Source organism: Lolium rigidum, chromosome 7 (genome assembly GCF_022539505.1).
Source record: "Lolium rigidum isolate FL_2022 chromosome 7, APGP_CSIRO_Lrig_0.1, whole genome shotgun sequence".
Taxonomy (NCBI): Eukaryota; Viridiplantae; Streptophyta; class Magnoliopsida; order Poales; family Poaceae; genus Lolium; species Lolium rigidum.
In genome coordinates, this window is record NC_061514.1 from 1,988,252 (window position 1) to 2,041,270 (window position 53,019).

Here is a 53,019-nt window from a genome sequence, read left to right on the forward strand (position 1 = left end):
CGAGCTGTTCCGAAGCCGATAGATAAGGCGTTCTTAGGCGATTCTTGCTGGATTGTGTATTGTAACATCCCATCTCGCACTGTCGAGGGTGACTTGCGGCTCGTTCATCTTCCTCACGGCGTAGATTCCTTCGCCTCTTCCGTTGATCATCTCTGCTACCGAAGAGACTTCCGCTTTCGCCGTTGTTTGTGTGTGAACCTACTGAACCTGTAAGTGGACCAATGGTTTCCGGAGCCGAAGTCCTTAGGCTTGACGCGTTTGAACTGGGAAGTCGGAGAAATCCTTTGGAGTCGATAATGAAGTGAACTCCTCCGAAGTTCGTATCCATATCGTCGCGTAATTCTGAAGAGATCGGATGCGAGGCCTAAACATACGGTGTGTATTCGAAGGAACCACTGCGGACCGAGTTTCTTGGACCTGAAGGTGTTGGTGAAGTCAACACAAACACTGCCGACGTGACCTGAGCTGCCGATGACGTGCCTTGTACCGACAGGTTTTCCACAGACGGCGCCAATTGTAGAGGGTACTCCTCGGCAATGCCCACCTTGAGGGGCTTAGGGTTGATGGAATCCTGCAGGCTAACACGAGACATCGGATACCAAACAAACGGGGAGAGAGATTTACCCAGGTTCGGAGCCCTCGATGAGGTAAAACCCTTACTTCATGCTTGTATGATCTTGATTTTTGAGAATATCGGGTTACAATGGGGTAGCCGAAGGCTTCGACTAAGAACTCGACGAGAAGCTGGATTTGTTTATGACCTAACTCTCGACTTGCGGTGGTTATGGCTAGATTGATTGTGTGTCCCTCGGCAGCCCCTCTCCTGACCCTTATATTAGGAGCCAAGTTTCGAGAGGTCTGTCTAGGTACGACTATATTACAAAGAGTGCTATATCTAAACTTTCCTTGTTTCTTCGGCTTGTTGCCTTGTCCTTCAAGAATCCTCCATGGGAACCGACATAGTGGCCCACCTTGGTCGGTGGATGATCATATATGGAGTCAAATTGACATGTGATTTTTGGAGCATCATTTTTTCATCAGGGGGAACATCATGGACCCTGGAAGGACACCTGGAGAGGCCCGAGGGCCAAACGAGACCAGGTGGCGCGACCCAAAAGTTTGGCCGCGCCACCCACCTCCGATTATCTATCGATTGCCCGTTGCCCTGATTCTTTTGCGAATAGACACATTTTGCCCTAAAAAACACTATATATATGGCTCCGAAGAACTCTCGAGAGGAGAGCGCAGTAGAAAGACAGAAACACCAAAACAGAGGCTATTGCAGAGAAGTTTGGAGGGGGAAACTCCACCGAGATCACAACGGGAGGGATCTCCACCTTCTCCAACGTCTTCATCATCATCACCATGACCAAGAAGGAGTAGTACACATCTGGACTACGAGTTTGTGGAAGTAGCTTGATCTATTTCTCTTACATTCTTCATAGTACTTACTGCCATATGAGCTGACTATCATGGTTATGGTCATATTTGTAATACCTATGTGGTGGATCCTTATTCTATGATATTGTTTTATGAGGTTTGATCTTATTATATGGTGAGATGTATTGATAGATGCATATTATGTACCCATTCTTAAGTATTTTTTCCGATCAAAATTGTATGCAAGAGCATGTGTGGGGTGATGTGTGTGTTAGATGGAGTAGCATGGTTTTAGTGATTGGACAGTGACAATATGTTCAAGAGCTATTATGGTTTTTACCTTTTTTTTGCTACCTCACTAGGGATAAAGTGAATGCATGTGCTATGTTCATCATGTGACAGTAATGATGATCTTATTCAAGGTAGCATATTTGATATTCAAACATCATGTCAAAGTACTTATTGCTATGCTTTATTAATTCTTAATACAAGAGGGATGGAATTTCTTTCTTGTGGAGTATAAGAGAGGTGTGTTGCATCATCTCTATGTTAGGACGTGATGCCTATATTAATTCTGATCTCACATATAATATTATTTGTACTGACATATATCATTGATTTATTGATTTTTGTCCACCACAACTTTAAGAGAGAATAATCAAGTGAACCCACGAAACCCTGGTCCACATTTTATCATTAGAAACACCTTTATATTGCACTTACCTTGTTTTCTATTTGCTGCACTGTTTTAATCCAAAAATACAAAAATATTTACTTTTCTTATCTGCATCCAAAGCACCAAAAACAATCAACCTCTTTACAATTTTTAATTATTTATTTTATCTAGTCTAGTTTACTACTTGTGTTATTAATTTACTAACGTGAAACCTTGTGCTTGAAAACCACACGGTGGAGATGGGGACATGAGGCATTTACTTTACTTGCAGGATTGTTTGAAGAAGATGATACTCTTCCATCAAGTTCCCCGAGATTTCGATATAAACCCTAGAGTCACCCTTGTGGGGGAAGATACTCCCTTGATACAACACTCTACACTTGGAGTTCCAGCGTATCAAGATCTTTTGGGCATTGCTTTTAGCTATCATCAAGAGTATTTTCTGGTGCTGTTGCCGGGGAACTAAGAAGAGTCACACCACAGAGATTGCTAACTCCCACAACAACAAAGTATTTTCTGGCGCCGTGTCTCACCAAAGCTTGGGGTGGTCACATGAATAATTGGTTTATGAGTAAACTTCGAGAAATGGAAGCTCACCACTTCCTCCCGAGACTTAAGAGATATAGGTTTCATCCTACAATCAATATTAGCTCCTGCAGTATTTAAGAAAATTCTTCCAAAATAATCGGACAATGAGAATCGATTGGCATATCAATGACAACAAAATCAATGGGATAAGTGTAAGGTCCTATTGTAATAGGTACATTTTTTATTACTCCCATATGAACCCTAGGAGTCTTATCAGCTAGCATTGTTTTCATATCAGTGTTCTCTAATTGTGAATGTTCAAGTTCATCTTGGATACCAAAATAAAATATATAGGGAAAAACATTAATAGTTGTTCCAACATCATAGAGTCCATAGTAAGAGGATCCACCAAAATTTCAAGGTAAAACAGGTTTGCCCACACCTTTTGCTTTAACTATACCTTCTATGAATTGTGAGGCTTCAGAATCGAGTTGAACTACGTTGCAGTGTGCATACATGGCTAAAATACTTTCCTTAGTTACCTCACTTTCTTCATGTGCAACTTCATAAGTAGATCCATCATTACTAAACTTTATCTCTGGTGCTCTTACCTCTTTTACCTCTTGTTCTTTTTGTTCTGCAAGGAGTTGAGCTCCAAATGCCTTGCCGTTGTCATTGGGAAAGGAGCGGCTCATTGTAAGGCATCCTTTCAATGGGTACCACTTTGGGCACCTCATCTTCAACTTGTGTTGCTTCAGTGATTTGAGGTGGCGAAGTGTAGTGAAGCCATGCTTTCTTGGGTGCTTCAATGAATTCTGTAAAAGTTTGAAGCACATCTAATACCATAAAATCATCAAGATTGAGCTCATTAATTAGTTGTTTCTTTTAGTTACTCAGTGCTTTTATAAGAATTTAAACAATCATATTCAATTTATTTTCTCCCTCACTCCCAAGATCAAAGCCCCATGATACTCTATTTCTATGAACTTTGTCTAGGCGTACCTAAGCTTCCTGGGGTGAGTTCCATAAAAGATCCACCGGATAACAAGTATAATTCCCTTTTATTATCTTGTTCAAGTCCCCCATAAAAGACATGTAAAACATACCAAGGTGGTAAATCATGATGGGGACATTTCTGAACTGTACCTTTAAACCGAGGTAGGCTGTCATTAAGCTTTCTCCACGACGATTCTTGAAATTTGTTATAAATCTTATTGCTTCATCGGACTTAACTTTGGGATAGAACTGAAATATAAATTCCTTTAGAAGATTCTCCCAAGTATCAATCTTTTTTGCGGGGCAAGTTCTATACCAAGATAATGCTGTGTTGGTCAGAGATTGACTAAACAATTTAAGTTTTAATTCATCATCAGTGTAGTTTCTCAATTTAATTGTCCAACACAGCTCAGTAAAAGAATGTAAATGACTATAAGGATCCTCATCGGGATCATCTCCTGCAAAACTGTCCTCTTTCATAATAGCAATAAAGCGTGGATGAATAGCATACTCCACATCGCTCCCATTTTGGAATTCTTAAACTAACCCTCGGTTGAATCTCCCAAGGTATTCAGCTGCATCAAGCTTATTCATAAGCCCGAGACAAGCCATTGTATTACATGAAACTATTAAACAACTTTAGTAAAATCAATAATAGATAAGCAACTAAGAACAAAGACCAAAAGCGTTGAGCTCCCTAGCAACGACACCAAAAAATAGCTTGATAACTGCAAGAACATAGATCAATTGTAGCTAGTTTCGAAATAAGAATATCGAGCCACGAGGTTAGGGTCTTAATGCCCCTTGTTACTTTCTACTAAAGATTACCTATAAATTGTTTTCTAATCTCAAAATGTTTAACGGGGGGTGTTATAAATGGTTGAATATAAAGTAAATAAAGCAGTAAAATCGTTATCGGAAATGTGTTGAAACTTAATAAGATAAAGTGTTCTCGGGGATTATTAGATCCATCTCTAGCATTAGGATTAATGTTAATCAAGATAAAGTATGCTTTTAATCATATTGTGTGTGGGAGAGCTCCGTAATAAGATGCGCCCAGAAAGCCATCATTCATCGCATCTCTAAATAACCACTGCAGCTAGTCTTCTGCAAGCCACATATTGACTATTGCTATTAAGGGTTTTACCCCGTGGTAATCGATATAATCTTAGTGAATCCCTCTTATCTTCATTATTCACGTGTCTAAGTGCCGATATGGTAATATCACTTCTCGCCGTTAAATTTACCACACTTCAAAGGGTAGTTCCCTCTCGAGACCATAAGGCAAATATTACATGGTGCACAACACATAATATCAAGAGAGAGAACTAACACACATTAATATTTAAAACCATAGATCATCTTAGATTCATCTCATATTCATGCTGGGGTTTCTCCATCTCCCCAAGAACTAATAGGACTACTCACACATGGAAGCAATCAAGAACATCATCATAATCTTATGGAGGGGATTAAAGGAATGGAACGAATTCGAATACAAATTCACAATAGCAATAAGGATTACAACTATGGTTGGAGGATGATTATGGTGATGGTGCAGCGGTTGATGATGATGAAGGGGATGATGAATTTTCGTCTGAGGATCCATGGAGCAGCCCGGATGTTGTCTTCTCCAAAGTTCCTTCTTGAGGACTAATCTAGGGCGGTGTTTCTCTGTTTTGCGGAGCTATGTGCGTCTGATCTCTGATCCGTCTGCGGGAGGTGAAAGTATTTAACGAGGCGGTACGGTATGGGTGGGCATTGCCCATACCGATGCCCGTTAAAGTTACTGGAAGTTTTCCTCGCATTGTCTTTTCGCCCATGTGCACAATTAAGTGCTAAAATGATTTCTATGACGTCAAAATCCCATAAAATGACAGTTTTCATTGATATTTCATCATTGACTTATTTTTTCGAGATCCTATGTAGACAAGCATAAAAGCACGCGGTAGCACGGTGAAATACAAAAATCCTATTACTACTCAATGATATCTTGATAAAATAATGATGTAAAAACATGCTAAAAATGCACTCATCAAAGGACGAACAAAGAACATACACGAAAAAAAACATGAAGCCTCCACACAACACCTACATCTTATTAATGGGTGAAGATCATATCAACAAGGCTTTATGCCCGGAAAATAACGAACTCCCTCTATTAGCTAGAGGACCCAGGAACATATCGCTAACCCCGAGACACCCACTAGGAGAAATGAGAGCGCTCATCCGATTTACCAGACTCTTAGCGAGCATCCCATGTATACGCTACTAATATCATCACTGCCATCAAACCGCTAAGTAATATTCATGCGCACGCCTCAACACGTTCCTCCATCAAGACTCCATGGAGCAACGCAACCAAGACCCACCAATGTTGACGCGGTAAGAACCATGCCGCTCCATCTCAGAGCCCCTCCATCCAGCACCTGGTTCAAAAACGATATCCTAGGGGGAGAATAACGCCGTGGGTTGCCATCGTCCAATCTGAGAGACCCAAATCATATCTGGGTTTCCCCTTGAGCTGCTAAGGTAATGAGACGAAGGCTACAACAATGATGCCTTCAACAAGGTAGCGATGAGCCGGCTAGATCACCACCAATCGAGGTCGGTGTGCCAGCATCATTAGAGATGCTACGCCATGATGCATGACCATGTCGTGGCTGTGGCCATGGCCATGGTGCCAGACAACATTCGCAGCAAGGACGACCCCCACCCCCCTTTAGTATTATGTACATAGTTCCATCAAATATTAATAGTCTTATGAAATATCTTTGCCAAGTTATTTGCTAATTTCACATACACTACAAACACACAACCAAGTTTTGTAGATTTTTAAAGATACTACCATAACATTATATATATACAAACACGTTATACGAATTCAAGGACATATGTTAATTCGTAAAATAATGAGAAAATTATGGCTTGTGGATTTATGGCAATATATATAATTCAAAAGATATTTTCTTGAACACTCTCAAACTAAATAATACAAAAGTTGCAACAAAAAGGAATTACTTTAGTGCTATAATTTTTTTAATGATAAATACAATAATTGTACTAAAAATTTCACTTAATATAAATGTTAGAATCATATAAAAATAACTAGTTTTCTAGATAGTACATCAAAGAATACATATGAATAACAACATCATACACTTAATGACAAGCCAAGTTATGACAAAATAAAAAAAGTTCAATATTAATATATAGGTATTTTTACTTTCTGGAGTTGAATTAGTCGGTGAGAACCCGATGTACGCAGAGAATCCAAACTCATTCTAGTGATAAACAAACTACTAGTCTTCTCCACTATGCAGTGAGTTGGTTTTTTTAAATATCAATGAATTAATGCTAAGTTTATGTGCAAAATATTTTCAACATATTAAAATGATAGATTGTATGAATTTGAGAAAATAACTAGATATTTTAGATGGGACCAAAAAATCATATATCATTTGGAGTTCTTTCAAAGTACATAAGATGTGTGTATGTAACTAGTGTTTCAACGAATCGGCCGAAACTTAATACAAGCAATCTGTTAGTTGTGCATGAGTTTGATTATGGTGGGACTTAGTATCTAGAAAAAAGTACTTTATTGAGAAAGGTACATATTTGTGTGAGTATTTACTATTTATTGGATACATCGGATTTTGTGATTTGTTGATGCAGAAACAATGGCTTTAGACTAGCCGATTTTTTTTTTTTGCGAAACACAGTACAATCAAAGACGCTCATACATACGCGCACACACTCACCCCTATGAACGCACACACGCACACCTTACCCCTATGAGCACCTACAAGAGACTGCGTTGAAGACTGATCCGGCGGGTCTTGAGATTGACGAAGTCACCACAGGCGCCTCGCTGTCGACGGGAACGTCGCCTCCCACTGAAGAATATTCCGCCTTTATGAGACACAAAAGTGTCAAATCTGGGATTTAAACTCTGGTGGGCTGGGGGTGCCACTGCCCTCCTAACCATCCAACCACAGGTTGGTTCTCTTAGAGCATCTCCAGCCGCGTCCCCCAAACCGTCCCCCAAAGAGATTTGGGGCGCGCCGGACAGAAAATGCGTTCCAGCCGCGTCCCCCAAAGCCCTTTTTTATCCGGCGCGGCCCGATACGGTGTCCGGCGCCCCGAGCCCTTCCCCGTCCCACAGGGGACGCACCGGGGACGCCGGACACAACGAAAAGCGAGGCGGGGAGTGGCGGGACCGACCCGTCAGCGGCGCAGGAAGGCTAAAACCCGTCGCCTACCTTTGGTCAAGCGACGTTAATGGTGTCCCTGTTTTCCCAGGCGACGCAGGGACGCGTCTCGTCGTGCATGGCCGCGTGGCCGTCCGCGCCGGAGTTATTGTGTGCAACCACCCGCTGCCGCCGCTGTTTTAATAAGACGCCCTGCAATCCTCGCCGCTCATAATCCTTCTCGTCGCCGCCGCCTCCCCCCTCCCAGATCTTCTCCTCGCCGCTCAAAAAATGTCGAGCTCGTCCTCCCGCAAGATCGCCGCGGCGAACGGCTTCGGCCGCGGCAGCCTCACCGTGGCGGAGGCGTGGGCGCTGTACAACGCCCGCTATCCAGTCCCGCCGGACATGCGGCTGCCAAGCAGCGGCGGCTGGAAGATGGCCGTGAACGGCATTGGCGTTCCGCCGCCGCCGAAGCCGCACGCGGAGCAATGGTGGGACGCCGTCAAGGCCCGTCGGGCTCAACTCACCGCCCAGGAGCGGTTGGATCCGACGTGGGCGGTCGACAACAACGACGCCTGGTGGACGACGTACTTCAAGGCGAAGTACGACATCGAGATGCACACCACCGACAACCTCGTCGGCGGCCCCAATAGCTGGAACAAGGACGGCCGCGCCCTGTTCTGGGGCGTTCCGGGGCGCACCCTCGACGACGTCATCCGCGGCATCCGCAACGGCGCTCCAAGGCTGGAGATGCCGTCGTCGCCGCCGCCGTCTCCTCAATGGCAGCCGAGGAGGACGACGTACTCGTCCTCCTCGCACTCTTCTTCCTCGGGACCGGCGCGATCGACGCCGTCCTCGTCTTACCGGTCGGCGTCGTATACCGTTCCCAAACGGGAGGTGAAGGAGGAGCCGGCGACGCCCGTCAACACGAGGCGTGGCGGCAGCGGCAGCCGGCGGCAGCAAGGGAGGCGCGGCGGCGCCCTCCTCATCCCGAGCCGGAGGTGAAGGAGGAGCCGGAGGAAGCGTCGCGGCGGCGCTGGCGGCGGAGTACGAGCGGCGCAGCGGCTCATCGCTAGCGGCGACGACCCCGAGGACTGCCCGGGGCTGCGGGAGGCGTTCTTGGCGTCCATGAACGACAAGGACGCTCGGAGGGGCGACCTGGACGCGGCGATCGCCATGTCCATCCGCGACTCCGGCAAGCCGCTGGTGGACCTCACCGACGGCGGCGAGGCAGGACCAAGCGGCTTGGTGAAGGACGAGCCCATCGACGAGCGCGTCAAGCAGGAGGTCGTCACCGACGACATGTACAACTTCGAGCAGTACTACGACGCCTGCGGCCGCCGCAAGTGGTTCTAGATTAGGTTTAGTTTAAAGTTAGTCAAATTTCGTTCGAATCTATGTAAGTTTGGACGAATCTAATCGAATCTAGTTAAGTTTAAAATTTGCGAAATTTTGTTTGGGAAATTTTGTTTGGGGGACGCGACTGGGGAGCGACGTCCCCCAAACGCGGCACGAACGAAACACGTCCCCCAAACGCTCAATCCGGCGCGGTTTGGGGGACGGTTTGGGGGACGCGGCTGGAGATGCTCTTAGACTAGCCGATAGGACGCTGCATTTATAATTTTTAGTGTGAGTGTGTGATGCGTGTAAGGAGCGCACGTCCATATATATGGAGTTATTTACAGCCAAAGGTACCAAAACGATGCAGAAAATGTTGACATACTTCCAAGGAAATCGCGCAGGGTACTCGGCGCATCACACGTATGGGCGGCATGGGAAAACCGGTGGTGGGGCTCGTTCCGTTGGAGCGGGACCCGCGCCGGCCATCTCTCTCTTTCATCCCCTCGTCTGATCCTACTCTCGCGCCTCATCCGACAGCGCTGATCCGATCGCGGTGAGCCCCCACCGCCCCTCTCCTGTCCGCCACGGCCGCATTCCTCCTCCTCTGCCTCTTCTTCCCCCTGCCCCTGTCTATCCATTCTCCCTCCGATTCTGGGGATTTTATTCAATTGGTCCGGCCTGGTTCGTCCGAGAAATATCCGAATGAGGAGAAGGCTCGAGATCAAGGAAGGTTGGTTTCTCCTATCTTGGTTTTCTTCTCTCGTAATTCATTCAGATGGCATGCATGTTCGATCATTCAATCCAAGTCTTCTCTAAGAAAAATCATATCTATAATTCTACATAGATTTCCTTTTCCTGGTTTAGTGTTGGTTGGTTCTCGTATGTGTGCATGTGCGGTTCATCTCTTGAATTCAACATGGCAGATGAAATCAATCACCGGCTTACTTTTCGTATTGGGTTTCATAATGCTACTTCCTCACAAGTTCTAAACACGGCGAGGTTAGGATCAAAAAACAATGGAATTGCTGATCGACCCTTGGATTAGCCTCTCTTGTGGCCGGATGCACCATTTGGAGTTTTGAATAATTTCTTCTTCTAACTGCATGTTCCGAGGGGCGAAAAACATGATTGTTAATTTCAGCAGTATACATTGAATGATAAAATATGATGTACACGATTGAAAGTGGGATATTATAGAAACACATAAAGCTTCATCATATATCAGCGCAATCCTCTTGTTTACTTGTCCCCAAAGGATAGCCGGTAATTCCCTTCTAGGATACCAAACTCCATTAGCAAAATAAAAAAAATCCTAAAATCCAACAAAAGTTTAATAGAAAAACAAAATGTTGTAGAAACAATATAAAATAAAAAACAATTTTTTCAACTAACAACTAACACCACAATTAGTCATGCAATTTTTGTGGTTCTCCTTTTTTCCATTAAGCTGCAGCCAAATAAATACATTGTTAAGAAATGAAACTTACTTTTGAAGTTTTAATTTTAAGATGCAACGCAGGAAAAAACCAAGATATAATAAATAAGAAATACAATATGAACCTGGAATACGCAAGTGGAACCATATAAAAGATGAAACCCACTACTTTTTAGTATCAATCATTAGACATAACTCTCAGGCTTAGGTTTTTGGCTCAGAAAATTAAAATATTTAAACTGAGTCATGAATTTGCTCCATTATAAGAAGTGTCAACATGAACCTATCTATAATTCCATATAGATTTCCTTTTCCCGGTTTAGTGTTGGTTCTCCTATGTGTGCATGTGCGGTTCGTCTCTTGAATTGAAGATGGCAGATGAAATCAATCACCGGCTTATTTTTCGTATTGGGCTTCATAATGCTACTTCCTCACAAATTCTGAAAACGGCGAGGTTAGGATAAAAAAAACAAATGGAATTTCTGATCGACCCTTGGATTAGCCTCTCTTGTGGCCGGAGGGACCATTTGGAGTTTTGAATAAGTTCTTCTTCTCCCTGCATGTTCCCAGGGGTGAAGAACATGATTGTTAATTGCAGCAGTATATACTGAATGATAAAATATGATGCACACGATTGAAAGTGGGATATCATAGAAACACATAAAGCTTCATCATATATCAGCGCATTGCTCTTGTTTACTTGTCCCCAAAGGATAGCCAGTAAATCCCTTCAAGGAAACCAAACCCCACTCGCAAAATAAAAAAAATCCTAAAAACCAACAAAATGAAAAATAGAAAAATAAAATGCTGTAGAAAAAATGAAATAAATTCTTTCTTTTTTTCAACTAACAACTAACACCACAATTATTCATGCAATTTTTGTGCTTCTCCTTTTTCCATTAAGCTGCAGACTAATAAAATATTGTTAAGAAAGGAAACTTTTGCTCCCTCCGTTCCAAAAAAAGCTTCTCAACTTTTCCGAGATACGGATGTACTTATAGCTAAAACATGTCTATATACTTTCGTATCTAGACACTTGAGAAGGTTTTTTAGGAACAGATGGAGTATGTTTTTATTTTAAGATGCAACTCAAGAAAAATCAAGATACAATACATAAGAAATGCAATATGAACCTGGAATAAACAAGTGGAACCATATAGAAGATGAACCCCACTACTTTTTAGTATCATTGGAGCTAACTCTCAAGCTTAGGTTTTTGGCTCAGAAAATTAAAACGTTTAAACTGAGTCATGAATTTGTTCGATTATGAGAAGTGTCAACATCAGGTTTGTTTCTTCCACAGATGCGTGTTGAATTTATATAGTACAAAATTATGAACCTAATGTTGACAAAACTTTAATTTGTGTAACATTCAATTTTTTACCACAATTGAATTGAGGTTTCAGTACAAAGAACGCCACTGGGTAAGTTTTCTTAGATTTTTCGATTGTAGCGCATAAAACCTTGTGCATTGTAAAACCCCCCGCCCTATCCAGTAGATTAAGCCACAATAAATCGCTCGAGAAAAATAAAGACCATAAAAAATAAAATAAAACAGAAGCCATACTAGAGATGAGATGACCGCGAGTAAAAGTTATTCTGCTTTGGCTCAAGAAAACGAAACCACACTACTGGGGAAAAGGCGTCACATTTTCTCATCTTGGATCTATTTTTTCTTATGGACATTTATTCTGCCCCCTTCTCTCCACATGTTATTCTCTCCCTCCGTAATATTTCCCCAAAACGATCGAAAAGGTCAAACACCGTACTCATGCATGTGAGAGAGTTTGAGTCGGTACTAGTTTTCATATCCAAATGTTAGTTATATATAATCCTTGCGAGTTTCTGAATCGAAATGCAGAAGACCTATTTAGTCATAAGTTTGGTCACCTCTTATTCAGGGGTGCTATAATATGGGGAATTGCTTAATTGGGTAATTCTTGTAATATCGTGGATCTTGGACTAATAGTAAGATGGTTTGTGTGCTAATACGAGTGATCTTATTTTTATTTCTTGCTTGCAGCATAATACCAACACCCATTTGAGGCGAAATCATTCAAGGGTTCTTCAGCAACATCCAACATGTCAGTTTCTATGAAGGATTTGGATCCAGCTTTCCGTGGAGCTGGACAAAAGGAGTATCCTTTTGATTGCTTCAATCAATACTATTTCTATTTTTTTCATGTCTTAAATATTTGAAAATGACAGAACAAAATTATTCTCACAGGCCGAAATAAAAAAAATGTGGTAGATTTATGATCCATGGATAGAATGTCACCAATTCTTTGTGACATCAAACTTATTGAGCACTAAGAAGCTTATATTGTGCTTGCATGTTCGTCTATGAAATAAAGAGGACTTCCTCAAATAATTTGTCAGATAAAGCTAGTGTAGAATACTGCTAGTTTTATTTCATTGAACTACAGTGATTGCTGACTACTATTTCTGATAACCCTTAGAGAACTTGCTTTAAGTGCACGGTTTACATTTTAGTGGGTCAATTTTTAGGCATTTGTATTTTGAATATTAAGGATGTAAACAACAACTAATTCTTATTTAAATGTCTGCAATACTTTCCGTAAGTCGTAGTATCTTTTATGATTAAAATGCTACGACGTGCTAACACACTATTCAGTTATTACCAACATGAAGTGAACACCTATCACATTGCGAAGGCAAGAGAGACTTCTGTATACATGCCCCTCGTGGAATTTTCCATAGGATAATAGTGCACAACCTTTTAAGTATTATTATAGAAATAAGTAGAAGAAGGATACATACAATACTTTTTTTTGCGCGGGAACACTATATTGAAGATCGACTGAAAACTAGAAACAATGAAAACCCCCATGAATATTTAAGCAGATGATAGTAAATGCTGATAAGAAATGTATATTTTCCTTTTGAAGTCCCTCTCCATCATTGATTCTCATTAGGGTTCATGGGAGTTTCATATACATGCATAGTACTCCTTAATTACAATGCAGTGGTTTGGAAATATGGCGTATTGAAAATTTCAAGCCCGTTTCTATGCCGACGTCTTCATATGGAAAGTTCTACATGGGAGATTCATATATCATCTTGAAGGTGTGGATGTATTTATGCCTTGTTATTCATGAATTTTTAATTCTGTTGGAACATGGTTGGTGCATATAATTGAAGTACAAGATTTTTTTCACTTTAAGATAGAGCATTCTCTTTGTTGTTACTATATCATACAATGAAATCCTTAATAAGTTAGGTACATCACATGCTTGACTATCTTGATTCTCAGTTTGTACATGCCTCAAACTCAACGATGTCATTATGCTTATTTCACCAAGAGATTCCTCTGCTGATGTTCTTTTATCTCTCGACAGACAACAGCCTTGAAAAACGGTTCCTTTCGCCATGACCTCCATTATTGGCTTGGTAAAGATACTAGTCAGGTACATTCTTAAATCATTTCGCAATGCATTACTTGATTTAGCAATTTCGAACTGCTACTCAGGTTTTGTGTGAACTAATAATTCTCTAATATGCTCAATATTTGCCATGGAAGGATGAAGCTGGAACTGCTGCAATTTTAACTGTGGAGCTTGATGCTTCCCTTGGAGGGCGTGCTGTCCAGTACCGGGAAGTACAAGGCAATGAAACTGAAAAATTACTCACATATTTTAGACCATGCATCATGCCACAGCCAGGAGGGGTAGCTTCTGGGTTCAATCATGTAGAAGTTAACGAGCAGGAGCATGTTACCCGGTTATATGTGTGTAGAGGAAGCTATGTTGTTCATGTTAAGGAGGTAAGCTATCTAAATCAGTGTCTCTCTGTGTTTAATGTTTGTTCACTTCTTGATTTTGGTGCTACTTTACAAACCAGGTTCCTTTTGCTCGTTCGTCGCTTAACCACGACGACATATTTATTTTGGATACCAAGTCGAAAATTTTCCAGTTCAATGGCTCCAACTCATGCATTCAAGAGAGAGCAAAAGCTCTTGAAGTTGTGCAGTATATCAAAGACACTTTCCATGAGGGAAAGTGTGAAGTCGCTGCAGTTGGTAAGCAATTCTGACAATGTGCCTTGAGTATTTGAAATCACGTTTACAAAATCAGATAATTTTGAATCCTCTGTAGAGGATGGAAAGTTGATGGCTGATGCCGAAGCTGGTGAATTTTGGGCTTTGTTTGGTGGATTCGCTCCTCTCCCAAGGAAGACAGCATCAGATGAAACTGGGGAAGACATGGAAGCTGCAGTCAAATTATTATGGTATAATTTGATACCACCAAATACCTATATCACAATAGTATCAGAAGTAAATAACAGTGAAAATTTAATTTTAACATGATATCATCCATATGAGTATGAGATAGATTAACTTTTGAAATTAGAAAATTGACTAGCTGATTATGTGCTTCTTAGTTTTAACCAAGGAAACCTGGAGCCTATTGGTTTTGAATCCCTGGCGCATGAGTTGCTTGAGACAAACAAATGCTACTTGTTAGATTGCGGGGCTGAAATGTATGTGTGGATGGGCAGAAGTACTTCTTTGCAACAGAGAAAAGGTGCAAGCGAAGCTGCCGAGGTAATTCCGGTGCAATTTGGATGCACTAATACATGTTACTTCTGAAGATTTAATTATTTCCTTTTCTAAACGAGTGTATGAAGGTTTAATTATTTCTGTCTTAGAATGAAATAACTTTTTTTATACACTCATGTGCTTAGGAAATGCACCACCTTGGTGAAATATTATGATAAGATTCTCTAGAAACACCTTTTTTTAGTCGGACGTTCAAATAAAGCTCATGTTTTACATTTTTGTGTCGATGCGTGCTCGGTACGCTGCTTTTCTACAGAAATTGCTTGTTGATGACAGCCGAACAAAATCACATGTTATGAAAGTGATCGAGGGATACGAAACAATAATGTTCAAGTCAAAATTTAACAAGTGGCCAGCAACTCCTGAGTTAAAATTGTCTTCTGAGGATGGAAGAGGCAAAGTTGCAGGTTAGTGTCTACAGATTTATCAGTTTCGGTTGAATGGATTTCTGAAAGGTTCACTAAATCACACATATTTATCTATTGTTCTCTTTGTACAGCTCTCCTTAAAAGTCAAGGATTAGATGTTAAGGGCTTGATGAAAAGTGCACCTGTAAAAGAAGAACCCGAGCCTTATATTGATTGTACTGGTCATTTACAGGTATTATTTTGTATACCTTATTATGGATTTGTATTTTCATGAGTAGTAGTCGTGGTAACTGTCTTTTACTCTTGTGCATAGACATTTTAAGGTTCTAGTCTGCTAGATATAAATGAACACGCCATAAACACCGATTTAGCAAATTTTCTTATGCAAGAAAGAGGAAGCTGTCAACTATGTACTACATGCATAGAAATTAGTCATCTTATAACTCCCTAAACTCAACCATGGCACGGATCTGCATTCATTTACCTTTGATGCTCACCCAACAACCATTTTTTTATTTCATAATTGCATTCATCCACTTCATCTTCGTCCTGACAACAGGTATGGCGCGTAAATGGAAATAAGAAGACTCTACTGTCATCCACCGAACAATCGAAACTTTACACTGGAGATTGCTACATTTTTCAATACACGTATACTGGAGATGACAAGGAGGAATGTCTTATCGGAACTTGGTTTGGGAAAAAAAGTATTGAGGTACCATGAACTCCAGATATTTGTTTGCAATTGACATACATATGGATCTCTAGGACATGGACATATAGGTGATAAATCACCAATTGATATCTGTTGCGAGGTTGTTAGTATGATTAATTGAAGATTAGCAGTCTCAAGATGCTGGCTGTTTCCTGTTACCAGAAGACAGATTTTTGAACACATAGTTGTGTATCTACTCATGTTAAATGCAAATTTGTGCACTCTAATGATATTGATTGCTTTCAGGAGGAGAGAGCATCAGCAATTTCACTGGCCAGCAAAATGGTCCAGGCTGCAAAATTTCAGGCTACCATGGTAACCCATTGACTTTTCATATGTCAAATTAAATTTGCACTCAAATATTTTTCTTGCTTCTGTGCAGGCTCGCCTTTATGAAGGGAAAGAACCAATTCAGTTCTTTGTCACATTTCAGAGTCTCCAAGTGTTTAAGGTTTGCTTCTGACAGACTGGCACGGTTAGATAGATAATTTGAGTTGAACGTAAATCTATTTTATCTCTGAATTTTCAATTTAGGGTGGCCTTAGCTCTGGATACAAGAACTTCATTGCTGAAAATGGTCTCGATGATGATAGTTACTCAGAAGCTGGGCTCGCGTTATTCCGGGTTCAAGGCTCGGGGTCAGAAAACATGCAAGCAATTCAAGTTGATGCAGTAAGTTCACAACTATTTTTTGTTTGCAATTTAATTTATAACTTCATATCATGTTCTTCATCCGTACTGTCCTTTTTCATTAGGTGGCTGCCTCATTAAATTCGTCATATTGTTACATTCTTCATGATGGAAACAGCGTGTTCACATGGATTGGGAACAATACGACCTCACTGGATCATGACTTGGTTGAGAGGCAGCTAGATGCAATCAAGGTCTGGATAATATACGCAACTATTTAATATTTTTGTGTATGTAAATTTCACCATGCTTGGTATATTAATGTCAATGTAACCCTTCATTAACCTCCTACAAAGGTGTGCCATATGTCTGCAACAAATGGAATTTTAATATTTGAGCTTCTTAGCCTCAAGGGCACAATATGAGATCGTGTTCTCAGTGCATAGGATTAAGAACCCGAACACAAGGCTGATGCCATGCAGTGGCGTGACCACCTATCTATCTGTAATCTGTAGAATGTACCTTTTGAAGTAATGAAAATAAAAGAGAAAATGGCTTCTATTATTTTTTTATCACAATATACATAATTCTTATAATTATCTGTAGTTATTTGATGTTTTAGCCCTCACCATTGTCATCATCCTCCTCACTATCATGGTTTAGTGTTGTTTGGTTGTGCTCTGAAATAGATTTAACTTTCCTATGCCTAATCTTTGGTTTACGTTTTAATTTGTGCTCCACTTTTTGGTTATACAGTCAGATTTGCCATCCAGGTCACAAAAAGAGGGCAGAGAAACCGACAAATTCTGGGAATTGCTGGGTGGTAAATCAAAGTACTCGAACAAAAAAATAGAAAGAGAGCAGGAAAGTGACCCTCACCTTTTCTCATGTATCTTACCCAAAGGTAATCACTTACAAGGCATTGCATGAAGTCATACTCAGCAGAGCTTACAGTCCAACATGTACTGACACTTCTTTTTTTGCCGCGCTACCAATATTATGTTCGGGTTTGAAGAAGGCACTTTGAAGGTAAGGAAAACAAATATTGGAAAGTTTTATACCTAAAAATGCTATCCATTTGTATGTCTAACGCCAATTTCTTTCAAATTCTGCTAGTACAGGTCAAAGAAATACATCACTTTAATCAGGACGATTTGATGGCAGAGGATGTTTTCGTTCTAGATTGTCACTCGTACATATTTGTTTGGGTTGGGCAGGAGGTTGATGCTAAAGTGAAAACACAAACTATGGATATTGGAGAGGTAACAGTATCAAAATTTGGTGTACTTTAATTAGAAATCACAGCTCCTATTTGGTCTCTTACTTTCTCTTTCTCAATGCTATGGTGCCAGAAATTTCTAGTGCGTGATTTTCTTATGGAAAATCTCTCCCGGGAAACAACGATTTTCACTGTTTCGGAAGGAAGTGAACCTCAATTTTTTACTAGGTTCTTCACCAGCTGGGACCCTGCAAAATCCTCGGTACGTTTTTCTTGGTTTCTTGGTGAGGCATTGCTAATTGGTATGTGGATTTCATGTTCTTTCTGTGAAATTAACTACAGTTTCTGTTACTTGTGATTACACAGGCTCCTCATTATCCTTTCTTTATTTTTATAAATAAAATGCATCATACTCACTTTTGTTTTCGTTGCAGATGCATGGCAGTTCATACCAAAGGAGGCTTTCCATTTTAAAGGGTGGAGCACCTCCATTGCATGATGTAAGTCTTAATCTAATAATCTTCAAACCCACCCGGCTTCGATGCGCATACTCGGTTCTTGCTTGTAAATAAAAACGTCACATATGCTAGTACCTTTTGGACGAGTATTTCTGCTTGAAATAAAGCGTACAAATTGGATAACATAACTAGAACTTGTCAGTAGTACACAATTTAACTGCTAGTCATGTCTGGTGGCAGTAGAATCTCTGAACTACAATCTCTAGTACGTAGTATGCAACTTGGTGTCATTTTATTGTGCTGATAAATTGCTTAAACAAACTACTATCTGTGTTGTCAGAAGCCAAAAAGGCGAACAGCAGCGGTTTCAGGAAGAACTTTGGGACAAGATAAATCCCAACGCTCAAGAAGCATGTCAACCAGCCCGGAATGTCACCGGATCCGAGGAAGATCTCCAGCCTTCGCAGCACTAACTTCTAGCTTTGAGAAACCTAGTATTAGGAATCTTTCCACCCCTCCGCCTGCCGTCAAAAAGCTTTTCCCCAAATCTGCCGGACCTGAAACGTCCAAACAGTCAGCTATCAGCGACCTCACCAGTTCTTTGCAGGGTCCCTTGAAAAGTACGATACCCAAGTCAGTAAAAGGTATGTGTAATATAGCTGTTTACATATTGCCAGTTGTGCTAGAACAAGGATGGCAAACGTTCTATTGTCTTACGCTAATTAAGCTGGTGCAGAGGCGGAAAAGGCTATACAGGAGGAAGATGGAGCGGGCGGCAACGATGAGGCGGAAGACGACGAGGGGCGTACAGTTTACCCATATGAACGGCTGGTAACCACGTCTGAAGATCCAGCGCCCGACATCGACCTCACCAAGCGAGAGGTGCGCTGAGCAATTGTTCTTTTCCCGCTTCTCATTCTTTCAAATTGTTAACTGACATGTATTGCTGAATGCAGATCTACCTATCGACAGACGAGTTCAGAGAGAAGTTCGGCATGACAAGGGCGGCGTTCTACAAGCTTCCCAAGTGGAAGCAGAACAAGCTAAAGACTGCGCTACAACTCTTTTAGCTCGGCTCTGTCGAACGGCAGCCAATTTTGAGGAGTGGGGTTTTCCAAGCTCTGCTTCTTCTAGTAAATAGATTTTTGCGGAGTACTTTTTATACAGGTTCAGAGCTCAGTAGCTCACGCAGGTTCTGTCGTGGGGATCAGTGTTCCTGTATTCTTTTTTTTAGTTGGTCGCAGCAGAGATGCATATGATTGAAGTGAGTTGTAGCCTGGTGCTAATTGTGATCGCGCCGAATCATATGTACTGAGCAAACTGCCGAACCCTTATACGGTGGCCATATTCGTTCGTTTTTCTTCTAACATCAATAAAGGTTGATAATGTTCATGTCAAAAAAAAAAGGTTGATAATGTTTTGCTGACCACATGTGATGCCGAAACCGAGCTGACGACGGCCAGAGCCGGAGTGCGAGCCCTGGAAGCTAGCTGCATATCCCATGACTCCATCAGCCACACTGGTTCGGCCGCAGGATAGGTGCTTCGGTTTTAGGCACGCGACCTGGTGACCTAGAGAGCCTACTAGTTACCAATTTGGTAACAGAGACCCAATTTGATTTTGAATTGCGTCTTCCATTCATCACCAACTAACATGCGAATTTGGTGTTAAACACTTTCTAGAACAATAAAAATTAAGATCTTATCATTCAAATCCCGAAAACCCCTAGTCGCTGATCGAGAGAGTTCTTGGAGGCGATCTGTAGGCGTGCGTCTGCTCCAGAGTCCAGGATTTGAGGCACTTGTGGCCTTCGGAGATGGGCGGATCTTGGCTCCACGCCAGCACGCGAGAGAATGTCCTATTTTGTTGCAAGTTAGATTGTCTTGGCGAGATGTTCGCTGTGTTCTTGTTTCAGAATAGTCCTCCCCGCCCTGCCTCGCTCGACAAGGAGTTGTGGAGAAGGTTTAGTCTGATAGACCTTTATCTAATGGAAAACGCTGTCATTCCGCTGGACGATTCAGGCGTTTGTTCCTCCGCCTCCTGCGTGTGCCACGCGTTCTCACGTGAACCCGGTCTTGGTACATCCATGCTTGTGAGAACCTGTTTAAGTGTCAGGTTTCTCTTAATGCAACTCTTGAACAATTATAACATATATCAAAACATGAGCATGCAACCTTAAGGCCATGGATCTTTCTAAATTCTAAAAGATAATGTTTGTACCATTAAAGATGTACGAGTTCAACTGAACATGAAAATGTTTTCAAGTCATTTGTCGATGAGAAATCATAGGCCACTCCATAAAAGACCTGTTCTAGGGTGACCCGCTTTCACCTTTCCCTGATAGACATAGAGATAAAAACTAGTATGATACTTCCTAGACGTTACTTCCTTCGTTTCATAATTTTTATCGTGGTTTTAGTTCTAAACTAAAATCACCATAAAGACTATGGAACTGAGAGAGTGCCTTTTTTACGGAGAGGGAGAGGCGTGGACACAAATATACGTACGTAGCTCCGGAGACCAAATTAGTGTTGAAATATAGTGTCCACATGTAGTGATCTATACTAGATTGGTAGCCCATGTGAGTTTGTGCCTAATTATTCAACATTTAGAACCGCGGGAACCAAACTCTCATACCAGATCAACAATTAGCTGTTAAGTGAACCTGAACTCGCTTTGAGCGTCAAACTTTACCATGATGATGCAACGGAACGGACGGTGATCATTATCCATTGGCATACGACCAGGGGTGTTAGAGCATCTCTAACAAAGCCCGTAAATTCCGCCGAAACTGAATTTTTCCGCGGATTTACGGATTCGGGCCGAAAGTGGCGCAGAACAGCACCCGAATCGGTGGGCCGGTCCGTATCGGGAGTTCGGGGGCCCGAGAAACTGGACCGTCGACCCGTATATATACAGGCCGCGGAGGGGAGTTGCGTTCCAAAACCCTACTCCATCCGCCACCAAAGCCCCCTCCGCCGCGCGCACGGTTGGAATTCCGGCGAGCAATCGCGGAGCCACCGCCGCCGCTTCTCCTCTCTTTCCACCACCACCGCGACCGCATGGCCGCGGCGAACAGCGGAGGCAGGGGACGCGGGCGGATTGGCGGGAGCAACTCTCCGCCGCGCCCCCCCCCCCCCCGTCTTCCAGTCGGAGGCCGAGCGGCGCAAATGGAACCGCAGCGAAGGCGCTCGGAAGCGGAGCGCGCGGCGTTGGACCAACTGGGGTCTGACGCCGCCGGGGAAGCTCGCACGCTATGCAAATAGCGGCGAGGGGTCGTCCTCGGCCGCGTCCGGCCGTGCGCTGTGGCGGCCGCCTCCGACAACAGCGATGACGACGAGGAGGAGGTGCCTCCGGTGCGCACCCTCCAGCTGCAGTCCGGGGACTTCGTCCTCAACGACGACGACGAGGCGACGGCGGTGCAGCAGGTGTCCGTCATCTCCACCGCCGAGGCGCGCGCGCTTCCGCCGCGAGGAAGCGAAAGCCGTCCGTACCGTGCGGGAGTACGAGGATGCGCAGAAGGAGGCGGCCGTCCGCCGCGTGAAGCAGGAGGTCGTCGACCTCGACTCCGAGTAGGCCGCCAACGGCGTAGTCTGCCGCGGCGCGTATAGTAGCTCGCCACCGGCGAAATTAGTTAGTTTTGGAGGTGGTCCAAACTATGCTTAAATATGTTTGAATTTCACCTCAAATGCAATGTATCTATCGATCGTAGCAATCCGAACTATGCTTAAATATGTTTGAATTTCAGTTCTACTGCTTGTTTGCGATGATCATTTTGCCGACAATTTTTGAAATCGATGTTTTTCAGTTCCGAATACGGGTGTTATTCTGCGCCACGCTAAAAATCGCTCGCCTTTAGTTTTTCGGGAGACTGAACTCAGTATTTTCGGTTCGGAAGAATAAGGGTTCTGCTAGAGTTGCTCTTAGGTCGGCGTCACCGAGCAACTCCTCCCTCGTGTGGATATCGTATTCGCAAGAGACGACGCAGGTCGCGCGCGCTCGGGGTCCGTGCGCACGCACGCGCCGTCTCCGCGGCTCGGCAGGCGTTCCTCTTCACGTGTCCCGACCATCCGCCGACGCACCCGTTTGGTTGCACAAGCGTGACCGGCTGGCTGTCTTCAATCCCGTTTCGCATGCCTACGTCGGCCGATCTCCATCATCAGATTTATGTCTCTGCATTTGCTTCGGTCTGTGGCCAGAAGAACTGAGCCAGCCATCGGTGTGCTCTGTACGCAAAACCAAATGTTCAGATTATGCAGCCGGCCGCATGCTCATTTGACACAAGCAACAATGAAGATGACGAGCAAGAAATACAGTACTCGAGTTAGATATCAGACACTTGAACGAGAACATTCAAGTAGAACAGAAAAAACGTTCCCTCGAAACAAGTCGAACAGCAAAGCGTGCTCCCAGGAGTAGTACGCCTTAGTTGACTTGAGCGAATAGGAGTCCCCCACGTGCCACCATGGGAGGCGCAGGTTAAAAGCCTCCTGTGTGGGCCGGGAAATGGTGTGCTCAAAATGCTGCGGCCACGCCCATAGGATGGTGCTATGCCCATCATAGTGACGGCCGGTGACAGGTCGCTCAAGTATTAGTATCAAGGACAACAAAACCCCAAAAATGCACCATTCTCAAAGTGACAGGTAGGCCCAAGTATGTGATGACCTAGCGTACCACTGCATGGTGTAGTACACAAGTCGTTGACATAACACAAGTGAAACATTGTTCCACTCATATTACATCTCTCAGAGTGGTACAACAGAAACATATGCGAGTCCAAGGTATGTCTATAGAAGTACACACGAGCTGTTTACATAAGATCAACACAACCTCCTACTTTACAGTGAGGTAAACTTCAAATAAAGATCCAGAAGAACGACTCGTAGTCTATCTTATTGCTAACTCAAGTTCAAGAGCTACTTGGCTTGCTATAGAAATCTAGCTACTTAGGTGCTAGGATTAGGGAAAGATTCCCTTCTATTACTAGTCTAAATTTCCACTCTAGCTGTTGCAGAAGTTGACTCCATTGACTTCTTTGATTGGATTCTTCATCTTGTTGCAGTTGACTCCTTCGGCTTCGAGCTCCACGGTAGTTTCTCCTTCGGTGCCTTGATCTAAGAAGGGGTTCAAATGGGATAGAATGAGTACGAGCGTACTCGAGCAAGTTCATATTAGGAAATAGGTGTATCATGCACTAGCTACGGCCATAGACCGGAAAGTCATAGGCCAATGCAAGTTTTCATAAACATTTCTTCAAAAGGTTTATTTTATCCCGAAAACTATGCCCGTCGGTCTTCACGGAGTTGACTAGAACTTCGTGGAGTTCCTTTCTGCCGCGTTCGCAGCTTCTCTTCCCGAACGAGGAGTGACAAGTCACAATTCGGTATCCTGCTGAGAGGTGCGTTACTTTTCCCATAAGAGAACTTAACCTTGTTGCCAACCGAGTAGCTTTCTCGTTCACACTTCCTTTGGTGTGAGGTCGGGTATAAGAACCAAGCCCACACCGCCTTCTCCGCGACTCGCAAACCCACCCTTTTGTCCACCCGCACACCTCCGGTAGACTTCCCCGATAATACGGCTTTACTCATGGTGTACTTTGGACAATCCTTCATAGATCGTAGAGCCATCATCACTAATGGATGGGGATTTAAAAGGCTATCCCAACCTACGGCGGTGCCTCCAACACCCCGCCGGCTCTACCAATCCATTGGCGTGCGAAGGGAAAAGATACAGTGACTTCCCCGAGCCATTATAGATCTTATGGTCAACGCGATATGTACGGCGCTAGAATCACTGGACTGGCATTGGTACTTAGTCCTAGATGAGTAGTACCCATGCAATGGAACCTCCACCATATCAACACATACCATGGTTCCATTGCCCACCACATAGTCATATTCATAATTGTAAAATAATACTTTGCTTTTCAATGCATGAGTGATAAGTATAGTACTTTGCATATAGTTTGATACAAATAATCAAATGACATGAGCAAGCGATGAACTTGCCTTTCTTGACTGCAAGATTATGCGAGCAAAAGCTTCGATACGTGATAACTCCAAATGCTGAAATACCATCATCGTCCGGTAAGGACAATGTTTAAAGAACTGGCAAAGATGCTATAATGCATAATATGAGATGCAATCGTCCCGAGCGTAACCTAATCTCGATGATTTAGGATGGATGAGTTATAAAGATTTCTTTAGGGTTGGTTGCACTTTTAGAATGGTTCTCAATCAAGGTTCTTATTAGGGTTTGGTTATAAGACTAGCATATACAAGTGATATAATACATCATAACAATCATTCACACTAATAATAGTGGTGGAATAATATGTAAAGAACATTTGTCAATTTTAAGTTCTACAGAACATGGTTGATGATTACTTGTATTATACTTCAAAAGAATAACTTTTGAAGAACACGTTGTTTAAGAAATAATGAGTATTTCAAAGAAGGATAGGGCTTCTAAGGTTTGATTGACATTTGTACTTCAAAAGAATAACTTTTGAAGAACAGGTTAAAATAAGAATATGAACTACTTTAAATAGGAGCTAAGTGCTATTAGGGTTTACTAATAGGACTGGTTTGTGCTTAAGTAGAAGTGATCTACATGTAGCAAGTATTAGTAGGTTTATTACTATGGTTTCTCCTAAGCATCATATCAAAGGATGGTTATTAAGGTGTTGCTATGAGTTAGGGTTTACTATGACTTCATATTTGCTTTACCAAATAATCTCTAATAGTTTCTAAGCTAAGTGGTCTATCATTTCCTAAGTAAGGTTTAGTTGGATAGGAACATGTGATGTGATTTGCTACACAAAGTTGATACTAGGGTTTATCATTATGGTTCTACTAGGGTTTAATGATTGAGGTTGATCTTAATGGTATGGTATATAGGATAGTGATCATTGGTACTAATCCAATTAACAAGTTAGGGTTTATACCTAGGTGGCACTAGTGAATCATATAGGTTTTAATTAAGAATAGGAACATGAAATGATAATCTCATGTGACTTGGTTTTATGCTAGTGGATCCTAAGCATGTATTCAATTGTTGCTAATTAGGGTTCTATATGTCAAGTAAATCTCCCATGATCATATGTGACACATATATAGAGTTTTAGAGTTGGTTCTAAGGTGGAATGATCACATGAAATAATGGGATCTAGGTTTTACTCAATTTGAAACTAGGGTTTCTAAATTATGATCCAATTCTTAAAGTAATACTTGGTGCTAGAATTAATGTGATTAAGTACTTGAAATATAGTTATTAATAATCTTAACATGCTTATTAATTTTTAGAGGTTTTAAGAATTAAAATAATTACTAGTGAGGGTTTAATTAGAAATCAGGGTCTCCTAATTATTGTTAGGTTTTAAAATAATGACTTGTTATCTAAAAATGCTTAAGTACATAATTGTTGGGCTACCAAAATACTATTGCCTTTTAATATTTTCTTGAGTTATTACTATTTACAGAAAATAGAAAATAGTAATATGCAATTTAGGGTTTATGAATTATCACTAATACTTAAGTGAATGCCATTATGGTAAAGAAAATTAATCTTAACAATTTACTTAGTTACTGAATAGTTAAAATTTAATTTCAGAACTTAGTCATTTATTGAATTCAATTTGCATTTTTAAACAATGAGAAAGACATAATTAATAAAGAATAAAAATAAGTGAATTTTTATTTTGACACACATTTTTGTTTTATATTTTATTTGGGTAGAGTTTATTTTTGTGAGCATTTTGATATATTATTCATATTTTTCTGAGTTGAAATGATTTTTCTATGATTTTGCAAAGTTTCGAGTGATTTTCTGGAATTAAAATTAATTGGAAAACACTACACGTACCGGTTCACTTCTAGTCCCAGACATTGACGAGTGGGACCAAGTTACACGTCAGGTGCCATGTCGGCAAGGTCTGGTCAAAATTGACCGTGGCCTTTGACCTCACCGGCGTTTAAACGCCGGCGGCCAGAGCACGGTGGTGCCGCCGATTTAGGGTTCCCCGAGACGCGTGGTTGGTACCAATCGAATGAGAACGACGAAATAAAGCTACTGGTGGTGATGGTTTGTGCGGGGAATCACCGGAGCACGCCGGCGACCATGTCCCGCGGCGGTGCTACTCCGGTGCAAATCGAATCAGAGGCTACAGGAGGTTCTAGCATGTGAGATCTAGCTCTACAGAGGCGTATGCTCACCCTGAATATGATGGCGTGGTCGACGACGATGATTGCTGACGGAGACGAGCTCGATTTCACCATTACCGGTGAGGTACTGCAAAAGGGAATCTTCAAATTTGCGTTGCTGCGACTTCCCCTTGATGCTGGACTCTTCCCAGATGATCTACACGCCAAGGCGCACCTCCTCGAGCATGCGCCGGAGGCCGAGGTGGCTCCTACCGCCGTGTTCTTGCTCGACACCGGCGACAGAAAGTGGAAGAATGCGAGAGATAGAGGACGACTGAGGGAGAATGGATGGGCGGCGAGGTTTTAGGGTTTCCTGGAGAAGCTCCAGGCATATTTATAGAGCTTAGCGAGGTCAAATTGGTAAGTTCACCGCCGGCGACGGCCGAGATGTGGCGGTGACATTGATACTGCAAACGAGCACGAATCGAGATGTTTTTGGATAGGCTCGGACGCGAGAAGAGTAGGGCGAGGTTCCGAGTTCTTCGCGGCGTCCGGGGTCATCCTTATCGGCGAGGAGGTCGTGGCCTACCTGTCTCCAACGCGGCTGTCGACGCCGGGGAAGAAGAAGGACGAAGCTTTTCTCCTCGCACGAATATTAAAGCGACCGAAGCGGTATTTGCTTTGGGCCGGACCGCTCCCGGGCCGTGGTGTGGGTTGGTCTTGGGCTCACTTGCTTGACTTTGGGCTCGCTGCGGTGCTCGGGCTGCCACCGCCCAATAGGTAAGTCTTTCTCTCTTCTATTTTCCTTTTCATTTTCTCGTTTTTATTTTCTCGTTTTGAATTTTGTTATTTGAATTCAAATCTGACTTCTATTTTGTTTTGCGAGGTTCGAAAATATTTGAATATCAAAACAACTTGATAATGCTACCTATTGTATTGTTTTGTTTATAAACAATCACTTTATAACTGATTAATTTGGGGTTCTTATGAGACATAATTCAAATTTTCAAATAGCTATGATTTTAGGGTTTATCTCAATTGCTTTGCTAATTTAAGGAATTAACATGTTTTAATTGATTTGAAATTTAGAACATGTGCATGGTGAACACATTCTATTTTTCTAGTGCTTAACCATAGTGATCATTCACATATAATTTAATTATGGCTAGGGTTTAACAAATGGTAAAGGAAATGGAATTGGTTAATGATTTTATGTGAATGATAGTTCTTAAGTTTTAAGAAAATGGTTGATTAAACTCTATAATTACTAATCTTGCTTAGCAACTTCTATCTTGGATTATACTTGTGATCCATGATACACAAGGTAGGGCGTATCATTTTATGTGAAGTGGATCCTATGTGAAAGGGTTTAGGGTTTTGCATACTCTTCATTAAATTGCAATATAAGTAGGCATGAGGCATGGCAGTGGTTCTTTTCATGATCCCAATTGGTACTTGGATTCAAATGTGGTCTAGGGTTTTATTTAGGATTACCCATGGGATACACAAGCTAGAATTGGGTATAAGCATAAGCTTTGATTATGTTTTATTGGCTAGCTAGGGTTACTCCACCATACAAGGCATGAGGATTGGTCTCGGGTTAACTACTAGTGATATGCTTATTATTTTATGTGATAGATGAGATCTAATAATCATATGGTTTAACTTATGATCTATGTCTACAAGGTATAATCATGCATTAGACAAGATCCACTCATTCCTCACTAATCCCAATTTAGTATTCCTCTCATCACACTCATCCTAGATTCTTAGGGTTTATAATTAATACTAAGTTGTGATGATTATGGAATTGGTTTCCTAAGGTATTGCTAATGAAATAGGTTTCTCACCTCCAAGATCAATTGTTGACTTGAACAACTAGAATTAGTACTTCCCTAATATTCTTGTATGAACATGACTATGGTTAGTATTATAACTTCTCTCACTTCTCAATATCTTGGTATATCCTAAGATCCTACTCAAGAGATGATGATATGATCCTCTAAATATATGGTTTGCCTAGGAATTCTACCTTGCAATCTTATGTAGCTTGTTCTTCATGAAATCTGATAAACCTACATCTTGTGGTATGCCTCCACCTCCTAGCTTCTTCATCTTGATCCTAGCTAATGCATGGAGTGGCTCTATGTGGGTGCTCCCTTGTTTCATGCTACAAGGTGAGCAAATGGATGAAGGGTGTGGCTCTATTTATAGGCTTGGGCAAGCTCTAGTATCATGACACATAGGTGGGTGACTCTTGTGTTGGTTTGATGAGTAAGGTGCTTGGTTGTCATGCCCTCATCCATAGCAATCCTTTGAGCATGAGGTGGCAAAGCTTGGGATGCAAGTCATGTAGATATTTTCATCCCATGTGGCAAGATCATTATCCTCTCATATGATTTATTTTTGGATAGCCAAGTGGCATTTGCTACTAAATATCTTGTGGATGGTTTTATTATTGTGGATGAGTCTTCATATTATATTTGATTGGATTTATAGTATAATATTGGTGAAAAAGTTAATGTTGAGGTTTATTTCTCAAGTTTGGATAGTTGGTGTTTGAATTCACCAAGGCATGATCATATGAGTTTCAAAATACTCATAGTTAGTTTTATTCAAATAGTTTGAACTATAATTCGTAATGTAAATGGATTTAGTTTTATGATATTCCATACACTTAATAAGTTATGATTTAAATAAGAATGTGTGGCATTTATGCACTTTAGACCCCGTGGTTTACCTTATTTGGTAATAAGTTTAGAAGTGAATTACATTACACACAAAGGCAGCTTGCTAACTTTTAAGTGTTAATAAGTTAGGGTTTGATTCTTAAAGAATGTGTTGTTGCAAAGCTAATTCCATTTGATCTAATCCATAGATCAAATCATCTCTACCCAAAATAAGGTTTTAGCAAAGATCACAAGTGAAGTTTATAGCGCTTGACTTGATGATCTACTTCGGTTCCAAGCAAGTCAAGTGAAACTTCGATCATCGTGGTAAGTTTTATTTGAAAGCGCGAAAATTCCCGGATTTTCTATGCATGAATGCAATGCACACTTTGGTGTTCTCTCATTTTGTTGCCTCTAAACCTGGGATATTACAGCCTCTCCCCTTAAACCGAACTTCGTCCCGAAGTTCGAACGCTCTCATGTTTCGGAACGTGGAACCGACTTGAACAGATCACCATCCTTCAACTCCATGGTGATCACACTCGTATATAATTGAATATATCCCTTGTCTAGATCCTTCATGGAGTCTTCTAATGTCCGGCATCGATACTTTCTTCAATTCTATGATTTCTTCCAGAGACTCTAAGCTTATAGGCTTACTCTCTAAAGATTCTTGGATTAGGACATCTTATTGTGTTAATGGACTTTACCAAGGGTTGTGGTGACATCTTCCTATTTGGGTACTCAAAGCTTGGTTCTACCAGCTGCGGTAATCCAGCTGCGGTGTCATATGGCACTACGATTTACCAGCTGTGATACTCAAACCTTAATTTTAAAAGATTTATTTAAGGTAGGGTATTGTTTTCCCTTACTATCATAACGAAAGTAATGGTACTTGGTAAAGCATTACGATAGGCATGGTCCTGGTTGTTTAGTCTTACGAATGGATTAGACCCATTTAGTCCATCCAATCATGGCTTCTAGTTTTAAGCTAGTTATCTTCCTTTTGAGTTCTTTAGGTTCCATGAAAGGAATCTTTCTAATAATCATTAGTTTTGGTATAGTCAAACCCTTCGATCTTTTGTTTTCTTAGGCTTTGATTGTCCTCCGATATCTTCTTCATCCAACTTCATTTTCTAATACTTACTTAAGTTCTCTTGGTTTTGAGTAATTACAATTACCCACTTAAGTTAAGATCTAACCCTTACTTCTTCGATATATAAACCTCGGCTTCTGGTCTGACAATCTCCTGAGAGTACTTTTATATGGGTACTTCCCAACAACCTTATAAAAATAAGATCGGACTTCCTCTCAGTTCAGACCTTTTTCTCCGTCTATCATACTCCAAATCATATTTTAATACTTCTCCTTCAACCTTCCTCTCCCCCTTGGAGTTTACTAATGATCTTCAAACTTACTTTCTTCTAATCATTAAACTCCAAGGTTAAAAGTTTAGTCTTGGTCTAACTTGTAGTTTGTACTTTTCTAGAGTCTCAAGAAAACTTTGTGGTGTATCCACACAATTGTGGATATCCATTATGAATCCTCCTACTAAAAATTTATCAGTTACGGGATACCAGTTGCGGAATACTAGCTGCGGAATCCCTCTTTCCTTTAGAGTGAAAGAACGATTAAGCTGTGAACTATCTGTTACCAGCTGCAGACTATCTAACACGAGATGTGGCTTATTGGATACCAGCTGTGGGCTATATGTGGTTCTAGTCATGTGGCTACTATTATAGTTTTAGTTAAGATATACCTCACTTCACCTACTTTCTCCTCATTCTTATCCTATATCAGTTGCGGTCTTATTATACCAGCTACGACTTCACTTGTCTATTTTCCTTCTTCCAGGGTTTGTTTAGCAAGAAACCACTTGTTGACACTATGAAAATAGTATGGTAAGTGACTTCGCTTGCATTCCCTTCTTCCATAATGAATATGGCTCTACTTCTACTGCTCCATATTCACTATTTTTCTCACTTTCATGGTACTTCATGTTGAAGTACTCCTTGATTAAGGATAGAAATGAGTTTGGATTGGTCCTTCCTATAGAGTATTGTGGTTGCTTCCCACAATTTGACTTCTTTCTTCCAGTGAACCTTCATCTTGTCTTCCAAAATCTTCAAAATTCGTCACTTCCTTACGCGAATACCTTACCCTCTAGACCTATAACATCAAGTAAGAGCTTGATATTGCAACATGCATTTGCATATCAAAATCAAACTTCATGTATGGATCTAGTCAATCAATGAAAATCCAATAAAATCCAAGAAAATTCAGCTTTGGGTTTATAATACACATCCTTATATGCCTGAATATAATAGTTGGGTAAGACATCCCTAAACATCAGGCTCAGATGTGCAGTATATAACACCACATAAGATAGGTTTAGGTCGTGATACTTAGCATGAATACGTGAATTTCTACTATTTGTCTCAACCTTTATCTCAATTGCACATTTGCAATGAGACAACTTGAAACAAAATGGCTTGGAATAGTTGAAGTTAACCTAATTTTCTTTGGAAGTACTAACAAAATAGTATTCCATATATATGTGCTATTGAGGACTACTTCCTATAATACAATTAGTTCTAACATGTCTACTCTAAACACATGATTGTTTAGAATATACCACCTATAATTCTAGGATTTCTCTGTGTAATATGCTCTAAATAAGACTTCTTAATCTTAAGGACTATGGTTCTAACATACTTGTTACAGTTATTAGGATTTTAAGGCCTAAGCTTTCGAACTATTCCTTAAATCCTACTCCTCATCATACTCCTGTTATCTTACTTATGATGTTCTACTCCATCACATCATGATTCTCAAGTGAATCATATATGATTACCAACTTTACCATGACAAGTAGACTTAAATACTCCTATCACTCTTCCTTACCTCCTATGATTGACTCATCATAGACATATACTACCTTATATAACTTATCTTCCTTACTTACCATCAGTCATTTGACATTTTAAATGACTCTTACTTAACCATACTTGTATTGGTATACTTCTTCCAATAGGATATCTTCCTTATGGTTGTATCCTCTCTTTGGACTACCATGTGTTGTATACCAACTGTGGTCTGCTACCACCCATTATCTTAAGCTTCAAAGGTGTTCTAGTTATTTGGAATGAAGCAAGATAACTAACTAACTTTATTTAAGAAGTATAGATAAGAAAGATTGACTCAAGTGTGTCAGGATTATTCTCAAGTGAATACCCATCTCAAGTCAAAAGAATAGTTGGTTTGGCTAAGACAACTTCCTATAGACACTACCAAACCTATAGGTCTCCATTAAAGGGTTTTAATCCTAGGGTCAAAGCATTTGCTCTGATACCAGCTGTGATGACCTAGCGTACCACTGCATGGTGTAGTACACAAGTCGTTGACATAACACAAGTGAAACACCGTTCCACTCATATTACATCTCTCAGAGTGGTACAACAGAAACATATGCGAGTCCAAGGTATGTCTATAGAAGTACACACGAGCTGTTTACATAAGATCAACACAACCTCCTACTTTACAGTGAGGTAAAACTTCAAATAAAGATCCAGAAGAACGACTCGTAGTCTATCTTATTGCTAACTCAAGTTCAAGAGCTACTTGGCTTGCTATAGAAATCTAGCTACTTAGGTGCTAGGATTAGGGAAAGATTCCCTTCTATTACTAGTCTAAATTTCCACTCTAGCTGTTGCAGAAGTTGACTCCATTGACTTCTTTGATTGGATTCTTCATCTTGTTGCATTTGACTCCTTCGGCTTCGAGCTCCACGGTAGTTTCTCCTTCGGTGCCTTGATCTAAGAAGGGGGTTCAAATGGGATAGAATGAGTACGAGCGTACTCAGCAAGTTCATATTAGGAAATAGGTGTATCATGCACTAGCTACAGCCATAGACCAGAAAAGTCATAGGCCAATGCAAGTTTTCATAAACATTTCTTCAAAAGGTTTATTTTATTCTGAAAACTATGCCCGTCGTCTTCACAGGTTGACTAGAACTTCGTGGAGTTCCTTTCCTGCCGCGTTCGCAGCTCCCTTTCCGAACAGGGAGTGACAGATCACAATTCGGTATCCTCTCGCAGAGGTGCGTTACTTTTCCCATAAGAGAACTTAACCTTGTTGCCAACCGAGTAGCTTTCTCGTTCACACTTCCTTTGGTGTGAGGTCAGGTATAAGAACCAAGCCCACACCGCCTTCTCCGCGACTGCAAACCCACCCTTTTGTCCACCCGCACACCTCCAGTAGACTTCCCCCGATAATACGGCTTTACTCATGGTGTACTTTGGACAATAAGATCGTAGAGCCATCATCACTAATGGATGGGGATTTAAAAGGCTATCCCAACCTACGGCAGTGCCTCCAACACCCCGCCAGCTCTACCAATCCGTTGGCGTGCAGAAGGGAAAAGATACAGCTGACTTCCCGCAGCCATTATAGATCTTATGGTCAACGCGATATGTACGGCGCTAGAATCACTGGACGGCATTGGTACTTAGTCCTAGATGAGTAGTACCCATGCAATGGAACCTCCACCATATCAACACATACTATGGTTCCATTGCCCACCACATAGTCATATTCATAATTGTAAAATAATACTTTGCTTTTCAATGCATGAGTGATAAGTATAGTACTTTGCATATAGTTTGATACAAATAATCAAATGACATGAGCAAGCGATGAACATGCCTTTCTTGACTGCAAGATTATGCAGGCAAAAGCTTCGATACGTGATAACTCCAAATGCTTGAAATACCATCATCGTCCGGTAAGGACAATGTTTAAAGAACTGGCAAAGATGCTATAATGCATAATATGAGATGCAATCGTCCCGAGCGTAACCTAATCTCGATGATTTAGGATGGATGAGTTATAAAGATTTCTTTAGGGTTGGTTGCACTTTTAGAATGGTTCTCAATCAAGGTTCTTATTAGGGTTTGGTTATAAGACTAGCATATACAAGTGATATAATACATCATAACAATCATTCACACTAATAATAGTGGTGGAATAATATGTAAAGAACATTTGTCAATTTTAAGTTCTACGAACATGGTTGATGATTACTTGTATTATACTTCAAAAGAATAACTTTTGAAGAACACGTTGTTTAAGAAATAATGAGTATTTCAAAGAAGGATAGGGCTTCTAAGGTTTGATTGACATTTGTACTTCAAAAGAATAACTTTTGAAGAACAGGTTAAAATAAGAATATGAACTACTTTAAATAGGAGCTAAGTGCTATTAGGGTTTACTAATAGGACTGGTTTGTGCTTAAGTAGAAGTGATCTACATGTAGCAAGTATTAGTAGGTTTATTACTATGGTTTCTCCTAAGCATCATATCAAAGGATGGTTATTAAGGTGTTGCTATGAGTTAGGGTTTACTATGACTTCATATTTGCTTTACCAAATAATCTCTAATAGTTTCTAAGCTAAGTGGTCTATCATTTCCTAAGTAAGGTTTAGTTGGATAGGAACATGTGATGTGATTTGCTACACAAAGTTGATACTAGGGTTTATCATTATGGTTCTACTAGGGTTTAATGATTGAGGTTGATCTTAATGGTATGGTATATAGGATAGTGATCATTGGTACTAATCCAATTAACAAGTTAGGGTTTATACCTAGGTGGCACTAGTGAATCATATAGGTTTTAATTAAGAATAGGAACATGAAATGATAATCTCATGTGACTTGGTTTTATGCTAGTGGATCCTAAGCATGTATTCAATTGTTGCTAATTAGGGTTCTATATGTCAAGTAAATCTCCCATGATCATATGTGACACATATATAGAGTTTTAGAGTTGGTTCTAAGGTGGAATGATCACATGAAATAATGGGATCTAGGTTTTACTCAATTTGAAACTAGGGTTTCTAAATTATGATCCAATTCTTAAAGTAATACTTGGTGCTAGAATTAATGTGATTAAGTACTTGAAATATAGTTATTAATAATCTTAACATGCTTATTAATTTTTAGAGGTTTTAAGAATTAAAATAATTACTAGTGAGGGTTTAATTAGAAATCAGGGTCTCCTAATTATTGTTAGGTTTTAAAATAATGACTTGTTATCTAAAAATGCTTAAGTACATAATTGTTGGGCTACCAAAATACTATTGCCTTTTAATATTTTCTTGAGTTATTACTATTTACAGAAAATAGAAAATAGTAATATGCAATTTAGGGTTTATGAATTATCACTAATACTTAAGTGAATGCCATTATGGTAAAGAAAATTAATCTTAACAATTTACTTAGTTACTGAATAGTTAAAATTTAATTTCAGAACTTAGTCATTTATTGAATTCAATTTGCATTTTTAAACAATGAGAAAGACATAATTAATAAAGAATAAAAATAAGTGAATTTTTATTTTGACACACATTTTTGTTTTATATTTTATTTGGGTAGAGTTTATTTTTGTGAGCATTTTGATATATTATTCATATTTTTCTGAGTTGAAATGATTTTTCTATGATTTTGCAAAGTTTCAGTGATTTTCTGGAATTAAAATTAATTGGAAAACACTACACGTACCGGTTCACTTCTAGTCCCAGACATTGACGAGTGGGACCAAGTTACACGTCAGGTGCCATGTCGGCAAGGTCTGGTCAAAATTGACCGTGGCCTTTGACCTCACCGGCGTTTAAACGCCGGCGGCCAGAGCACGGTGGTGCCGCCGATTTAGGGTTCCCCGAGACGCGTGGTTGGTACCAATCGAATGAGAACGACGAAATAAAGCTACTGGTGGTGATGGTTTGTGTGGGGAATCACCGGAGCACGCCGGCGACCATGTCCCGCGGCGGTGCTACTCCGGTGGAAATCGAATCAGAGGCTACAGGAGGTTCTAGCATGTGAGATCTAGCTCTACAGAGGCGTATGCTCACCCTGAATATGATGGCGTGGTCGACGACGATGATTGCTGATGGAGACGAGCTCGATTTCACCATTACCGGTGAGGTACTGCAAAAGGGAATCTTCAAATTTGCGTTGCTGCGACTTCCCCTTGATGCTGGACTCTTCCCAGATGATCTACACGCCAAGGCGCACCTCCTCGAGCATGCGCCGGAGGCTGAGGTGGCTCCTACCGCCGTGTTCTTGCTCGACACCGGCGACAGAAAGTGGAAGAATGCGAGAGATAGAGGACGACTGAGGGAGAATGGATGGGCGGCGAGGTTTTAGGGTTTCCTGGAGAAGCTCCAGGCATATTTATAGAGCTTAGCGAGGTCAAATTGGTAAGTTCACCGCCGGCGACGGCCGAGATGTGGCGGTGACATTGATACTGCAAACGAGCACGAATCGAGATGTTTTTGGATAGGCTCGGACGCGAGAAGAGTAGGGCGAGGTTCTGAGTTCTTCTGCGGCGTCCGGGGTCATCCTTATCGGCGAGGAGGTCGTGGCCTACTGTCTCCAACGCGCTGTCGACGCCGGGGAAGAAGAAGGACGAAGCTTTTCTCCTCGCACGAATATTAAAGCGACCGAAGCGGTATTTGCTTTGGGCTGGACTGCTCCTGGGCCGTGGTGTGGGTTGGTCTTGGGCTCAGCTGCTTGACTTTGGGCTGCTGCGGTGCTGGGCTGCCACTGCCCAATAGGTAAGTCTTTCTCTCTTCTATTTTCCTTTTCATTTTCTGTTTTTATTTTCTGTTTTGAATTTTGTTATTTGAATTCAAATCTGACTTCTATTTTGTTTTGCAGGTTCGAAAATATTTGAATATCAAAACAACTTGATAATGCTACCTATTGTATTGTTTTGTTTATAAACAATCACTTTATAATTGATTAATTTGGGGTTCTTATGAGACATAATTCAAATTTTCAAATAGCTATGATTTTAGGGTTTATCTCAATTGCTTTGCTAATTTAAGGAATTAACATGTTTTAATTGATTTGAAATTTAGAACATGTGCATGGTGAACACATTCTATTTTTCTAGTGCTTAACCATAGTGATCATTCACATATAATTTAATTATGGCTAGGGTTTAACAAATGGTAAAGGAAATGGAATTGGTTAATGATTTTATGTGAATGATAGTTCTTAAGTTTTAAGAAAATGGTTGATTAAACTCTATAATTACTAATCTTGCTTAGCAACTTCTATCTTGGATTATACTTGTGATCCATGATACACAAGGTAGGGCGTATCATTTTATGTGAAGTGGATCCTATGTGAAAGGGTTTAGGGTTTTGCATACTCTTCATTAAATTGCAATATAAGTAGGCATGAGGCATGGCAGGGTTCTTTTCATGATCCCAATTGGTACTTGGATTCAAATGTGGTCTAGGGTTTTATTTAGGATTACCCATGGGATACACAAGCTAGAATTGGGTATAAGCATAAGCTTTGATTATGTTTTATTGGCTAGCTAGGGTTACTCCACCATACAAGGCATGAGGATTGGTCTGGGTTAACTACTAGTGATATGCTTATTATTTTATGTGATAGATGAGATCTAATAATCATATGGTTTAACTTATGATCTATGTCTACAAGGTATAATCATGCATTAGACAAGATCCACTCATTCCTCACTAATCCCAATTTAGTATTCCTCTCATCACACTCATCCTAGATTCTTAGGGTTTATAATTAATACTAAGTTGTGATGATTATGGAATTGGTTTCCTAAGGTATTGCTAATGAAATAGGTTTCTCACCTCCAAGATCAATTGTTGACTTGAACAACTAGAATTAGTACTTCCCTAATATTCTTGTATGAACATGACTATGGTTAGTATTATAACTTCTCTCACTTCTCAATATCTTGGTATATCCTAAGATCCTACTCAAGAGATGATGATATGATCCTCTAAATATATGGTTTGCCTAGGAATTCTACCTTGCAATCTTATGTAGCTTGTTCTTCATGAAATCTGATAAACCTACATCTTGTGGTATGCCTCCACCTCCTAGCTTCTTCATCTTGATCCTAGCTAATGCATGGAGTGGCTCTATGTGGGTGCTCCCTTGTTTCATGCTACAAGGTGAGCAAATGGATGAAGGGTGTGGCTCTATTTATAGGCTTGGGCAAGCTCTAGTATCATGACACATAGGTGGGTGACTCTTGTGTTGGTTTGATGAGTAAGGTGCTTGGTTGTCATGCCCTCATCCATAGCAATCCTTTGAGCATGAGGTGGCAAAGCTTGGGATGCAAGTCATGTAGATATTTTCATCCCATGTGGCAAGATCATTATCCTCTCATATGATTTATTTTTGGATAGCCAAGTGGCATTTGCTACTAAATATCTTGTGGATGGTTTTATTATTGTGGATGAGTCTTCATATTATATTTGATTGGATTTATAGTATAATATTGGTGAAAAGGTTAATGTTGAGGTTTATTTCTCAAGTTTGGATAGTTGGTGTTTGAATTCACCAAGGCATGATCATATGAGTTTCAAAATACTCATAGTTAGTTTTATTCAAATAGTTTGAACTATAATTCGTAATGTAAATGGATTTAGTTTTATGATATTCCATACACTTAATAAGTTATGATTTAAATAAGAATGTGTGGCATTTATGCACTTTAGACCCGGTGGTTTACCTTATTTGGTAATAAGTTTAGAAGTGAATTACATTACACACAAAGGCAGCTTGCTAACTTTTAAGTGTTAATAAGTTAGGGTTTGATTCTTAAAGAATGTGTTGTTGCAAAGCTAATTCCATTTGATCTAATCCATAGATCAAATCATCTCTACCCAAAATAAGGTTTTAGCAAAGATCACAGTGAAGTTTATAGCGCTTGACTTGATGATCTACTTCAGTTCCGAGCAAGTCAAGTGAAACTTCGCTATCGTGGTAAGTTTTATTTGAAAGCGCGAAAATTCCCCGGATTTTCTATGCATGAATGCAATGCACACTTTGGTGTTCTCTCATTTTGTTGCCTCTAAACCTGGGATATTACAAAGTATTATTAGTACACATGTTAAAAAGAGGATTATCTTTTTAAAAAGAGAGGATTATATTAGTGCAAAGGATGAAAACCAAAATGTCGCGCTACGGAGGTCTAAAGCCACAATGCAGCTAAGAAGAGGCTTAGTGCTCAAGATAATACTGACAATGAGTCTTTTGATAGAGAATGGACATTGTGACTTCTTTTCAGGGAACTCGAATTTAAATTTGTACGAAATATTATAAAGAGAAATACCCTAATTTAGTCTATGAAGTTGCCTAAGATGTTTTGGTCATGAACTTGCAAACCGTGAATTGGGTCACGAAGTTCCCCCGCGCGAGTGTTTTGATCACTCTGTAACGGCGACAGTTAGTTCGACGAAGTGACCAATTGGTTTTTTTACAAATTGGCTGCCAAAATTTTATTTTTTTCTGATATTCTAGTCCCCAGTTTAACTTTTTAGGGGGCAATTTATAAAAACACAATTGGCCACACCAGCAAACTAACAATGTCTGTGACGGAATGACCAAAACACTAGCGCGGGGCAACTTCTTTACCTAAAATTCACGATTTGCAAGTTCGTGACCAAAGCGCACATCCGGCGCAACTTCATAGACTAAATTGGAGATTTTCTCTATTATAAATAAACAAATTATGCAAATCCGCTTTCAACACGTCATGAAGCATTCCTCTATCCTTTTACCTATTCTTGCATCTTTATAACATGGGCACCATAAATAACATTAGCTTTTATGGTATTCATGCGGAATACTTAAATAAAAAATTCACAAAGTATTTTGAACAAAATTCAACATGCCATCACATATCGGTCATTCAGTTTATTTCATGTTACAGCATTTGTATAACAACGGTGAGTCCTTTTACACTTGGACATGCATCTCGTGTGTCGGCGCGGCAGGTTGTTGACATCAGGTTGTGTGGCCGAACCCGATGGATGATGGCGCATGCGATGCTCGTCATGCTCGCGTGGCACCCGTATCTCGTAGAGTGGACGCTAACGCTCACGCTCCACATACTAGCGCAGGCCGCGCGCCCCAGCATTGCACCTTTGTGTGTACGCTTTCATGGCAGAGGCACCGGACAAGGATGAGCTCGACAAGGAGATCACACTTTTCCATGTGCGACATGGCGCTACTCCTCGGCGCCGTCGTGGCCGGCTTAGAACCCTTGGTTTCCATTCCATACCGCCGCCTAAGGATCAACAATGTGACTTTATGAGTTATATTGCTACTCCCCCGTTCCATATTAGTTATTGCTGATTTGGATGTATCTAGAAATATTTTGTGTACAGAAATATCTTAATCTATGACAATTAGTATGAAGCATCGAGAGTAGTGCTTTAACCACCTCATATCACTCAAACCTAACAGAAAATAGGAATGGTGGCTGGTCATATAATCTCAGGAAATGTTCAAATCTATATATACCTGAATTTTAGGGTTCAAATCATCTTTTTTATTAGAAGAAAAAAAAATATCTTGCCCCTTTAAAAACCCCTCTTTGGAAACAAAATTTAAATTAGGTCACTTTTGGAAGGGCCGGGGGCCCCGGGTGCGAGTAGCATGAAGAGGCCGAGCCAACAAAAGGCACGAGATAAAAAGGCAGAGCACACGAATCCAAAAGGAAGGAAATTTCACAAGAGCGCCGACGGCGGCCAATTAGTAGTGCAAGCCAACCAACGCTGCGCCTATAAACAGTGCCCAAACAGCATCATCAGCCTCGCGGTGTCAGCAGGAGGAAGGTGATCGAGTCGAGATCAACCCGCAGCTCGGATCAGCAGCAGTGAGGAGGCCTCCGAGTGGGCGTCGAGGCTGGCCACCGCGGCGAGGATACCGGCGCCGGTGGTGCGCGCGGTGATGGCCTGGTGGCGGAAGAAGGTCGTCCTCCCGGCGCGCCGCGTGCTGGCCGCCGTCTCCACCCGCGTACGCACCCGCAACACAGGTAAGCCGCCACCCTCGACTACCTTTACCCAGCAGCACAGCACGGATGATTGAGCATGGCTTCACCACCCATTGATCCCTGGGTATGGCTACTCTATTTACCAGTTACATAGCCGGGGATCTTCTTTAACTTTCCGACCAATTTGGTCGCGATCGATGCATGCGGTTCTTCTGTTTACGATGTGTGATCTCAGTGTCTGCTCTGTTGCTGTGCTGAGAGGCTGCGTAAGTTGCGTTTCATTGATCATTACTGGAATTCACTTACTTACTCAGTGTCTAGATAGTTCACTTGCGCGTGGCTGACGATTATTCAGGCAATCGCCTAGATGAGCAAGCAGATAATTCCATACTTTTCTCAAAAAAAAAAAAGATAATTCCATACTATTCAACCGGACAGTCATAGACTAGCCATGCTTACTGTCATCTTTTATATTCTCCTACAATTCAGATAAACTTACTGTAAGAGTCCTATGCTCTTGAAGCTGCTAGGTGGTAGATAACTCAATCTGCACAACTTGTCAACAGCCTCTACTAAAAACCAATGTTTTTCCATGCCGTTTTGTACAGTTCAATAACTGGACCTTACTTTAATCAATGTTCCGTCAGCAGTTCTTCGCCCTTACGGCATTGACCACTCGTCAATTTCGTCGGCCTGTGCCAAAGACTCGTATCCATTGTGGAATGTGATTCTTCTCCACTAAAAATGCTGCTGCTAGGTAGATTGGATTGGACTTTGCAGGTTCAATCAGTCTAGAAACAACTCCTCTGAACCTCGTCAGCTCGCACTAGCATCCTCCAAAAATCTAGTTCCCACGATATATTCTAACATTGACATGTGGGACCAATGTGAAAAGCCTTTTCTGGTCTCTTTCTCTTTGGCTCCTGGCCACCCATGCCCAAAATTTCCACGAGATTTCAGAGGTTTTAGTTAGGTGTTACCCCACGGGCAATAATATGAAGGCCAAAAAACTCCCAACTTGCACGAGCACCAAACTGAATGCTCATCGAAGGAAGTCAACCACCCTGTCGGTACAAGCCTGTACACGGTCGGCAGCAACTTGCGAGGAATTAGCAGCGCAGCAGTGTGTGAGATCTTGTCATTGCAAATACCAGTACCTTCGCACTGTGCTGCCAGCCAAGTGCCACGAGGCCATCTAGTTCTTCCGTACAACGAGTTACAGATAATCGTTCCGTAGCAAAATCTCTAGTGAAAAGGGCAGTACGGTGTGTCAAGTGGATTCTTGTGCTTGTCGCGCACTACTTTCGTGCAGCTTCTCCTGTCTGATCTTCAGATCTTGCGGTGGCAAGTGTTCCCAATAATTCTGCTCTTGCCGTCTGAACGGAGCTTTCGCCGTTCTGACGGTGCAAGCCGATCGAGTGGTCTATCACCGCCAATGATTCTTTGGAAATGTGGCACTTGACAACACAATCATTAGGAGATAGTGTCGTCCACGGATACTCCCATACAAAAATTTAACCACCAACTTGTCTGCAAGATCTTACGGCTCCAAGCACCGGTAGACTGTAGCTATGAGTATACTTCAAAAATCAAATTTGGCCCTGCCCCATGCAAAATACAGTTAAACTTCTTATGGGATGGACATCTTTGGTACAGTAATTCATTTTCTTGGCAGAACGTTATTTAAACCGAATTCTCGCAACTGAACGTTGCAAACCAGTGCATTGCCCATAGCTAGCTTACTGCCTTTTCTGTTGGAGCTAGCAGTCCTAGTTGGTGACAACCTTTTCAAATTTTTGTATCTTTGTGGAGCTATCTCCTTTCCTTTTTGTCCCCAGCCGTCCGTTGCAACGACATAAAGTCAGGTCACCATGTCAGGTGCTCGATCCTTCTGGTTTGGGGTTGGGAATAAAAGCCATATGTCTAGATGTGCCTTTGAGGTAAAGTTTCGTACATTGTGCAAATTAAAGGAGGCGAAGAAGCTTCGCGGTGAGAACCCTGGGAGAAATGTTCTTGGTCGAGGCAAAGGGGAGAGGGGATTGTTTTGTTTCTAGATAAGGATGACGGAGTGCAGGTAGCTATCACACAGTAGAATATCGAATGTGCCAGGAAAGTATAGTGTCCCCTTTACCCATTTGTTTCACCTTTTCCCTTGGGTGAGAATACGATGCTAGTCGCTCTGAGCTCAGCTAATTGGCAGGCTCTGTCGCCTCGTCGCCCGCCAAGCGCATGCTCCTCGTCGAGCTCACGTTGAGATCTCGTTCCTATCCAATGTGTCTCATCGTCGGTCTTGGACGTGCTCCTGTTGGCTCGTTGGCCTCAACGGATATGCAATCCACTTTGAGAAGAAAGCTGAGTTGCTCTAGCCGTCCTCTCCACGAGGCTGTTGACTCCTTGCACGGCTGGTTGCTAGCATTTGGAGGCTTTGTGGAGCGGGCGGAAGCTGCGTTGGGTATGCTCTCCCGGACGCCTGCCGATCCATTGGTTCCACCTGATGTTGGCAAAGTGGGCGCGAGCGAAGCGGGCCTTTATGGATGTTTCTCTCCGTGCGCTAGGATGGGCTCGATGGTCACGGCTCCGATCATTCAAATCATGCCTGAGCTCCTGGAGTCGTGTGGTGATGCCTCGTTCCATCGATGAAGTGCGGTCAGACTCGCATGTGATCTCGGATGTGGCTTCTCTGCCGAGTCAGGCACTTGTCTTTGAGAAGAGTTGTGATGTTGACGTTGACGTTGACGTTGCCGTATCTCTTTCACCTGAGTGAGAGGCATGTCGTGTCTATTGGTGTTGGGGTTGCTAAGTCTGGACTATTGGCAATAGTGCCCGGAGCTGTCGTGGCCAGAGAGGTTTGTGATTTTCTCGTCACCATGTCTGCTGCCTACCCTGGATCTGCAGTGGTTTGATGGGTGTCCCCAATATCATTGGTTGTCTTTGTCGGCGCGGTGTTGGTGGGTCGTGTTTTGAATGTTTGTTCATGTCACTTCATGGTCTTAGGTGTTGACTACAGCGGGTGTGACCCTGTTGTTTCGGGTCTCTTAGGGATGGATATGCTTATGTGGGTTTAGTCGTGTTGTTGTAGGTTTTCGCCAGGTTTTTTTCCTAAAAACTGAGCACTCTCTTCTTAATTAATGAATGAGGCAAAGCTTTTGCCTCTATTTCACAAAAAAAAAATGTGATGCTAGTTCATCTCTGTACTCCTATTTCTGGGAGTTTTCTTTCTCCAGGTAGCTTAGCTTCCGGGGTTTCTGTAGCCACCTACATATATTGTTATGCCATTGTGCTCTTGAGCAAGGAAGGACACGGCCTTTTGATCCAAAGTATGAAAAGACACACCTGACTCGGCAGTTAGACTTAGATCTCTCGTGGGAGCCCATTACTGTTTATCGGCCCTATAGCCTAATAATAGGTAGAACTGTAGTACACAGGCCTTAGTGCCTTTGCCATTTGTGCCAGGCCCATGATCCCAGTTGCCAACTTGTACCTCAACCTATTAACACTTTAACAGGAAGGAAAGCCATTTTCCAAGAGCCCACCCAAGCGAGTTGCTAGTTTGCCGTTGATGTGCCGATTGATGAACAACATAAGATGAGGAAAGGTGAAAGAGGAGTTGTTATTACCATTCAAAAGAACTTAAAGCAACTTTTAGTTTATCAGGATCCTCTGTTGTTCGTGTTCGTTTACGCTTTTTCAGTCCACTGTAATGTCTTCATTTAATTTATAATTCTCCTAGATAAAATCAATTTTTTGCAACAAAGAATCAAGAAAAAAGAATGAATTCTTAAAATAGTAAGAAAAAAGAGAAGTATGACACAGCGAGCCGAAGTGTCTTTCCATTTGCATGAGTGCCAACAAATGTCACATATCTTTCATCTCTCCACAAAACTGTAAGGTGTAGAAGAAGCCAGCATAGTTGCTGCTTTCTCTCCCACTAACAAAGTGTGGGGGAGAATCCACGACAGTGACAAAACCCTTATCTGAAACCAACCCTTTCGTGTGTGCGTGCGTGCAGGCAGTGGAGGCAGCATACTGAAGCTTCACGAGGATGTGCAGACCTGTGGATACAAGGACGTGCAGGTGATGTTCGAGATGCTGACATCAGAGTTGGAGGATCCCAAGAGGCACAAACAGCCGGCGACCTGCTGGAGGCCGCCTTCAGCATGGTCCGGCCGGTCCTCGTCGATTGCGGCTGCGCAATAGAGACGATATGAAGCGGACGTGAAATGGAGCAGCTCGGCTCGTTGGGGGCACCAGGTTTATACAAGATAAGAAGGCAAATTAGTAAGTAATCGATCATCAAGTATTGATGATTGTAGTTGATTAGTATGGCACTAAAGCCTAATACCAGGTATCAGTCATGCATCCCCCTGCCAGTCATCTATCCGGAAGAAGAGCGAGAACTTCAGCAGCGTCAGGCTGCAGAGTGGGTCATAAGCCTCTGAAAGTCTGAACGTTTTTGTTCATGTTATATGTCGATTGCGCTGAATTTTCGTCGGATAAATGACAGAGCAAGAGGGGTTTAATTTTCAATCGTATCTATGTCCGGTTTTCAGCCATTCATGTGTCTTTCATATTGAACAATATTGTTTAATCGACAGGTTTTATTGTTATACATGTGTGATATGGTAGAATAAAGAAGACCAGTTAGCAACAAAAATCGTGTTCAAGGGTTCTGTATTTTGTAAGGTCAGTTTAGTGGATCATGACAGGACAGGTAGCAACTTGCAGGGTTTCTTTCATGGCGGAAGTTGACACTTAACAGAAAACCGAGCAAAACCAAGAGAAGCGACACGTTATGGGCCGTTAATTCCCTTGGGAAGAGGCGACCATAGCACTATCTATCGACATGTCCTTTTAATAGTGCCAAACTGCCAATTTGACACGAACATCCCAGCATCACGTTGCAGATTATGGTTTGGCACTACCATCTGTTTTCTGTTCAAGCCGGACTTAACATGGGTTGGCTTAAAGGTTTGGCGGGAGTTATTTTTATTGGTAGACAAGATGATTCTAATTTTGCTAGAACTGAAACCTCAAATCAGTGTACGCATGTCTAAATATCCTTCTTTTATGAACAAATGGCCTGAAGAAACACATACATATAAGGTACAAGAAGTCAAGAAACAAAACAGTAGAGTTTGGAATCATCACTGCTCAAGTAGTGCAAGTCTGTAAGAAAACCAATTCTAAACACCATTGCTTGTACTCCGATCCTTTCGTTTTCTGAGGAAGAAAGCTACTAATAGGAAGACCGAGGGGGCGACTGAGACCATGTCCTATCAAGCACTCTGAATAATGATTGTCCTGAGGAAGCTAAACGTATAGGAGAACCTAAATAATAGGCCTAGAAGATGGCCGTAATCCACATCATGTAGTGTCGTGCCGTGTCGAATTATTACACCAACAACACGCTGAAAGGTACTTCCAATTCAAAAAAACCGAAGCCATTTGAGCTCTTTGATTGCTGCATCATGTGATGTTACAGACATTTATATGAATCTTAGTAGGCCATGGTGCTGGGAATTGCCATTTGCCATCCATCCATCCGTCCACCTCTGTATGGAAACACAAAAAACGGAAAAACTTTGAACGGCCTGTGTATGTGTTGAATGATAGCCAGAATTGAATAGAAACTATGATAGCATGACGTTGATACGGCACGAGGAGAATATAATAAGTACAGGACGGTCAGAGCCATGAGGATGCAAAGTAAAGCTAAGACAAAGGTATCCCAATGTGTGTGACTTTGTCTAACACAAAGTACGCATTGGAAAAAGGGGAGGCTGGCTCCTAGTATTATAATTGTGTAGCTTGCTTGCTCGATTCCTTGTGTAATCATGCTGACACACACAAAGGATATGAAAAAGGTGAGTCCTTCAGATCCCATGGCTGATATGATTCATGTGTGCAGGAGTGTGAGTGAAAATTCCTAAATTGTCGATCTCGTATGGTGGCAATGAAAAGATAGCCTGCACTATGGGACAGACGAGAAACTACAAAGAACATAGAAAACTCTAAGCAGACTCAAGTCCGGTGAAAGTTTTATATTGTGCTTTGGATCAGGTGTTATTCCCATATCAATGTCTGCTGCTGAACTTGACAAATGGAGACGACAAGTGACGACGATCATGTAATGCTATTGTTCGAATTCTTCAAAGTCCAACTACTTCTATTTGTTGCGTAAAATGCTACTAATGTAAATCATGGAATATTTCAACACTCCATGTCCACATACATATGTCATTATTATCATATAAACTATCTAGTTAATAGTCAAACCGGTTTGCCTAACTCTTCTCAACATATGTTCCTTTTTTTAAATACAAATGTTCACTTTCCGCCATCAATTTTGGCGTCGTGACCACACAACACCATGAGGTATATAGTATTCCGCTTACAAACCCAATTAACCACCTAAAAGAGAACCAACTGTCGTTCGGTTGGCTTTTGGTATGAGTTCATATCCAGCCAACCCATATTCAAGGCTAGTGTCCATATTGTGGATCTTTGGTTGTCTCTTCTTCTTACTATAAAATGCCACAGGGGCTTCTCCCATAGGCATTCTAGTCACCCTGCTAAAAACTATATGGCTTATATCTAGAAATGTAGGGAGTATGTATTATGTATTAAGTAAGTGAATTAATATTTAATAATATATTTATTTAATATTAAAAGGTATAGCCCACCTTAATGGGCCCCTCTCGGAGAGAAGCCAATTAAGTGGTCGGCCACCCCCTGGCCTCATGGGGGCCTAGGGTTTTGGAGGTGGGGCGCATGCTCTCCTTTTAGTCCCACATTGCCTAGGTATGAGCCTCCACCCCTCCCCTTCCCCCTATTTATAGTGGGGCATATGGAGGGAGGAGGACACACAATTTAGTTGAAAACATGGAGAGCCCCCTTGGGCACCTCCTCCTTTTCTCTCTCACTCTCTCCCTCTCTCTCTCTCCCGCACGCGGTTCCTCGAAGAGCTGCACACGGAGGGAGTCCACTCCACCCAGTACGCGGGAATGCTGCTGGGATCTGAATCCAGAAGATCTACTTCTGCACCTCTTCTTGAATGGAGACGAGAGCGTTGTTGAGCACCGTATGTGTTTAAAACTATGAGATGCTACACGCATGGCACTTGACGTCATACCAGGAGGACTTCACTCAACCCTGAGGTCGGCAACGAGTACGAATACATCATCCAAGTTCTAGCGAAACGTTAACCGCTTTCGGTCTACGAGGGTACATCACCGATACTATCTCAGTTACAACATTACTTCTACATAGATCTGGGAAATCGAGTGGCGCTAGTTAGAATTTTTTTTGTATTCTGCTACGAATTCCTACAAAAAAGAGAGCTGACTATTTTCCCACGTGGCCTTGGCCTATTGCCAGCACGTCACTGACCCTGCCTAGATTAGGTTCAGTGTAAAAAGTATTTAAAACATAAAACCCAAAAACCCAAACGAAACTTTGAAAAAATATCGAAAATTGAATAAAACTCAGAAAATTTAATATGAGTAACCAAAATTATCCCACAAGAATAATCTATCCAAATAAAATGGTATCTTGAATTTTTGAAAGAAAAAATTCAAATATTTAATAAACAGTGTGTGTACTATTTTCCTTTAATGGAATTTCATAAAAATATTATGGAATTCCCCTCTCTCTCTCTCTACTAACAACTTATGCTAAGCAATACAAGAAACTATGTGATAGCAAGATATATAACTTCAAGCACGATGGCTATCACAAAGTAAAGTGTATAAGTAAAAAAGCTCAGGTATAGAGATAACCGAGGCACGCGGGAGACAATGATTTATCCAGAACTTCACACTCTTGCGAGTGCTAATCTCCGTTGGAGAGGTGCGGTGGCTTAGTGCTCCCGAAGCCACAAAAGGACCACCTTGAGGTGTGGTTGCTCGATGCACACCAACGCCACAAAGGCCTCACCCCAAGATGCGGTAGTCACACCACACACTGAGCGCCACGAAGGCCTCACCTTATTCTCCGGTGAGCCTTGCCACAAAGGCCTAGGTGGTCACGGTTCCACTAAGGGATTTCCTTTGAGACGGAAACCGGGCCTTACATAAAGCTTGGGACACACATCCACAACTTAATTGGAGGCTCCCAAGAAATCGCCACAAAGGCCTCAAAACCGTCTGGGGTTGTAAGAACCCAAGAGTAACAACTTTCTTGCTTTCACTTCCATGAATCACTGTGGAGAACTCAAACCGATGCATCAAATGCAATGGCAAAAATACCACAAAGATGCTCAAGTAATTCTCTCCCAAATTACAAAGCTACAAAATTTATTGGGGTAATAAGAGAGGAAGAACAAAATAAGAGGAGGAACGCCAAATTTCTGTAAGATCTAGATGTGGATTACCCTCACAAAGAGAGGGATTTGATTGGTCAAGATGTAGATCTACATCTCCCATCTCTTTTCCCTTAAATAGGTGGAAGAATCATGGAGGGATTAGAGGGGGGAAGCTTCTCAAGGTCAACAATGAAGTAGAGAGAGAGAGGAAGAAGCAAGTAGCCCAAGGAGGAAGAAGGGGGTCTTCTATACCCCCTCCCAATTGGGGCCTCAAGGGCCATAATTTCCGACCCCCTAGGCTTCGAAAAACGGCTAAGGACTTAAGGGACCTTCTCGCAGTAAGGGGGCCGGAATTTTTGTATCCGGGCCGGAATCCCCCCCCCCCCCACCCCAATTGCAGAAACAACAAAACGAGAATGACCATAATATTCCGCAAAGCCTAAGATTGCAAAGAAAGCATTAAAATTCGTAGAAACCTATTCACCCCCTCTAGGTTTACCATCTCTGAACTTTCAGCTATCATATCAAAGGCAACACCTTGTGAGCCTCATGTGGATACTAGCACTACTACTCAAAATGCTATATTGCCATGTGCTAGTCCTAGTAATTCATCCACTCATAGTATTGCTAAATCTTGTGATGAATAATTTTCCTTGTCTTCTTGCTCTGACAATGAAGATTCTATTTCCTCTAGTACTTGTGTTGCTACTAACCATGTATAGAAAATCAAAGAGCTCAAGGCCCAAGTCACTTCTTTGAAGAACGACTTGGTAAAGAGTCATGAAGGGAAATGCAAACTTGACACGATGTTGAGTATGCAACAATCCCCCAATGACAAGAGTGTACTTGGATTCAATCCAACAACAAGAACAAGTCCAAGAACAACAACAAGAAGAAGGGCCAAGTACAAGTCAAAGACCCGACCAAGATTGTTTGCTTCAAGTGCAATATTGAAGGACACCATGTTAGATATTTCCCTTTGAAGAAGAAGCAAAAGAGAAGCGGCCTCATGCTCAAACTCATATTCAACCTCAAATTGAAGAAATGCCACTTCCCAAGAAGAATCAAGACAATTCTCCCATTGTGGAGAAATCTAGTGAGAAGAAGGAGAAGAGAAGAATGTGCTACATATGTCGTGAGAAGGGTCACATCTCCTCCTTGTGCATTATTGGTACCTCATCCAACCCTATCATCATTGATGATGTTTATTCTCTTCGTAAGGATGAGGGTGGCAATGTGTTTGCCAAATATGTTGGTGCTCAAAGTGGTGTCAAGAAAAGAACCATTTGGGTTGCCAAGCCTATTGTGACTAACCTCTTTGGACCCAACTTAGTTGGGTACCAACAATCCAAAACTTGATCAATAGGTGCTTGATGGAGGGAATTAGAGACTCGGCTACATCATGAAGAATTAAGGGATCATCATCATTTATATTATATCAAGCCAAGTCTTTTGGTTATCTTGCTTCTATCATATATTCAATGTTTCTCCTTGCGGTAATATGTGCTCAACTCATTTATACTGAAAGTTACTCACCCCTTTTGCATGTGTTAGTTTTGTTCCTAACATATGTTTGTATATGTTATGCTTCCTACTTGCTTTTCTTGAGAAATCAAGTATATGTATGTTGTATTGCACACCATGTATTTGTGTTTGTGTTGGAGCCTCTTTGCATCTTGTTGTATCTTATATGTCTCTTATGAGCGATTAATGGACTATCCCATTTTGGGGGAGTGATATTCCTTTGGGAATTTCACAATCCTAACAATGTGTGTACATGAGGAATATCACTTAGAATTGATATTGCAAGATTATCTAGTCTCTATGTGGTATGTCATCTTCCTGAGAAATTTAAATTCTAATGTCCATTAATATCTCTAGTTGGATCTTATTTGCCTCTTGTGAAAATAAATTCCTTATCACATTATGGGGAGTAATAACTTTTGTTCATATTACAAGCCTATAAAATGTGAAAATTTGAGGTTGTGTTACATAGAATTGATATGATAAATTATCTCTCTTATATGTGGCACGTTTGCTCAAACAAGTTCCAATTTGTTTAAATGGCTTCATTGATAATATCTTTGTGGATCTTATTTGTGAAATTTTTTCTTGGCATGGTTTTTCACAACGGTGTCCCTTAATACCCTTTTGGGAAACCATGTGCTTCAAGTCATTCTATTAATTGCTTTGCATGTTGGTATGAATGCTATTAATTTCTTTGCATGTTGGTATGACTAATTGAAGCTACCAAGAAACTCTCTTTGCATGATGGTTAAGTCCTATCTTTTATCATATGCTTTATTTGTTGTAAATATGATCTTACGTATACTTACAAACTACCACCAAGAAATAATTCCTAATACATCTTGTCCTAGGATAATTGGCAATCTATTAAGAGGTATATATTTATTGATCATATTTACATTGGATCTTGTGTTTAATTGCCTTATTTATTGTCATGAATTTGTTGTGCTTTCATTCCCATGTGTCTTCCTTGCATCTTATGGATCTATTTTTTTCTATTCAAACTTTCTTAGCATTTTTAGTGGATATAGGTAGCGTGATGATCCTAGTTTTCTGCATTTTGTATTAATATGCAAAATCTTAGCTAATGCACTAATATTGGGGGATCTCTCCTATATTTGTTAGAATGCTTAACATCTCTTGATCATTATCAATAATTTGGTTTTGGGAGACAGACTTTTTTTCTTGTTAGTACTTTGTGCCATCATAAAAAGATGTTGAGGGTTTGGTTTATTTGTGGGAACCTTACTCTCTTGGGAGTTGTTTATCTCATTCCTTTGTCTTTGGGTTTAATTAGCTTCTTACAATGAGATAAGTCTTTGGAGTCAATCAATCTTGTGTTGATTCAATTCTTTGATATAATTTGGACAACCATTGTTTCTTGATTTATTTGGTGTTTTGTCCAGATTGTATCTTCCTTTGGTTCTTGAAAGTATTATGCATGCATATTTAATATATGTATATCTTATGACATGTGTTACTTTCTTTGATCCAATATATAGGGTAAACTCCATCAAATCCTAATTTGGCTAAGATGTGCATGAAAGTCAATTTCATATCTATATGCACATAGTTTTGTGGAGTTTGTCCTATATGTTGTAGTGTATCTAACTACTTTGGACCCAATTAGTTTGGGAACCATTTTGTACTTAATTTTGTTTTCGGTACAAGGAGATACATTGGATGCTTGTCTCACACTTAGGAAGATGTGGTGACTCAATGGTAATTTGAGGCAAGCTAGGATGATCAACGAACTCATATCTACTACATCCACACCAATGCTATCTCGGTAACAAGTATCTTCTCATGCATATTGTTTTAGCATCCAACCGTGTGATTGCATCTTGGTATGAATCTCTTGATTTGCAAATATTTTTCTTCTTGCAAAGATTTTAATGAAACCTCTTTATTGCAAATGTGAGTAAATTGAGATGAGCACTTATGTTGGGAAGTATATAAAATCATGCTCATGATTCATCCATCCCAACTATGTCTATCTAGCAATTTTATTGCATATCAATTCCTTAAG

The 53,019-nt window shown here is 41.2% G+C and overlaps 2 protein-coding genes across 3 annotated transcripts; both read left to right on the forward strand.

The window, feature by feature from the left end:
• Positions 1–9,661: 9,661 nt before the first annotated feature.
• On the forward strand, positions 9,662–19,879 carry LOC124670118 (villin-4-like). 2 transcript variants are annotated; one of them, XM_047206623.1, is made up of 23 exons: positions 9,662–9,841; positions 12,570–12,684; positions 13,534–13,633; positions 13,906–13,974; positions 14,088–14,330; positions 14,408–14,585; positions 14,662–14,794; positions 14,948–15,110; positions 15,382–15,532; positions 15,625–15,725; positions 16,053–16,208; positions 16,455–16,523; positions 16,591–16,659; positions 16,743–16,880; positions 16,964–17,092; positions 17,595–17,742; positions 17,857–17,867; positions 17,960–18,100; positions 18,191–18,319; positions 18,492–18,557; positions 18,856–19,159; positions 19,252–19,397; positions 19,472–19,879. In XM_047206623.1, exons 2-23 carry the CDS (start codon positions 12,629–12,631, stop codon positions 19,583–19,585), a joined length of 2,814 nt encoding a protein of 937 aa, XP_047062579.1. In that variant the 5' UTR covers positions 9,662–9,841; positions 12,570–12,628; the 3' UTR covers positions 19,586–19,879. The 2 variants fall into 2 exon arrangements, with proteins under 2 accessions (XP_047062579.1, XP_047062578.1); XM_047206622.1 differs by having other exon boundaries at positions 9,663–9,841; positions 17,854–17,867.
• Positions 19,880–40,877: 20,998 nt separating this feature from the next.
• Positions 40,878–45,693, forward strand: LOC124675639. The gene is made up of 2 exons (XM_047211703.1): positions 40,878–41,203; positions 45,171–45,693. The coding sequence occupies exons 1-2, from the start codon at positions 41,119–41,121 to the stop codon at positions 45,356–45,358; spliced, it is 273 nt and encodes a 90-aa protein (XP_047067659.1). The 5' UTR covers positions 40,878–41,118; the 3' UTR covers positions 45,359–45,693.
• Positions 45,694–53,019: the final 7,326 nt, after the last annotated feature.

What these genes read in the sequence shown, in the direction of transcription:
- LOC124670118 (XM_047206622.1), top strand. Translation starts at nt 12,629, where the DNA reads ATGTCAGTTTCTATGAAGGATTTGGATCCAGCTTTCCGTGGAGCTGGA. An exon ending in ATTGTACTGGTCATTTACAG is followed by an intron (nt 15,726 to 16,052) that starts GTATTATTTTGT and finishes TCCTGACAACAG; the next exon opens with GTATGGCGCGTAAATGGAAA. An exon ending in GATACCCAAGTCAGTAAAAG is followed by an intron (nt 19,160 to 19,251) that starts GTATGTGTAATA and finishes AAGCTGGTGCAG; the next exon opens with AGGCGGAAAAGGCTATACAG.
- LOC124675639 (XM_047211703.1), top strand. Translation starts at nt 41,119, where the DNA reads ATGGCCTGGTGGCGGAAGAAGGTCGTCCTCCCGGCGCGCCGCGTGCTG. An exon ending in CGTACGCACCCGCAACACAG is followed by an intron (nt 41,204 to 45,170) that starts GTAAGCCGCCAC and finishes GCGTGCGTGCAG; the next exon opens with GCAGTGGAGGCAGCATACTG.